Here is a 72,089-nt window from a genome sequence, read left to right as displayed (position 1 = left end):
ACAAAGGACAGACTGGATAAGGACAACACCTTTCTTCCTATGAAGGGTATGGGTGGTCTAGCTGTTCTTTCCAACCAGCTGATTCCAGTCTTCCCTTAACCACATATCACAATTGGAATTTCAATTCTCGAGCTGAGATTTGAACTCACATTCTCTGGACCGTTAGCGCACTATATATTCACTCGGCTGCAGTCACCTTCTGATACAGTTCCAAGTTGGAGGCACCAGGGTTGTCACATCTCTGTGCTCACCAAGTGTAAAGAACAAAGAATAAAGAAATTTACAGCACAGGAACAGGCCCTTCAGCCCTCCAAGCCTGCGCCAATCCAGATCCTCTATCTAAACCTGTCGTTTATTTTCTAAGGATCTATATTCCTTTGCTCCCTGCCCATTCATGTATCTGTCTAGATACATCCTAAATGACACAGTGTGCCCACCTCTACCACCTCCGCTGGCAACGTGTTCCAGGGACCCACTTCACTCTGCATGAAGAACTTCCCACGCATATCTCCCTAAAACTTTTCTCCTCTCACTTTGAACTCGTGACCCCGAGAAATTGAGACCCCCAATCTGGTAAAAAGCTTCTTGCTATCCACCTCTCATAATTTTGTAGACCTCAATCAGGCCCCCACTTAATCTCCATCTTTCTAATGTAAATAATCCTAATCCCCGACCCTCTCCTCATAGCTAGCACCTTCCATACCAGGCAACATCCTGGTGAATCTCCTCTGCACCCTCTCCAAAGCTTCCACACGCTTTTGGTAATGTGGCGACCAGAACTGTACACAGTATTCCAGATGTGGCCGAACCACAGTCCTACACAACTGTACCATGACTGGCCAACTGTTGTACTCAATACCCCGTTCGATGAAGGAAAGCATGCTGTATGCCTCATTGACCACTCTATTGACCTGTGTTGCCAACTAAAAGGGGCCAGACCCATCCAAATGACATTTCACTGATAATATCTTGCCAACATGATGGCTGCACCCACCAGCTTTGGAAACCACACTCCAAAGGGCCCATTTCTACCTGATGGCAACCACCCCTTCTAACACCCGCATCCCGGACTCTCTTGCCCCATTATGTCCATTGCTTGCTTTGATGCTTATGTGGGCAACAGACCATCCTGTTGAAAGCAAAATGTAAAGCTTTGAAGACTGTGTCTTTTCAGAAACACTGGTTCAGGTCTTCAGTTACTGTACCCACAGCATTGTTTGATCTCCAGAATGGGAATACTCCAATGTCCAATCTCTGAGGTGGCAATGGGGAGTGCCAGGATTACAGAGGGGAAAAAATTGTCAAAGTTCTGTGTCATGAGCCTGGTAATTGAGATAGCGGTAAAAGTGAACATTACCGAGGGAGCACTGGGTTAGCAGGAGGGAGCTCAAAACAATCCGAAGGTAATGACTCAGTGGTAGGCAAGCATTCTCTCTCCAGCTGAGTTACAACAGGTAAGACAACGTCAGTGGTTTCAAAGATCCATGTCTTTCACACGTTTCCCTGTACAGGGAGTAATTGGTAAAACTCCGTGTTTTGACTGAGGTATATAGCTATTTACTCACTGTGTGCTTGTCCTGGCAGCTTCAAGTTGCTGCAACAAATTTTATTCGAGCCTCTTCCAAAAATGCACCAGTAGAATAATATAATTGGGACTTGGGTTCCAAGATCCTGTCAGACACATTTATTAAAATTACTTCTGTAAAATTAAATAACTTGCCAAATACAACACCACACATCAATCATATTGCATTGTTAGCCAAAGAATGAGGTAGCTGCGAGTGTCAGACTGATAGACCTGTGATAAACCTGTAAGATAGAACTTATTGCTCAGAGGGTCAGACCTATCCACACAATTGTGCATGTGTGTCCATGACCCTCTGACTCTAATTGAAAACTAGGTTATACTTCAGTTATAGAGAACATTGATGAGACCACGTTTGGACTGTGTTCTCCTTATTATTCCCCTTAACTTAGGAGAGGTTGTAAATGTGTTGGTAGCATATGTGGAAGAGAAGAGACAATTTTAGAGTTTAATTCTGGAGGTGAGATGGGAGTGACTGCTCTGGATATCAACAGAGCATTTAACCAAGTGTAGTTTCAACGAGTCTTAGTAAATGAAGTCCAGGAACCAGCACTAGTTCCCTGGAATGGTAGCAATGGCAGAATGATGAACATACCCAACTCTGAGATTACACATTATTTCCAAAACTATCTCTACTTCCATCATGTCAATGTTGCTCTTCTGCACTGCTGAGCCTGCCCAGCCACAGCAGTACAGGGAAGAAGAACAAGCTACACCACTGCACTGATGTGGACACCCCCATCACATGGTCTGACACCTACAGACACCAGCCCAGAGAGTGGGAGTACAGGATAGATTTGAGCTTGACATCTGATGAGATGCTGGGCTGCAGCCAGTTTGGGATAAAGCATGGCTTGTCAGCTCACCAGAGAGTGAGATTATAGACAGATTCTTCTGCAGGCGACCTTGATGGAGTCATATATGAGAGACCACTGATGGGCGTGCACACTGAGCTGCATTGACTGAACTGCTAAGTAGCTCCTGTCACCATTAAGGAGAACAGGCCAATCTGGCTCCAGAGATAGCAGACAGCTTTGTAGCCCCAACTCTATCTCTTATTGAGGCATAAGACCCAGAGGCACTACTACTGCAATCCACAGACCTGCTGCAACCAATGTATGGAGAGCCAGCTGCACTTCCATCTTCTCTGAGGGGATGCAGCAGCACTCCCTCACAAAGCCAGGGGCTTGCAGCATCTCCAAAGGTACTCCATTTTACATTTGACACATTGCAACAGAAAAAAAAAATTCTTTAAAAATGGTTTGTAAATGGTATGCCTAGCCCTTTAATACAATGTTATTGGAGGGATCATCTTGCAACAGAGTGCTTGCTGGTTGTATCATGACATATGAATTTAACAGCTAGTGAGGAATTGTGAATTGTCAAAATTGCATTGCCTCACACACTGCCCAGGGAGCCTCACCCTCTGGCAGTACCTGTTTCTTCCCATAGCCTGTGCCTGTGAACAGAAGTAATGAATAGGTCTGGTACAGTAATCTGTTCGTCAGCCATGTATCAAAATCCTGGAACTCCTTTTATAATAGCTACAAACCACATAGTCGGAAACGTTGAAGGTGACACATCATGTCCTTCCCAAATGCCGTTAAATATAGACAATTAACACTGACCTTGCCAGTGATACCCACAAAACATCAACACATTGGAGAGAAGGTCTATGCTCTCACAGTCATAACTTGCTTGATGTGAGGAGAAATTGGATGGCAAGTATTGAAATAAGGAGAAATTTCCTCACCTAGACAACGTTGGAATTCTCTGCCACAGAAAGCAGTTGGGGCTAAGCATTGACTGTTTTCAAGAAGGAGTTAGATATAATTCTTAAGGTTAAAGGGATCAAAAGGTATAGGGAAAATCATCAACCAAACCTCTCTGAACTGCTACCAACACATTTACAACCTCTCCTGAATAAGGGGAACAATAAGGAGGACACAGTCCAAATGTGGTCTCATCGGTGTCCTCTCTAACTGAAGTATAATCTTATTTTCAATTAGAGTCATAGAGGCATTGAGCTGCACAGCATGGAAACAGAACCTACCGTCCAACGCATCCATGCTGACCACATATTCTACATAAATCTAATCCTATTTGCCAGCACGTAGCCCATATCCTTCTAAACCCATCCTATTCATAAACCTATCCAGATGCATTTTAAATGTTGTAATTGTACCAGCCTCCACCACTTCCTCTGGCAGCTCATTCCACACACGCACCACCCTCTGTGTGGAAAGGTTGCCCCTTAGGTCTATTTTAAATCTCTCCTCTCTCACCTTAAACCTATGGCCTCTCGTTTTAGACTCCCCAACCATGGGAAAAAGACCTTGTCTATTCACCCTCTCCATGCCCTTCATGATTTTATAAACGTCTATAAGGTCATCCCTCAGCCATAGAGTCATAGAGATGTACAGCATGGAAACAGACCCTTCGGTCCAAACAGTCCATGCCGACCAGATATCCCAACCCAATCTAGTCCCACCTGCCAGCACCTGGCCCATATCCCTCCAAACCCTTCCTATTCATATACCCATCCAAATGCCTTTTAAATGTTGTAATTTTACCAGTCTCCACCACTTCCTCTGGCAGCTCATTCCATATACGTACCACTCTCTGTGTGAAAAAGTTGCCTCTTAGGTCTCTTTTATATCTTTCCCCTCTCACCCTAAACCTATGCCCTCTAGTTCTGGACTCCCCAACCCCAGGGGAAAAAAACTTTGCCTATCTACCCTATCCATGCCCCTCATAATTTTGTAAACCTCTATAAGGTCACCCCCTCAGCCTCCATCACTCCTGGAAAAACAGCCCCAGCCTCTCAATTCTCTTGCAATAAATAGAAACATTCCATTAACTTTCCTATTTCCTTTCTTCACCTGCATTCCAACCTTTTGGAATTAGAATTAGAATTAGCTTTATTGTCACATGTACTGACATTAGCGTGGTGAAAAGTTACAATGTTTGCACTTACAATGCCATCTTAAGTATAAAGGTACCTCGGAACAGGATCTTAGGAACAAATTAGAAAAATAATGAAATAAAAGTTTCAGCATTACAGACCTTCAAGCAGACTGTACTAGGCATTGCATCCAATCCACACTGGGACCTCGCCTCCAATCTGCACTGAATTCAACCGTATACTGCACAAAGGACACAGCTCCCATCCTGGAAGTTCTGCCACAGCCGATGACGCACAGACATCCTGAGTCCAGGCTCCTTTAGTAAATAATGCACTAGGACACCCAGATCCCTCTGTATCTCAGACGTCTGCAATCTCTCGACATTATGTTTTTGTATTCTTCTTTATTCAGGTAATTATTAATTTTAATAACTATCAATTCCTGTTAATTCCCTCTGCTTTAACAATGATTTCTTGTTGTGAATACAAAATTTGAGCCAACCAAGTATAGGTACGCCACATAAATTTGTGACTATAACAAGATAGGATAGACAAAAATGTCTGCTGTATTCAACTTGCCCTTTTGGTAATCTTTGCATAATCTGTCCGTTCTACCTCCCTAATCAGATATCACGGCTGACTTTTAAAAATGAATTAATTCAACATTTTCTCAATAGCCAATCTTTTAATATAAGATTAAATTTAATGTGAAGTCGCCACTATACCTTCTATTAAAGTCCCTCCCATATTTCCCAGTATTAACTCTGTTTTTGCCTTAAAAGAGTGTGATCTTTCTGTCATTCTTGTACATCCATTTCCCACACATCCCATCTAATTCGAATTCTGAGGCTGGTGTACAATTGATCCCAACTGAGAAAACAATTGGACGCATCAGCTTTCAGAGCAAAATATGGCTTGACATATTTTTAAAATTTTAGTTCACCTGGTGATCATTCACTGAAACAATGTCACATGAAACCTGTAGTTTATTTTAAAACAGTGTAGAAGTTAATTCTGCAAAAGAACGTAAAACAAACCAAGCTATCTGCAGAACACAGTTTGAAAGATCTTGAAACATATCGCAAAACAAAGTTCGATCTAGTTTTCAGCATTAGCCATTTTGGAAACTCAAATCCAGAAAAATTACCTCCTTATATCAAATCTCTAAGTTCAATTCAACCGATTCTCCCCAGGACTTTCCCCATGAACTTTGAACAAGAACAATGCAGCACAGAAACAGGCCCTTCGGCCCTCCAAGCCTGTGCTGACACATGTTGCCCTTCCATACTAAAACTATCTTCACTTACAGAATCCGTATCCCTCTATTCCCTTCCTATTCATGTATTCATCCAGGTGCTTCTTGAAAGCTGCTATGGTGTCTGTTTCCACCACCTCCTCTAGTAGTACATTCCAGGCATTCACTATCCTCTGTGTGAAAAACATGCCCCACACATCTCTTTTAAACTCCACCACCGCATATTGAACCTATATTCCCTAGTAATTGAACCTTCCATCCTGGGAAAAAAAGCCTCATACTTTCCACTCTATCCATGCCATTCGCAATCTTATAACCTTATATCAGGCCGCTCCTCAACTCCTGCATTCCAGTGAAAACAAACCCAGTGTATCTAATCTTTCTTCATCGCTAAAATCCCCCAGACCAGGCAACATCCTGGTAAACTTTTTCTGTACCCTCTCCAAAGCATCTACATCCTTCTGATAATGTGGTTACCAGAACTGTTAGCAATATTCCAAGTGTGGCCAAACTAAAGTTCCATAAAGCTACAGTATAACTTGTCTATCCTTATACTCAATGCCCTTTCCAATCAAGGCAAGCATGCCATAGGCCTTTTTTACTACCTTATCTACCTGCACTGCCACCTTCAGTGATCTGTGGCCCTGCACACCTAGGTCCCGCTGCATATCAATATTCTGAAGAGTTCTGCCAAATCATCTTACATTGATATTCACAAATTGATAGCTTAGACTTTCTCAGCTTCTAATAACTTGCAAATTTCTAGCCAAATATAGTTTGTAGTTTTCACAAATAGAACTTCTCTTCCAAGATAGCTGCTCTAACTGATCTAGGAGACAAACTATCCTTGTTTCTGACCCCAGTCAGGCCTACCCCAAATTGCACTAAAACTCACAATCTCTGGGTTTCTTAAACTTAAATCAAACCTTAATTATCCTGAATTTAAAAAAGACCTTTTATCCCAACTGTCATAAACCAACACTGTAAAAATAATTTTCTGTTAACTCTCCAGAGGGGCCCTGTTCTATGACACATACAGAATTAAATTCCTGTCCCAGGAGGACTGTCTGACCTAGTTATTTTTTTAAACCTGCAGGAAAGCAACCAATGCCATATGGCACTACTTTAAAATCCAAACTCTGAAAATGATATTTCTGTATTACACGCCTTTCATCACAGCATGAATGTCTCACTGTTACGGTCCAGCCTGTCAACCAAATATTTGGCATTGCTCCTGGTAAATAAACATTTTCATAAGCAGGCAAAATTTCCTATGAACAAAAACAACATCCTTATGCTAGACATTTCTGAAATAACATGTTCAAGATGACCAAATATCACCCTGCCTCATTATAATGGAACTGAGACTGTGAAATTCCTGGTACTTTTCAAAAAAAGGTGGTGAGTGCGAGTCCATGCGATGATTTCATTCCAACTCAAACCAATGTACAAGTTTAATCATGAGAGAGATAATATGCAGAAATAACAAAACAGAGTTAGAAACTGGGGGAGAGCGAGATATTAATATTGTGTGATAAAATGTGCAACTTTGATGGGAAAGAAAGTTGTGCAGGGTGTATAATGGGTAATCAATTTGATATTGGCCTTCTTACACCATCAGCTAAATTTAAAATTACTCTTGTATAGCACTGAAAACAATAGAAAATCCAACGAATTCACAGACAGTTAAAATACAGAATATATTTCAACATGTTTTCCAACTGTCAGCCTGGAATGAAAATATGAAATCTGTGGCCATTGCGTCCCACCCTCCATTGATCAGCAGTCCTGGGGATTCAGGTTTGAATCCTGCCCTGGCAGAAAGCAGAATTTGTATTCAATAAAAAAAAATCTGGAATTTAGAGACAAGCGATTATCATGAATCCATTTCCAATTGTTGGAAAAACCCATTTCGTTCACTAATGTCCTTTAAGAAAGGATACTGCCATCCTTACCCAGTCTGGACTACAGACCTACTGCAATGTGGTTGACTCTTGACTGCCCTTTGGGGCATTTAAGGACTGGCAATAAATGCTGGACCAATCAGCGACACCCTTATCCCATGAATGATAAAAGAAATCCCACGTGGAATCATTGGGAATGTTGCAGGGAATTTAAAGAAGTGCAGGAAGAGCAGCAATAGTAATCAGAATGGCCATTCTGGGCTGTCAGGGTGTGGATATTTGGAGAGCCCAGCAGGGGGCAGTGGGTTTTGGAGGGGAGGTGGAGAGGACCTTCGATTTGGTGTCTCCAGCTTGCAGAGGACACTCCCAGCTAATGAGATTCCTACTTCCTTCCCACCTTTTCAAAACAGGCATTTTGCCCTTGCTCATCATTTTACAGTAGTGGAAGCAGATTGGGCCATAAATGGGCTGAAGAACAGGCTGCCTAGTAGACAACTCACCCTCCCACACCCATGGTATGGAAAATAGGTCAGTAGAATATGAGGAGTGGGGGGCTGGGAGGGAAGTTGCAGTGGGAAGGAGGTGGGCTGGGTACCCAACATATTTTAAGTGATCCCTTTCCACTGAAAATGCACCCAATGGGGACAGCTATAAATGCCAGTCCTTGGGATTTGAGTTAGAAATATCTCAATCAGTCTCCCATGTGGCACCTTGTCAAAATCTCTGATAAATTACATCAACTGAACTTGATCACATTTTCAAGGAATTCTAACAGATCTGTTATGTACGATCTCCCTCTAACAAAGCCATGCTGAATATCCCCAATTAACCCAAGCCTTACCACGTGGGTAGTAATTTGGCCCTTCAGAATTTTCTCCAATAGTTTCCTTACCTCTGAAGTGAGACTCGCTGGTCTGTAATGTCCTGCTTCATCTCTACCACCCTTCTTAAAAGGTGGAACCACCTTAGCCATCCTCCAGTCCTCTGGCACTTTCCCCATGTCCAGAGAGGAATGAAAAATTCTTGGTCAAAGCCCCTGCAATTTCCTGCCTCGTCTCCCACAGCAGCTTGGAATGACATTCATCCAGGCCAGGGGATATATCTGTTTTTAAGCCCAATAGAGCCTCCAACACCTCCCCATTTCCTGTGTCAAACCGTGCAAGTTTCTCAGAGTCCCTCTTCTGGAATTCTGTACCTCTATTCTCCCTTTTCAGAGTGAAGATTGTAAAGAGGTATTCATTCAACATCCTTCCAATATCCTGCGGTTTTACACACTGGTTGCCCCCCTTGGTCCCTAATGGGCCGTACATTTTCCCTGGTTAACTCTTCCCTTTAATATAGATCATAAAAGATCTTAAAATTCAACATAATCCTGTTCACAAATTCCTTTCCATGTCCCCTTTTTGCTCTTCTAATTGTTTTCTTAACTTCCTTCCTGCACTGTATTATTAAGGAGAAAAGTGACAGGGCAAGAAATCACGGTGACACTATCTAAATTATTGTACTTGGGAAGATTTAATACAGAAACCTGTGAAACTGATTGCTTTGTTATCACTGAGAGGTACTTACTCATACTGATCTGAAGGAATATGTCCCCATTAAATCCCATTTAGCATTTTGAATCCTCCCAGGATGGACAATTTAGGGTCAAGGTCAGTTCGGGTGAAGAGATTCCCATTACATCAGCATCAGAACATAAAAACATTCAAATTCCAATCAAAACATACATTCCAAAAGCAAGCACAAACATAGAAATTGCTGGAAAAGCTCAACAGGCCTGGCAGCATTTGTGCTGTTATGAGGAAGGGTCACTCAACCCAAAATGTTAACCCTGCTTTCTCTCCACTGACGCTGCCAGACCTGCTGAGCTTTTCCAGCAATTTCTGTTCTTGTTTCTGATTTAAAGCATCTGCAGTTCTTTCAGATTTTGGATATCCCAAAAGCCATGACCAGTGCAGCTCCGATTGAGTTCTGACTTTGTATCGGTATTTAAAGAGTCTTTATGCTTTATTACATTTACAATCACATTAGAAATCATACACCATGATAGATGCCTTATTTTCAATACTTATTCATTTTAGATTTTGTTAAATTTTTTATTTTTAAAATTAGTTCCTTGTAAATTTCTCAGCCAAGAAGATTCAGACCAGGCTCCTACCCATGTCACTCAGGGATAGGCTGGTAAACAGAGGAGGAAATGAATTTCTATCCAATCTTCCTCCTCTCAGCCTTGAGAAATGCTTCCATTCAGAGTTTTACCAGCACAATTCTGTTGAGCTTGTAAAGAAAATCTTGTACACAAATCTAAATCCTTCCATTTAATGCACAGCAATGTGTCATATCAACATTTTACTTTGCAATGAGTTTATTTTTATCATCCATCACAAATAGGATTTAAGTGTCAATAAGAAGCTGTTTGCTAAAAACCCTTGTTACATTGTTTCCTGTGGAGAAGGACATGGAAGGTAGAGAATGTGGGGAAATAAATGGTGACATCTTGAAAAATATCCAACTTACAGAGGAGGAGGTGCTGGATGTCTGGAAATGCATAAAAGTGGATAAATCCCCAGGACCTGATCAGGTGTACCCTAGAACTCTTTGGGAAGCTCAGGAAGTGATTGCTGGGCCTCTTGCTGAGATATTTGTATCAGCAATAGACACAGGTGAGGTGTCTGAAGACTGGAGTTTGGCAAACATGGTGCCACTGTTTAAGAAGGGTGGTAAGGACAAGCCAGGGAAGTATAGACCGGTGAGCCTGACATCGGTTATGGGCAGGTTGTTGGAGGGAATCCTGAGGGACAGGACATACATGTATTTGGAAAGGCAAGGACCTGATTAGGGATAGTCAACATGGTTTTGTGCGTAGGAAATCATGTCTCACGAACTTGATTGAGTTTTTTTGAAAAAGTAGCAAAGAGGATTGACTAGGACAGAGTGGTGGACGTAATCTATATGGACTTCAGTAAGGCGTTCGACAAGGTTCCCCATGGGAGACTGGTTAGCAAGGTTAAATCTCTTGGAATACAGGGAGAACTAGCCATTTAGATACAGAACTGGCTCAAAGGTAGAAGACAGAGGGTGGTGGTGGAGGGTTGCTTTTCAGACTGGAGGCCTGTGACCAATGAAGTGCCACTAGGATCAGTGCTGGGGTCTACTACTTTTTGTCATTGATATAAATAATTTGAATGTGAATATAGGAGGTATAGTTAGTAAGTTTGAAGATGGCACCAAAATTGGAGGTGTAGTGGACAGCGAAGAAGGTTATCTCAGAGTACAAAGGAATCTTGATCAGATGGGCCAATGGGCTGAAGAGTGGCATATGGAGTTTAATTTAGTTAAATACGAGGTGCTGCATTTAGGAAAAACAAAGCAGTGCAGGACTTATACACTTAATGGTAAGGTCCTAGGGAGCGAGGCTGAACAAAGAGACCTTGGAGTGCAGGTTCATACTTCCTTGAAAGTAGAGTCACCAGTAGATAGGTTAGTGAAGAAGGCATTTGGTGTGCTTTCCTTTATTGGTCAGAGTTGGGAGGTCATGTTGCGGCTGTACGGGACATTGTTAGGCCACTGTTGGAATATTGCGTGCAATTCTGGTCTCCTTCCTAAAGGAAAGATGTTGTGAAACTTGAAAGGGTTCGACATTTATAGGGATGTTGCCAGGGTTGGAGGATTTGGGCTATAGGAAGAGGCCGAACAGGCTGGGGCTGTTTTCCCTGTAGTGTCAGAGGTTGAGGGGTGACCTTATAGAGATTTATAAAATCATAAGGGGCACAGTTAGGATATATAGATAAAGTCATTTCCCTGGGATGGGAGAGTCCAGAACTGGAGGGCATAGGTTTAGGGTGAAAGGGGAAAGATATAAAAGGAACCTAAGGGACAATTTTTTCATGGAGAAGGTGGTACATGTATGGAATGAGCTGCCAGAGGAAGTGGTGGAGGCTGGTACAATCGCAGCATTTAAAAGGCATCTTGATGGGTATATGAATAGGAAGGATCTAGAGGAATACGAGCCAAGTGCTGGCACTGGCACTTGATTAAGTTAGGATATCTGATCAGCATGGTCTGTTTCCATGCTCGACAACTCTACAATTCTATGACTCTATGATGTGGTATATTTACGTATACAAGAGTACACATGGCATACATATTGAAATGATCACAGTGGTCTTCATCTGTGACAAAATTGATATGAGTTCATGGAACTGTTATTGTGGCTATAAATATAAAGTATAGAATCACTAGAGTGAGGAACGAGGCCATTTGGTCCATCGAGTCCACATCAACCTTCAAAAAAGCATCCCACCCAATCCCCATAAACCCATAATCAGCGGGGCCTATCCACCCAACCTGCTTCAGACTGTGGGAAGAAGCTGGAGCACTGGAGGAAACCCATGCAGACACAGGGAGAATAAGCAAACTCCAAACAGACAGTCACCTAAGGCTGGAATCAAACCCGGGTCACAGGCACTGTGAGGCAGTAGTGTGAGCCACTGAGCCCCATGGTGTAGGAGACAATGGTCGGCAAATGATAGAGAGGTTTATAAAATCATGTGGGACACAGATAAGGTGAATGGCAAGGCTCTTTCCCATAGGGTGGGGAGTTCAAAACCAGGAAGCATCTTTTTAGAGTGAGAGGAGAAAGATTGAGAAAGGACATGAGGAACAATGTTTTTACACAGAGAGAGGTTCACGTGTGGAACGACCTAGCAGAGGAAGTGGTGGATACAGGAACAGTTACAATATTTAAAAGACATTTGGATAAATTCATGAATAGGAAAGGTTTAGAGGGATATGAGCCAAATGTAGGGAAGTGGAATTAGTTTAGTTCGGGAACGTGATCAGTGTGGACTGGTTGGACCAAAGTGTCTGCTTCCATGCTGTATGACTCTGTGACTATGATTCTCACTTTTCCTCTTCATTTTGTCATAGTTGGGTCTCAAAATGCTGGGATCCTTCCCACAGACTTGACATCCATCTGGTTCAGGCCAGGATGATGGTCTCTCAGGAGCTGAGCACAGTGTTGCATTCCTTCATGTTGGCTTTCCACACATCCTCAAGCCTTTCCTTTGTTTTCCTCTGGTGTGTCTGCCCAGACAGATCTGGGAGGAAAAGGCCCAGTTGGGGAGCCTGGTATCCGTCATTGAAACTATCTGGTGAGCCCAGTGAAGTTGGTGGAAGATGATCGCAGACTCTATGCTTGTGGAGTGTGGCTGTGAGTGAGAGAATGCTGGCTCATCTGACTTCCCACTGAAAATATAGCATCTTCTACAGACAGAGAAGCCTTCTGAATGCTGTCTTAGATCTGACCCCATGATTAAAGGTAGACATCATGGCAGGCAGTGAATTTCGTTTCACTGTTATGATGTTATGATCACTAACAGCCCCTTCCTCCAGTCACCAATGCTGAAGCTCTTTGTAATTGTCCGCCTACAGCAAAGAGAACTTCCAAAACACTCATAGTGAGTCTTAACCAATGAACAAAGAATAAAGAAAATTTATAGCCCAGGAACAGGGCTCTCCAAGCCTGAGCTGATCCAAATCCATTGTCTAAACCTGCCGCCCAATACCTAAGCATCTGTATCCCTCTGCTCCCCATCTACTCATGCATCTGTCCATGCGCATCTCAAATGAATCTACCGTGCCTGCCTCTACCACCTCTGCTGGCAACACATTCCAGACACCCACACCCTCTGTGTGAAGTACTTGCTGTGTGTATCCCCCTTAAACTTCTCACCTCTCACCTTGAAAGCATGACCTCTCGTTATTGAATCCTTCACCCTGGGAAAAAGCTTATCTCTATCTTACCCTGTCTATACCCTTCATGATTTTGTAGACCTCAATCAGTTTCCCCCCCCCCCATCTCCTTTTTTCTAATGAAAACAATCCTAAACTACTCAACCTCTCTTCATAGCTAGAACCTTCCATACCAGGCAACATCCTCGTAAACCTTCTCTGCACCCTCTGCAAAGTGTCCACATCCTTTTGGTAATGTGGTGACCAGAACGGTACACAGTATTCTAAATGCGGCCGAACCAATGTCTTGTCCAACCAATGGGGCTGGAAGGTGTACAACTGGAAATTGCTGATGGAGGACTTCAATCTTCGGAATGTTGAACATGAGTCCCATCTTCTAGTGTACCTCAGTAAATACATCAACAATTCTCTGGAATCCATTTCTGATGCAGCATCATTTAGCACTGAAACTCAACGACTGAATTCGGAGTGGTCTTGGTTTTTTGATTGGGGTCATCTGAGGTTAAATAAATAGGCTCTAACGCCCATTAGGGAGCGAAACCTGCCAATCTTCTAGCCATCTAGCAAGCGTGTGACACCAGAGCCACAGCAATGTGGTTGACTCTTAAATGCCCTCTGTGTAATTAGGGGTGGGTAATAATTACTAAGGATGCCACATCTAATAAATAAATAGAAATAAAACTTGAACAGGAGCCCTATCTCTAGTCAGATGCAGCATGAAAACTCAGAGGAACGAGAAGACACAACCTTGCTTGGCTTCTGTCTCAACATCAAAGGGCTCTGTAATAGATCCATTACTATGGATCACTGCTCGCTTAACACTATGAAGCAGGTGAAAGATGGCAACAAATTTTAGAGGACATTTATACTTTAGAAGAATATTCCAGCCTTTTCATGATTTAGAGAGTTGAAAGCTTTTGTCAAGTCAAAGAATTGGTGTATTAAGGGGTTGACATTGTTGACAATGGAGGAGGCAACCTGTAAATATCATGTCAGCAAAGTATCTCAACAGCCTAAATGTAACACTGCGATTCAAGGAGAAAGAGATGGATGAGCAAGTCTAATCAGTTTTTTTGTTAAATGGACTCCCTTTCCTGCAAATAGAGAGCAAGGAAATGTCTCTGTAATTCCCACAGTTGTTCTCTTTCTTGGTGTTGTCACAATCAGAGCTCTGCTGAGATCATTCCAGACTTCTTCCTCATTTGTGATCTGTAGGATGAGGTTGAGAAGCTGTAATGATGGTTCACATCCCCATGTTTCACCCCACCCCAACTTCCCCTTCATCATCCTGAAAGCCCAAACAAAGAGGATAATGAAGAGGAAAGACCATCCGCACCTTTTTCTTCTGCCCTCCTTCAGAACTCCCCGTCTTTAAGGTGTGTGAGTATTTTGGGGATCACCTTTCATTGGTTTGTAGCTAGTCATGGTGGTAGCTGCAGAGTCTACAGTTTTGATTTACAGCAATACAATAATGATATCGGAAGCATTGCAGCTGGAGGCAGCAATATTAAGATCAAATAAGATACAGCTATCAACTGGTCAGTACCTTCACCATCATGTGAGCATAGATTGAAAGCTGTGCTGACATTAGGGCATAAAATAGCAGGCATTTTTAATTATACTTGCCAGTTGTTGGCTAATTCAGTAATGCAGTGTATCCAGGATTTAGGAGCTTTCATCGTATCTTACTGATGACTGTAGTTACCGATTGAGGGAGAAGTGTAAAGACAGCAGTCACATCTCAAATGGCCAATGATGCTACCTCCCAAGATTCACAGTGCCCTGGCCAATCCTCTGACAGCATGATGCCAGAGAATTCTGGCAAGCTGTGTCAGAGCACACAATAGATATACAGCCAATGCTGCAGACAGGTGTGGGGAGTCCAGCAAGAGATGTACCTCCCTTCCTTCTGGTCCTTAGGGCACTATTTAAAAAACACTAGAACAGGTGATAGAACAACCCCTCCAGGCAACACAGAAATAACTCAGGCAGCATTAGATTGATTCTTGGTCATTTCAAAGTCCATTTGTTTGCATGTATTTTTTCCTGGAGGCTGCTTTCTGCATTGCCAGTCCTGTCTGATGTTTGACTGCGCATTTTTTCTGCTGATTTATTGATGGAAGTCTGTTTATCGTTGACCGTTTCTGGGTTAAGGGTCAATTGTGGTCATAGAGACTGTATTTATATTTTTCCACTGATGTAATGTTGAATGTGCACTTATTTTGGTGCTCTGTTGTTTGCGGAGATTAATCTGGGCTAACACAGGCACACAAAAACAGGAGCATTCGTTTGGCGCAGTCATTGAATCGCATTGGGGTGATGTAAGTTGTTCTTTCAGTCCATCCTTATCAGGAAGCAGTGGGGCGGGGTGGGGCAGGGTGGAGGGGGAGCAGGGCTGGAGGTCAAAAAGTTGTGCTGTATTAATGGAGGTGACTCAAACTGTCCTGGCAGTGGGAAGCCATATAGTTGAGTAGGTTGTTGCTCAGAATCTTCTGATGCCGTCACTAGTCATGTTGACATGAGCTATGTCCGTAAGGACAGTAGTATTCTTGCTACTCTCCTGGCCACACACATAACATACCCATGGATTTGTCCATGTATCTAACTCAACTTTCTAGATGCCCACCTCTCCAACCTTCACTCTCCTGGTCTTGTATGACTATTAACATTTTTCTTGGTGACCATCAATGATACTACTGGACTGTGGATCCCAGCATCCATCCATCAATACAACTCTTCTCTCTAAGTTAATGTGAAAGGATGATTGGGTCATGGCAGCTTTCCACGTTCTATGCGTTGATATGGTGATTGCTGGACTTCAGAGACTAATCTACACATTCAGAGAGTAGGAGGCCTTCCAGCCCATTGTGAAGTCTCAGTGAATTTTGTTCTGAGTCTTTCAGGTCTACTTTTAGGGTGCAGTTCATAGCCTTGTGAACTCTTGAATGTTTCTGTTTGTCCTGCATGAATCTAATCATAGGTGATGAATGCAAAGTGTGCCCTTCAGAAAAAAAGAACAGCTGTTACCGGGCACCTGCAGTCCCTAACACACATTGGCTGAATTGAATAAAAAATGCCATAAAGCTCCAGTGATATTGGGAGCTTCTTGTGCGTATGTAACAGTTGATTGATGGTTGAGGATTTCTTCCAAAATGTCGAAAGATCCCGTGATTTTATTTTGGAGATTGCCAGTCTCTTGTCAAATTGCTCAGCTAAGTGATCCAGGTGGGATTTATCAGAAGTTGCTGGAAAAGCTCAGCACCTGTGGAGAATGATCAGAGTTAGCATTTCAGATCCTGTGACCCTTCTTCAGAACTGATAGGAAAAGGCTGCTATATATACTGAAGGGGAGGGGTGGGGGACAGGAGAAGTAAAGGATTGGTGGAGATGGAGCCCAGAGAGACAGAAACACAGTTGGACAGACAAGGAATGGGTAAAGGTAGGTCTGGGGGAAATCAACAGCTGGTAATGAGGACTGCTAATGGCTGACAATGAGTTGTTTGTGATAGCAACCTATGTGATGATCAGGCCTGGTGTGTGTGAGAAGGTACTCAGACCTAAAAATGTTGAAGTCGATATGGAGTTCTAGAGGCTGCAGGGTCCCCAAGTGGACAATGAGATCCTGTTCTTCCAGCTTGTGCTGAGCTTCCCTGGAGCACTGCAGTAAGTCTGAGACAGAGATGTTGGCCAGGGAGCAGGGTGGGGTGATGAAGTGGCAGGCAACGGGAATCTTATGGTCTTTTTTGCTTACAGCATGTAGGATTTGTACAGAGTGGTCACCCAGTCTACACTCCGTCTCCTCAGTGTAGAGGAGAGCACATTGTGAGCAGTGAATGCCGTAGACGAAGCTGTGTGAAGTGTTTCTGATTTCCAGCATCAGCAGCTCTTTGTTTTTTGTTGTTAGCTCTGACCTACACTGCGCGTTCACTTTCTGCCAAGGGAACAGTGAGGGGCATGATATCCCAATCTTGTAATGTCTTCCTTCTGCAACCTCTCATTTGATTTGATTTGATTTGATAGAGGTCATCATTCTGAACATGGGCAACCTAGGGCAAGGCTGAATGTGCTTGAAGTCAATCAGAGAGGTCAGACTGGCAGCAATGTAGTAATGTCTAAAATATATCAGGAATAAAAAGTCAAAACAAACCACCTCTCTCCAACAAAACTGAATGTTTCAGGGCTCTGCAAGGTTCATATTCTTTGGTTACACTAAAACTCAGGACAACACTGTTCAAAAGACATTGCAACGCATTGTGTCTTTGCTTATTCCAATCAGGGAATATTTGAAGGCCATAATGTCTGAGCCATTTCGTACATAGTTAGATTTATTAATTTGTCAAATATCACAGCATTAGATCAAATATTTTAGGAATTGTTTTGTTTACAAATCTCTTGGACTTTTGTATTTGCTGCACTGACAACTGGTAGAAGGAATTTCTTAAAAACCCTTCTGCTTCTTCTGATGCTTTCTAGAACCTACACTTTGTGTTCTTTATATATAAAAAAATGAGACCTGCACATGAATAGGGTAATATGAGTATATAATCATCTGCTACAGTTAAGACTCCAGCACAGAGCTGTGTATGTACATACATAAATACAGCGAGGTATCAGTACAGACCCCATGGACGCACATATTCAGAGATATTTAGATAGTACCTATAATTAACACATATTGGCAAAATACACAGAGCAAGTGCGTATAAAATATGATATGAACAACACTCCGCATCAAAGTGTTAATGTTGTCCGGGAAACGGCTGATTTTCTCATTACATTCTAAGTATTAATTAAAGAAAACTAATTATATCAATTGAAAAAAAAGCTGATGCAAACATAAAATCTAAGTAGCTGCAACTTTTGAAACTGTTGTGTATGATGAGCGATTTAGGGCGCAGTTATAATGTCACTTTCAATGCAAAGTGGTTCTGACTGTGAAAGTTACAGTATCACACTGAAGTCAGGTTGACAATCTGACTCCGAGAGCGTTAAAGTGGCTTTCACGGTGCCCTGGATGCAGTATAACTCCAAGCTGGTGAGCAGAACATGGCGGGCACCTGGGCGAGAGATATGTTCACAATGTTGTTGGGGAAAAAGAAGTAACAGTTCCCTCACATTCTCTCCCTAACATTCTCAGTGAGGGTCTGTGTGGGAGCAGGATTCTGTATATGGATCCAGGGTCACTCGTAATGAGTTTATTGTGTAAGGAAAGGGTTTTGCCTTTCTGTCTGGGTTCATTCTAATCTTGATTTTAAAAATCATAATCGCAAAATAATAAAGCAGGAATTGGTGAAACCCAATCTGAATTTAGACTTGGTGTGGAAGGAAGAGGGGGAATATTTATTTTAGGAGACTGAAGTGGGGGAAATCTCATAGAAACACCTAAAATCCTGATGGGACTGGATAGGCTAGATGTGGGAAGAATGTTCCTAATTTTGGGGAAGTCTAGAACTAGGGGTCACAGTTTAAGAATAAGGGGTAAACCATTTAGGACTGAGATGAGGAAGAATGTCTTCACTCAGAGAGTTGTGAACCTGTGGAATTCTCTCCCGCAGGAAGTTGTTGGGGCCAGTTCATTACATAGATTCAAGAGGGAACTGGACATGTCCCTTGCGGCTAAGGGGATCTAGGGGTATGGGAAAGGGTGGGAATGGGACACTGAGACTACATGGTCAGCCATGATTGTATTGAATGGTGGGACAGACTCGAAGGGCAGAATGGCCTACTCCTGCAGCTATGTCTCAATGTTTTTTAACCTAAGAATAATCTGTGATAAATATCTAGACGCATGCAAGAACTTTTACACCTGCTTCATAGATTATGAAGAAGAGTTGGGTGGCGAATAAACATCTATAGCTAATAGAAGTGTTACAAAAATTTAGCATTGACAGGAAAGGTGTGTATCTAGAGACTACAATGAGCATCTGAAGAGGATCAATCAATCACGGTTCAAGTGAAAAGCAGCAGGGCAAGGCTTGGTGCCATGTCCAGAATTGTTCAGACATGTGGATGCACTTCCAGGGTCAAAATTGGAAGCAGAAATATAGATCAAGTAATCAAGACATTTTGAATATGGCTGAACATGAGCACCTTAACAAAATGATGGTATGCCCCTTGAGTGAAGATTCAAGCTAACGATGCCACAGTGGAACAAATGGATTTATTTAGGACAAATGTCAACAGAAGATGGCAGATGTGATACAGAAATTAAAGATAATCAGAAGTCATTTTTTGAATATTAAGGATATGTAATCAAGAACTTAAGCTTGTCACAAGGAAAGAATTCATAAGATGCTACACCTACCCACTTTCCTGTGTGCCTCACAAAGCAGAACAATAATAAATCATCTGTGAAAGGAAATAAATGCCTTTGAAAGGTGGATGCTGGGATTTATGCTAAAACTTCTATAAGCAATCATACGACCAATGAATAAAAGCAAAATTGTGTAGATGTTGAAAATCTGAAACAAGAACAGAGAGTGTTGGAGAAATTCAGCAAGTCTGACAGCATCTGTAGAGGGAGGAAAACCGAGTTAAAATTTCACTTCTTCAGAACTCGCAATAAGAGTCATACCATTCTGGAAACAGTAACTCTGCTTTTGTCTCCACACATTCTGCCAGTCTTGCTAAGTTTCTCCAACAGCTTCTGTGTTTGTTGAAGACACATGAAGGTGTGCTTGAAATTCCAAGATTAATGCTAGAAAGTGACATCCAGAAAAGTGAATGTCAGTATTTCGGCCATTTGTTTAGGGATGGAAAGCTTAAGAGATAGCGTCTAGAGGTCAAAATGGAGAGTAGCAGATAGAGGGGTAATCTAGATGGGAGGGATGTCACAGAGCAGATGCAGACAAACATCTATGAATGGATGGATGACAATTGCACGAGATAAACAAACATATCCTGAGCCAGATCTCCTGTGGCTCCAAACAACTATAACATTCTAATCCCTTCCTGCATAGTTCTGTAGCTATGACTGCTTGCCCTGATAGTTTCACTGTATTCTAACAGATGAAAGACTTAACAGACAATCAATTTTTCAATGTACAATTTCAGTTACATCACACTGTAAATTTTTGCTATAAATTCTGTGTTATGATCGAGCCCTCCACAATCACCTGATGAAGGAGTGTCGCTCCGAAAGCTAGTGCTTCCAATTAAACCTGTTGGACTATAACCTGGTGTTGTGTGATTTTTAACTAGGGTTGTGAAGGTTAGTAGGACTCCAGCTTGTAGAATCCCAGTCTGTACTGCCTCAGCAGAGCTGCCATAGGGAGAAGAAAGCTGACCCTGGGTAAATGTTGTCAAACGAGCCCTGCTAATTATCTGGATGGTGAGTCTAGGAGTCTGCCACACAAGTGCAATGGAGAGATGCGCAGACTCTAACCCTCTCTGCTACTCCAGAACTATATTGTCACTTTCCACTAAAAGGCTCGATGACGTTTTTTCATTTTTCATGAACAGTGAGTGATAAGAAACCTTTTTTTTATATAGGCCTGTATGTAAGATCTTCGAAATGTGGCGATGATGCATAAACTATTTTGTCCAATGCAATATAATGCAGGAATTTGCCCAAATAAATTACATTATTTGGCTTTTTTGGAGTGGTTGCTACTAACACAAAATGTAAAGTGTAATGTTCAAAGATTCTTCTAGAGCCTCATGTAAGCTGTGTAATTCTGCTCCATTCAAACTAATGAAGACATCAATTTAATTTCTGATCTATATCATGAGATGCTTCTAGCCAGAGCAGAGTTAGAGAAGAGGCAATCAGCTCCCTGTGTTTGATACATACACAGTCACCTCTGTTGGAAACAGACAAACAGCAGAGAGGAAAAGAGTTCAACTTTAGCTTTGTCTTTGAGATTCCTCAAGTAGACTGATCATTATGATCTTTACAATTCATCCAACATTATTAGTCACTAGGGTGAGATAGCAGACAGCATTGAACTTTGTCTTAGCAAGGAATCAATGGTCAAAGGAATATGTTGAAACCGTGGAATATACTGTTTTAGGTTAGAGTAAGAAAGCACAAGTATATTATTAGTGATTGGATTATTTCCATCTGTTTGTTGGTTCCTGACAAAGATGCCAATCTTTACTCCTTGGTTGCACTCACCTGTTCAGTAAGAAAGTTATGGTATAGGGCAGCACGGTGGCTCAGTGGTTAGCACTGCTGCCTCACAGCATCAGGGTCCCAGGTTCAGTTCCAGTCTTGGGTGACTGTCTGTGTGGAGTTTGCACATTCTCCCTGTGTCTGTGTGGGTTTCCTCCGAGTGCTCCGGTTTCTTCCCACAGTCCAAAGATGTGCATTAGACAGAGGTGAATTGGCTGTGCTAAACTGCCCATAGTGTTAGGTGCATTAGTCAGAAGGGAAACAGGTCTGGGTGGATTGCTCTTCAGAGGGTTGGTGTGGACTGGTTGAGCCAAAGGGCCTGTTTCCACACTGTCGGGAATCTAATCTGAATGGAACTGTAAGATATAAGCACAAATTAAGTGCAGAATCAGAGAATCATACAGTACGGAAACAGACCCTTTGGTCCAAACTGTCCATGCCAGACATAAACTAAACTAGTCCCATTGGCCTGATCCTGGCCCATATCCCTCCAAACCTTTCCTATTCATGCCCTTATCCAAATGGCTTTTACATGTTGAAATTGTCTTCACATTTACCACTTCCTCAGGAGGTTCGTTCCACACACTGTATAAAACATTTGCCTGTCATGTCTTTTTTAAATCTCTCTTCTCTCACTTTAAAAATATGTTCCCTGGTCTTGAAATCCCTCATCCTTGAGGAAAGACAACTACCATTAACCCTATTTATACCCCTCATGATTTGATAAACTTCTCTAACGTTGCCTCTCAACTTCCAGTGAAAAACGTCCCAGCCTATCCAGCCTCTCATTATAACTCAAACCTTCCATACCCTGCACCATCCTGGTAAATCTCTTCTGAATCCTCTCCAGCTTAATGATATCCTTTCTATAACAGGGAGCCAAGTACAGGACACAGTATTCCAGAAGAGGCCTCACCAAAGTCACATGCAACATCAGTATGATGTCCCAACTCGTATACTTAAAGGAGCAATGAAGGTAAGCGTGCTAAACATCTTTTTTAACTACCCCATCTATACTTCAAAGAATTATGTACCTGAACCCCTATGTACCTCTGTTCGACAACACTACCCTAGGCTCAACCATTAATTGTAGGAATTATACCCAAATTCAATAACCTCACACTTTATCCAGATTTAACTCCATCTGCCATTTTTCAGCTCATTGATCAAGATTACTTTGTAATCTTCTTCACTGTCTATTATGCAACAATCTTGGTGTCATCCACAGACTTTCTATCCATGGCTTCTATATTCTCATCCAAATCATTTATATAAATGACAAACTTCTAATTTGCATGGCAAATAATTAATGGCACATTCCAAAGGACAATGTTGTTCTCCCATTGCCCTTGCCAACATTCCTCTCTCAATCAATCCCTAACTCAGGTCTTGTGGGAATATATTGGTTGTTGAGTGTTTAGACCTAAATTGAGGTAATTAAAGGCACACTATACAAGCAAATGACACGTCTTCCACAACCACACATGAAGTGCTTAGTAATGTTCTGAGGAACAGAGTTGAAAAAACGAAGAGCCTGGTTATGTAGGTTGTGAAATCACGTGACTTCCTCCTAATTGTGTACCTCTTTCAATTTATCAGACTGGCATAAGGAATTTTGCTATAAACTAATTGAAAAGCTTTGCTGTTCTGAACCAGATTTCCTAGTGAAACTGTACTACAGATTAACAAAAACTCTATAATTTCCCTCCCAGCCAGCAGCGCCTCTTGGAATCTGAACAAAAATGTTTAATAATATACAAACCTGGCTGGAAACCATGTAAAGTGCAGAATATACAGGAAATAATCCCTAACTTCAGCATACACAGGGTTAGAATGTTATAATTAAGTGTTGTTCAAATGGAAATTAAAATGGGAATATTTTATATAAACAGCCTAATGAGAAACAATTTCCACTAATGTGTATTTGTATATTACACGCAATGATAATAGGTTTAAAGCTGTAATCGTTTATAATTGCATTTATTTATTTGCATGTCACGCTTGCAATGGGGGGTTAGTTAGCTCCATTGGCTGGACGGCTAGTTTGCAGTGTAGAGTGATGCCAACAGTGTGTGTTCAATGCCCACCCCAGCTGAGGTTACTATAAAGGACTCTCCTTCTCAACCTCTCCCCTCACCTGAGGGGTGGTGCATGTCAGGTTGAATCACCATCAGTAATGTCTCTCTAATAAGAGAGCAGTCCTATGGTCCAATAAGACTATGGTGACTTGGCATTACTTTACATTCTCGTGCATTCCAGTGGTTGAACAATGCCTAGCAGATAATCCTAATAGAATTTACTTTTCGACCATGGTGATCATTTGGGTGCATTTCAGGAAGAACATCTATCAGAGGGGGAAACAAATTCAAGTAAAATATAAAACAGAATGAAAGAACTGCAGGTAGGTGGATCTCCCAGAGCCGGAGAACACAGTGTGCCTTGAGATGGCTGGACTGAGCAGTGAGGAGAGGGAAATGGAGGAGGACGTGCCAACAGAGGAGAGTGGGAGACAGCTGACGAGCAGTGAGAGTGCGCCACCGTCACCGGTAAAGACCCCTGACCCCTTCCAAACCCTACTCCTGAGTGTGACCTGTCCCACTGACCAAGGCTCACCCCAGTGGGATGGGCAAGAGCAGTCAGTTGGCAGCATATCCCACTGGGAATAACGTGCATGGTTCCCATCTTCCTCTCCCACTAGGAATACTATGCACGGTTCCCATCTCCTTCTCCCATTGGGAATACTGTGCACGGTTCCCTTCTCTCTCCCACTGGGAATATCGTGCACGGTTCCCATCTCCCCCTCCCACTGGGAATACCATGCACGGTTCCCATCTCCTTCTCCCATTGGGAATACTGTGCATGGTTCCCATCTCCCTCTAACATTGGGAATACTGTGCACAGCTTCCATTCCATATCCCAGTGGGAATAATCTGCACAGCTCCCATCTCCCTATCCTACTGGAAATACCGTGCATAGCTCCCACTCTATATGCCAGTGGGAATAATCTGCACAGCTCCCATCTCCCTATCCGACTGGGAATACCATGCACAGATCCCATCTCCCTCTCCCAGTGGGAACAATCTGCACAGCCCCCATCTCCCTATCCCACTGGGAGTACCATGCACAGCTCTTACTCCATATCCCACTGGGAATAATCTGCACAGCTCCTGTCTCCCTATCCTACTGGGAATACCGTACACAGATCCCATCTCCTTCTCCCACTAGGAATAATCTGCATAGCTCTCATCTCCCTATCCTACTGGGAATATCATGCATAGCTCCCATCTCTGTGTCCCACTGGGAATAATCTGCATAGCTCCTATGTCCTTATCCCACTGGGAATACCATGCACTGTTCCCATTCTCCCTACCACACTGGGATAAATGCATCCAGCTACCATCTCCCATTCCTATCCAGAAAGCGATGTACAATTCTCACCTGCCTACATCACTGGGAATGTTGTGCACAGTTGCTGTCTCTGTATCCCATAGGAGATCTGTGCACAGATCTAGTCTCCAATCCCACTGGGAATACTGTGATAGTTCCCATCTTCTCATTCCTCTGGTAATGCTGTGCACAAGTCCTGTCTCGCTATCCCACTGGGAATACTGCACAGAGTTCTGCTCTCCTTATCGTCATGGAAATACTGTGTTTCAGAGGGGGAAGAACAGGGGGACTTGCTCCTGCAGGGGGAGAGGGGGGAGAACAGAGGGACTCGCTCCTGCAGGGAGAGAGAGGGGAGAACTTGGGGACTCGCTCCTGCAGGGGGAGAGGAGGGAGAACAGGGGGAATCGCTCCTGCAGGGGGAGAGGGGGGGAGAACGGGGGGTCTCCCTCCTGCTGGGGTGGGGAATAGGAGGGATAGTCAACATGGTTTTGTCAAGGGCAGGTCGTGTCTCACAAACCTCATTAAGTTGTTTGAGAAGGTGACCAAGCGTGTAGAGAAGGGTAGGGCAGTTGATGTGGTGTACATGGACTTCAGTAAAGCCTTTGATAAGGTTCCACATAGTAGGCTGCTGGAAAAACTGTGGAAGCATGGGATTGAGGGCGATTTAGCACTTTTGATTAGAAACTGGCTTTCTGAAAGAAGGCAGCGAGTGGTGGTTGATGGAAAATATTCAGTCTGGAGTCCAGTTACTAGTGGTGTGCCACAAGGATCTGTTTGGGGACCACTGCTGTTTGTCATTTTTATAAATGACTTAGACACAGGCATAGGTGGATGGATTAGTAAATTTGCAGATGACATTAAAGTCGGTGGAGTAGTGGACAGTTTGAAAGAATGTTACAGGTTGCAGGGGAACTTCGGTAAACTGCAGAATTGGGCTGAGAGGCGGCAAATGGAGTTCAATGCAGCTGTATGTGAGGTGATGTACTTTGGGAAGAATAGAATATAGAATATAGAATATAGAACATAGAACATAGAACAGTACAGCACAGAACAGGCCCTTCAGCCCACGATGTTGTGCCGACCATTGATCCTCATGTATGCACCCTCAAATTTCTGTGACCATATGCATGTCCAGTAGTCTCTTAAATGTCCCCAATGACCTCGCTTCCACAACTGCTGCTGGCAACGCATTCCATGCTCTCACAACTCTCTGTATAAAGAACCCGCCTCTGACATCTCCTCTATACTTTCCTCCAACCAGTTTAAAACTATGACCCCTCGTGTTAGCCATTTCTGCCCTGGGAAATAGTCTCTGGCTATCGACTCTATCTATGCCTCTCATTTTCTTGTATACCTCAATTAGGTCCCCTCTCCTCCTCCTTTTCTCCAATGAAAAAAGTCCAAGCTCAGTCAACCTCTCTTCATAAGATAAGCCCTCCAGTCCAGGCAGCATCCTGGTAAACCTCCTCTGAACCCTCTCCAAAGCATCCACATCTTTCCTATAATAGGACGACTAGAACTGGATGCAGTATTCCAAGTGCGGTCTAACCAAAGTTTTATAGAGCTGCAACAAGATCTCACGACTCTTAAACTCAATCCCCTTATAAATAAAAGCCAAAACACCATATGCTTTCTTAACAACCCTGTCCACTTGGGTGGCCATTTTAAGGGATCTATGTACCTGCACACCAAGATCCCTCTGTTCCTCCACACTTCCAAGAATCCTATCCTTAATCCTGTACTCAGCTTTCAAATTCGACCTTCCAAAATGCATCACCTCACGTTTATCCAGGTTGAACTCCATCTGCCACCTCTCAGCCCATCTCTGCATCCTGTCAATGTCCCGCTGCAGCCTACAACAGCCCTCTATACTGTCAATGACACCTCCAACCTTTGTGTTGTCTGCAAACTTGCTGACCCATCCTTCAATCTCCTCATCCAAGTCATTAATAAAAATTACAAGCAGTAGAGGCCCAAGGGCAGAGCGCTGTGGAACACCACTCACCACAGACTTCCAGGCAGAATATTTTCCTTCTACTACCACTCACTGTCTTCTGTTGGCCAGTCAATTCTGTATCCAGACAGCTAAGTTCCCCTGTATCCCATTCCCCCTGACCTTCTGAATGAGCCTACCATGGGGAACCTTATCAAAGAATAACAGGAAGGCAGAGTTCTGGGTCAATGGAAAGATTCTTGGTAGTGTGGATGTGCGGAGGGATCTTGGAGTCCATGTACATAGATTCCTGAAAGTTGCCACCCAGGTGGATAGTGCTGTTAAGAAGGCATACAGTGTGTTAGGTTTCATTGGTAGAGGGATTGAGTTCAGGAGCCGTAATATCATGCTGCAACTATACAAAATGCTAGTGCAGCTGCACATGGAATATTGTGTACAGTTCTGGTCCCTTTGGGAAGGATGTGGAAGCATTGGAAAAGGTGCAGAGGGGATTTACCAGGATGTTGCCTGGTCTGGAGGTAAGGTCTTATGATGAAAGGCTGAGGGACTTGCGTCTGTTCTCATTGGAAAGAAGAAGGCTAAGGGGGGATTTGATAGAGCCATACAAGGTGATCAGAGGATTAGATAGGGTAGACAGTGAAAGTCTTTTTCCTAGGATGATGATGTCAGCTTGTATGAGGGGGCATAACTACAAATTGAGGGAGTGATGGATTTAAGACAGACGTCAGAGGCAGATTCTTTACTCAGAGAGTGGTAAGTGCGTGGAATGCCCTGCCTGCCAATGTAGTCAACTCAGCCACATTAGGGAGATTTAAACAATCCTTGAATAAGCACATGGATGATGATGGGAAAGTGTAGGGGGACAAGCTGAGAATAGTTTACAGGTCAGTGCAAGATCGAAGGGCTTGTTCTGCGCTGTATTGTTCTATGTTCTATGTTCTATGCTGGAAAAACTGAAGAAGGGTCACTGGACCCAAAATGTTAACTCTGCTTTCTCACCTTAGATGCTGCTCAGATTTTGCAGCAATTTCTGCTTTGGTTTCATCTAAAACATTTTTTTTTAAGAAGTTTGCATTTATTTAGCACCAGTCACAATCACAAACCTCAACAAAGGATAATGATGTTGACTGAAATCAATGAGCACCAAAGAGCCCATTAATGAGAGGAAGAGTACAAGGACTTAAGATCAGAACCAGAAACTGATACAATTGTACAGATTTGTTAGGGGTTGAAAGAGAAACAGTAGATATCATATGAGATGGAGAGAACAAGAAAAATGGGAAGATACCTTTTTTTTAAAATGAGACAACAATGATTGCATTTTCATAATCACTTTAAGAGAGTAAACTATGCTCAGGTGCTTGACATGGGGCTTTGAAGATGTCAGGGCAATCCTCTGAAGTCAAATGACAGGTAACTAATTTTGGGAGTCTCCACAGATGCCAGCCCATGATAATAATTAAAGAGCAGGATAAAAAGAAACAAATTATCTACAGGAAATGCAACCTGAGTAAGAACAGAAGGACAGATTTATCATCATTCCAATTAGATTTATTTATTTGCAGGTCATTTTCTTGCATTCTACTAGTTCAACCATACCTAGCAAACATTGGGTCCCAAAAGCAGCTATTATCATCCTGATAGAATATCTTCTAGGACCAGTGTGAGCATTTGGATTTACCGCAGATTTGTGTAGGAACAGAATCATGAAGAGTGACAGAGGAACTAAAGTTAATGTAGATAACATAAAATTTATGATCAGAAGAAGGCAATTCAGCCCCTCAAACATGTTCCAATATTTGATACAATCATGACTACTTGTATCTCAGCCTCAACTCCACTCTCCTCCTCACTCTCTATAACCCGTCAACTCATTACTAATTGAAAATCTGTCCATCTCCGTAAATTTACTCAATGTTCCAGTATCTACTGCACTGTGGGGGAACGAATTCCACAGACTCATGATCCTTTGAGAGAAATAATTTCTCCTTATCTCCATTTTATGTTTGATACTCCTTATCCTAAAATTAAGACCTTTCATTCTAGATGCTTCACAAGGGGAAACATCCTCTCTATGTCCAGTTTGTCAATCCCTTTTAGCACATTATATACCTCACCCGAATCTTCTCTTATTCTTCTAAGCTCCAGAGAGTACAGGCTTAAACTACTCAATTTCTCTTCATAAGGCAAACCCCTCACTTCTGGAATCAATCCAGTAAACCCCCTCTGAATTCCCTATAATGCACTATATCACTCCTCGGGTAAGGGGACCAAAAATGTACTCAATACTCCAAGTTCGGTCTCACTAAACACCTTATACAGTTGCAGCAATTCCTCAGTATTTTTATATTCTATTCCCTTAACAATAAATGCAATAATGCTATTTGCCTTCCCTTTTACCTACTGTATCAGCATACTAGTTTTCTGCAATGCATACACAAGAACACCCAAATCCCTCTGCACCGACGTGCGCTGATGTTTCTCCCTATTTAGATAATAAATTGCCTTTTTATTTCTCTGAATAAATGGCTAACCTCACTCTTGTCATGTTTAAATTCATCTTCCTAACTATGGCCCATTCACCCTACTGATCCATATCCATTTGTAAATTTTTTAGTTACCTCTTGCCAATCAGAAAAAGAACCATTTACCTTGACTCTCTGCTTTCTGTTGATTAGCCAATCTGCTATCCAAGCTAACAGAAACATGGCTCAGGGATGGGCAGGACTGGCAGCTTAATGTTGCAGGATACAAATGCTACAGGAAGGAAAGAAAGGGGAGCAAGAGAGGACGGGGAGTGGTGTTTTTGATAAGGGATAGCATTACAGCTGTGCTGAGGAAGGATATTCCTGGAAATACATCCAGGGAAGTTATTTGGGTGGAACTGAGAAATAAGAAAGGGATGATCACCTTATTGGGATTGTATTATAGACCCCCCAATAGTCAGAGGGAAATTGAGAAACAATTTGTAAGGAGATCTCAGCTATCTGTAAGAATAATAGGGTGATTATGGCAGGGGATTTTAACTTTCCAAACATAGACTGGGACTGCCATAGTGTTAACGGTTTAGTTGGAGAGGAATTTGTTAAGTGAGTACAAGAAAATTTTCTAATTCAGCATGTGGATGTACCTACCAGAGAAGGTGCAAACCTTGACCTACTCTTGGGAAATAAGGCAGGACAGGTGACTGAGGTGTCAGTGGGGGAGCACTTTGGGGCCAGGGACCATAATTCTATTAGATTTTAAATCATGATGGAAGAGGATAAACCAGATCTAAAAGTTGAAGTTCTAAATGGGAGAAAGGTCCATTTTGACGGTATTAGGCAAGAACTTTCAAAAGCTGATTGGGGGCAGATGTTCGCAGGTAAGGGGACGGCTGGAAAATGGGAAGCCTTCAGAAATGAGATAACAAGAATCCAGAGAAAGTATATTCCTGTCAGGGTGAAAGGAAAGGCTGGTAGGTATAGGGAATGCTGGATGACTAAAGAAACTGAGGGTTCGGTTAAGAAAAAGAAGGAAGCATATGTCAGGTATAGACAGGATAGATTGAGTGAATCCTTAGAAGAGTATAAAGGGAGTAGGAGTATACTTAAGAGGGAAATCAGGAGGGCAAAACGGGGACATGAGATAGCTTTGGCAAATAAAATTATGGAGAATCCAAAGGGTTTTTACAAATATATTAAGGACAAAAGGGTAACTAGGGAGAGAATGGGGCACCTCAAAGGTCAGCAAGGCAGCCTTTGTATGGAGCTGCAGAAAATGGGGGAGATACTAAACAAGTATTTTGCATCAGTATTTACTGTAGGGAAATAGATGGCGACACCTTGCAAAATGTCCATATTACAGAGGAGGAAGTGCTGGATGTCTTGAAATGCATAAAGATGGATAAATCCCTAGGACCTGATCAGGTGTACCCTAGAACTCTGTGGGAAGCTAGAAATGTGATCACTGGGCCTCTTGCTGAGATATTTGTATCATCGATAGTCACAGGTAAGGTGCCAGAAGACTGGAGGTTGGCTAACGTGGTGCCACTGTTTAAGAAGGGTGGCAGGACAAGGACAAGGAACTATAGACCAGTGAGCCAGATGTCAGTGGTGGACAAGTTGTTGGAGGGAATCCTGAGGGACAGGATGTACATGTATTTGGAAAGGCAAGGACTGATTCGGGATAGTCAACATGGCTTTGTGCATGGGAAATCATGTCTCACAAACTTGATTGAGTTTTTTGAAGTAACAAAGAGGATTGATGAGGGCAGAGCCATAGATGTGATCTATATAGACTTCCGTAAATCGTTCGACAAGGTTCCCCATGGGAGACTGATTAGCAATGTTAGATCTCATAGAATACAGGGAGAACTAGCCATTTGAATACAGAACTGGCTAAAGTGTAGAAGACAGAGGGTGGTGGTGGAGGGTTGTTTTTCAGACTGGAGGCTTGTGACCAGTGGAATGTCACAAGGATCGGTGTTGGGTCCTCAACTTTTCGTCATTTATATAAATGATTTGGATACGAGCATAAGAGGTACAGTTAGTAAGTTTGAAGGTGACACCAAAATTGGAGGTGTAGTGGACAGGGAAGAGGGTTACCTCAGATTACAACAGGATCTTGACCAGATGGGCCAATGGGCTGAGAAGTGGCAGATGGAGTTTAATTTAGATAAATGTGAAGTGCTGCATTTTGGGAAAGTAAATCTTAGCAGGACTTATACAATCAATGGTAAGGTCCTAGGGAGTGTTGCTGAACAAAGAGACCTTGGAGTGCAGGTTCATAGCTCCTTGAAAGTGGAGTCGCAGGTAGATAGGATAGTGAAGAAGGCATTTGATATGCTTTCCTTTATTGGTCAGAGTATTGAGTACAGGAGTTGGGAAGTCATATTACGGCTGTACAGGACATTGGTTAGGCCACTGTTGGACTATTGCGTGCAATCTGGTCTCCTTCCTCTTGGAAAGATGTTGTGAAACGTGAAAGGATGCAGAAAAGATTTACAAGGGTGTTGCCAGGGTTGAAGGATTTGAGCTATAGGGAGAGGCTGAACAGGCTGAGGCTGTTTTCTCTGGAGCATCGGAGGCTGAGGGGTGGCCTTATAGAGGTTTACAAAATTATGAGGGGCATGGATAGGGTAAATATATAAAGTCTTTTCTCTGGGGTGGGGGAGTCCAGAACTCGAGGGCATAGGTTTCGGGTGAGAGGGGAAAGATATAAAAGAGACCTAAGGGCAACATTTTCACACAGAGGGTGGTACGTGTATGGAATGAGCTGCCAGAGGATGTGGTGGAGGCTGGTACAATTGCAACATTTAAGAGGCATTTGGATGGGTATATGAATAGGAAGGGTTTGGGGGGATATGGGCCAGGTGCTGACAGGTGGGACTAGATTGGGTTGGGATATCTGGTCGGCATGGACAGGTTGGACCGAAGGGTCTGTTTCCATGCTGTACATCTCTGTGACTCTATGACTCTAATAAATTACCCCCAACCACATGTGAACTTACCTTGTGTATTCACCGTTTGTGCAGCACTTTATCAAATGCCATCTAATGTCCATATACCTGTATAACATCTGCAGGATCCCCATTATTCACATTGCTTGTAGCATCTTCAAAGAACAAAAGCAAATTAGTCAAACATGATTCACCCTTCAAAAAACTGATGGATTTCATTTTGACTTTCCAAAATACCTGTTGTTAATGGAGAAGAAAATAAAATAAATATCAAATAAAATAAGTAAACGCTAGAAATTATTATGTGCACTACTAGTAGTTAAATGCTTGTTGAATTCATTGAATATTCTGTTGCCAAAGCTCATTTGAATTAAATGCAAGCTTTCAAATAACTGACAATGAAACGTTATACAATTATACTGTGTGTTCTGTATTAACATCGTCAACATTAATGTGAAGCCTGATAAGAGAATGATTTACAGTTCAAATCAAAGTACTTCAGCCAGGAGTGAAGAACATGGGGGAATATGTATAAAATTAGGTATAAGGGAACCACAAAAATTTTTTTTTTATGAAAGGCTTGTCAAGTTGGGAGTAAACAGTGATCACAGTGACCTTATATTAACATGTTTAAAGGAGAAATGTTTGCCATTTTCTTTCATAGGTAATTCATGGGTAACAAAGCAAGAGCTTGGGTATTAATTGAAAGACATTCCTCATCAATTATTTTATTTGTTTGCAGCTTTATGCAATGAAGCTACCGATGTGATACCAAATTTCACTCACTGATTTGAGAGTCAGGAAGATCATCACACAACCAGGGTGTTCCATTACTATTTTTCTGCACTGAAAGAAGTGGATTTTAAAATATATATAAAAAGCCAACTGAAAAGAGATGCAATGAGCAAGTGGAAAATATTCTAAAGAGAAGAAAACTCAAAATAGCATTAATAGGTAAGGCAAACATCTCTTTGCTTTTCATTAACTGTGCAGTGTATTTAAGTGTCAAGTCAGTTGATTGGAATGTGTGTGTCCATTTCTAGAGGCAGTCTCAGTGCTGCCAGACTATTGGTCCTGGGCTTTATTTGATTTGGAGATGCCAGTGATGGACTGGGGTGTACAAAGTTAAAAATCACACAACACCAGGTTGTCGTCCAACAGGTTTATTTGGAAGCACTAGCTTTTGGAGCGCTGCTCCTTCATCAGGTGGTTGTGATAAGCAGCAGGACGATACACAAAGTGTAGGTTGTATGGTTCACTAGAATCAATGACAAAGAACTCTGCACACTCAGGAGCAGCACTTTCTCCATGTGAGTAATTGTCAATACTGTGACAAGTGGGAGGCCATTGCCTATAAACATTAAAATAAAATCCATTTTACATTGGCACTGCTGCACTGTAACCCAATGTGATGCCAGTCTGTCTTCTTGAAATGAAATCACATGTAGAATCATAGAATCCCTAGAGCACCTTCAAGTTTCTATCTGATCAGGGACTTGCTCCCTGCTTACTGTTTGTTTATCAATTCATACATACAACGGTTTCACTTTACTGGCAATCTGAAGGTATTCTAACATCACTTTGACTTTGTATTGGATACAGTAATTTTGATTTGGCACTGGCTGGGGTATATGATTACATCAGACTGCATCCTTGAGTTACTCGTGCATCTCTTCACTGGCATGTTTTTGTGGATATTTATGTGTATGAACTTGTCGTGTACATTTGTGTGTATATGTGTGTAGAAGAGAATGTTCTTTTATTGACAACTGAACCTTGTGAGAAAACAAATCAAAGACTGGACGATGGTATACTGTCCGAGGAGAGGATGTCATGATTCAACTGTGTAGCTCACTTTGAGTACAGTACCCTGTATTCAGTTCTGGTCATTGAAGTTCTTGTGATGCAGGGAGTCTCCCACCCTCCGAACTAGAAAATCTAACTTCAAATCTATCTGCTCCAAAGGTAGGTCATAATACAACTGCAAAGGCAGATTAAGGTAATCCCAATTTTTGGTCATTGAAACACAAGGGAGGAAATTAGGACATTCTGAGTTGGTACAAGAAAGAATCTCAAGATTTAACCTCATGTTAGAGACCTGAATTTTAAGAAATAATTGGGAGATGTTTGGGCTTTGCAAATTTCTGAAATGTAACACTAAATTATTATTTCAGGCTGCAAGGGAAAAATAAGCTGTCACAAGTTCAAACAAGTAATAGGCAAATTAGCACAACTAACAGGAAGCAGCTCCTTACAAATCTCACACTGGCTGCACAAGGCTTTATCTCTGCATGCTTCATCAGCCACATAACTCCACATCTAAACTATATGTCGCATAAGTTGTCTAATCCTACACAAACCTCTTTGTTTTGTTTTCCCAAGTATCACTGTATTAAGATGTGATTCAAAGTTACTTCCTTGACGAAGCTTTTGATCAGCCGTCCTAGTTTGTGTCCACTTTGATGGATTGTGCTAAACTTTGAAATATCAAAGATGCTTTTAGAATCACAGAGATGTACAGCACGGAGACTGGCCCTTCAGTCCAACTCGTTCATGCCGACCAGATATCCTAAATTAATCTAATGCCATTTGCCAGCATTTGGCCCATATCCCTCTAAACCCTTCCTATTCATGTACCCATCCAGATGCCCTTTAAATGTTGCAATTATACCAGCCTCCACCAATTCCTCTGGCATCTAAGTTAAAAATCACACAACACCAGGTTATAGTCCAACAGGTTTATTTGGAAGCACTAGCTTTTGGAGCACTGCTTCTTCATCAAGTGGTTGTCGTCCACAGCCATCTGATGAAGAAGTGTCGCTCCAAAAGCTAGTGCTTCCAAATAAACCTGTTGGACTATAACCTGGTGTTGTGTGATTCTTAACTTTGTCCACACCAGTCCAACACTGACTGTTCAACATCAATGCTGCAATGGAAGATTTCAGGGGCGTTCTGGAATGAATTAAATGCAATGATTTGTTTGCTGTAATTAGCTGAACTATTCTACTCTATTACAGCCGGGTTCTTGTGTGGCTGTATGTTGATTTTAAGACACAATACAAGATTTAACAAGTTATTGCCCCTTCCTGTTAATGACCCAGGGTTGGACATCCTGCTGATTCTAATGTCTTCTCAGAAGGTGAACCCCACTGTAAATGTTGGAGAAAAACAAATGAAAGAGCTGGGGGTGACATACATCTTAAACAGATTCAAGCAATTTCTGATTTTGTATCATGAAGATTCTTCAAATGGTTAACAGTCAAGAGATTTGTGAGTGATCATATCCTGTTTCTGTGAGATTGTATTCAAGTTTTTTTTCTTGTGTGGAAGACAGTGCTTGTGCACCTTTCACCTGAGATTGAGAGGACCTGTTGTCGTTCTGTTTGGCGAGCTGGGAATTTGTCTTGCAAACGTTTCGTCCCCTGTCTAGGTGACATCCTCGGTGCTTGGCAGCCTCCTGTGAAGCGCTTCTGTGATCTTTCCTCCGGCATTTATAGTGGTTTGTCTCTGCCGCTTCCGGTTGTCAGTTCCAGCTGTCCACTGCAGTGGCCGGTATATTGAGTCTAGGTCGATGTGCTTATTGATTGAATCTGTGGATGAGTGCCATGCCTCTAGGAATTCCCTGGCTGTTCTCTATTTGGCTTGTCCTATAATAGTAGTGTTGTCCAGTCGAACTCATGTTGCTTGTCACCTGCGTGTGTGGCTACTAAAGATAGCTGTTCATGTCATTTCGTGGCTAGTTGGTGATCATGGATGCGGATCGTTAGCTGTCTTCCTGTTTGTCCTATGTGGTGTTTTGTACAATCCTTGCATGGGATTTTGTACACTACATTGGTTTTGCTCATTCTGGGTATCAGGTCCTTCGTCCTGGTGAGTTGTTGTCTGAGAGTGACTGTTGGTTTGTGTGCTGTTATGAGTCCTAGTGGTCGCAGTAGTCTGGCTGTCAGTTCAGAAATGCTCCTGATGTATGGTAATGTGGCTAGTCCTTTGGGTTGCTGCATGTCCTCGTTCCGTTGTCTCTCCCTTAGGCATCTGTTGATGAAATTGCGAGGGTATCCGTTTTTGGCGAATACCTTGTATAGGTGTTCCTCATCCTCTTTTTGTAGTTCTGGCGTACTGCAGTGTGTTGTGGCCCTTTTGAATAGTGTCCTGATGCAACTTCTTTTGTGTGTGTTGGGGTGGTTTCTCTTTCTTATGATGCTGCCGCCGCCTCCGATCTCCTCCAGCTGCTTCCGGAACATTCCCAGGCAAGACCCACTCACAGTCTCTGATTGCCAGGCATTCGCTGGGCCCCACTCTCACCTTCTCAGATGCTGGGCCTAGAGACAGCCATGGGCCACTAACAGATTCCCGCGCTGGGCTGAGAGGACGCCTTGCCGGGTCCGTGCTGAGACTAGGAGAAGAAAGGAGAAAAGAAACACAAAGTGAGAAAGAGAAGAGAAACAAAAGGGAGAAAGAACGGACAGAGTGAACAGACTGCAGCTGAAGAGTCCTACTCCGCCGCCATCTTGAAGTTGATGTAGTTTGTGAGCTGATTATTCCAGACTTCCACTAGCATCCTGAGAATGGTCTGTCTCTGTCGTGGGTCACAGTAATAGCAGGGTAGGTGGGAATGGCTTGTCTGCTTCTGATCACCAGCCCTGCTGCATCCTTTTTTTTCTCATTTATTTCTATTTAACATCAAATTTCATCTGACCTTCTCTTCACCGTTCGGTGGAGGATGGATGTTTCGGGAGCTGCTGCAGTGGGGAAGGTGGTGTAGTCTGTTCCTCATGGCCATTGTGGCTGCCTGCTGGGGTGGGTCCTGCGGAGTGATGGTCTGCTTCAGTGAACAAAACCACAACAACGAGCACCTGAGCTACAAATCTTCTCACAAACCTTGAATTGAGAGGACCTGAATCTTCCAAGCCCCTGCTGGTTGTTTGGATAGTGGGGTGGCACTCATGCATTTAGCTGGGACCTTGCCCAATGTCTCCTGGCCCCAGCATCATGGAATCCCGAGGAAGGCTAGGGGGTGGGCCGTTCATTGTCCATTCCTTCTGAACAGCATCCCCCATCTCTCTATAACCATCTGGCAAGAAACCCCCCCCACCCCCCACCACCCACACACACTCACACACACAAAGACTCTCACAGACTCACACACATACAGACTCACACAAAAACACGCAAACTCACACACACACCCACACACTCTCTCTCACACACACACAGACTTTCACACACACACACACTCACAGACTCACACACACAGACACACACACACAGACTCTCACAGATTCACACACACTCACACAGACTCTCACACACTCACATACACACACACACACAGAGATACTCACAGACTCACACACAGACACTCACAGACTAACACACACACTTACACACACACACATACACACACAGACTCACATACACATACTCTCTCACACACACACATACTCACACTCACTCACACACACACTCTCACACTTGCACACATACACTCGCACACATTCACACACACACACACACACACACACACACACACACACACACACATGAATGTACCACTCCCCATGGTCGCTTCCATGGGCTTAACCCAGTACTGGAGCTGTCAGCCTCTCATTGGCCAGGAGCACCAAACTCCCAGGGGTCAGTAAACCCTCCTCTAACTGTCCATCTTCCTTCTCACCTATCCGTTCCACCCTCCCACCGACCTATCACAATTAGCGCCCACCTGCATCCACCTCTCACCTCCCAGCTATTTGCCCCCAGTCCCACCCCACCCCATTTGTCTCTCAGCTCCATTGTCCTCCCCCAACCCCCTCCTCCAATTGATGAAAGGCTTATGCCCAAAACATTGATTCTCCTGCTCCTCGGATGCTGCCTGACCTGCTGTGCTTTTCCAACACCACCCTTTTCGGTTAGTAACCCCAGGCAAACAAATTCAGGGTGGTAAACCTAGACTAGTAAATCCAGACTGGTTGGGTTGGAGAAAGTGAGGACTGCAGCAGCTGGAGATCAGAGTCAAGAGTATGATGCTGGAAAAGCACAGCAGGTCAGGCAGCATCGGAGGAGCAGGAGAATTGATGTTTCAGGCATAATCTCTTCATCAGGAAACCCGTGTTGGTAAACCCAGGCTAGTCAACCCAGCATAGTAAACCCAGGGTGGTAAACCCAGCTTAGCAAACACGGGTTGGTAAACCCAGGGTGGTAAACCCAGGCTGGTAAATCTGGGCTGTAAACCCGGGGTGGTAAACTCCTAAGTTGGGAGGTAGGGACAAGGGATAAGGACCATCAATGTCCATGACCCGGAGAGGCTGAAGATCCTGCAAACCTTCCTCCCAGGACTGAGTGCAAGGCTCTGCACATTCCACAGAATCACAGGTTTGTTATGGTGCAAGTGGAGGCCATTCAGGCCATTGTGACTGCACTGGTTCTCTTATCTAGAGCCAATCTACTGTCTTTTTCCATATCCCATTTCTATCCGAATAGCCATCTAATACCCGTACCGAATGCCTCAATGGAACCTGCTTCCACCACATTTCCAGGCAGCGCATTGCAGCCCCTATTATCCTCAATCCACACCTGAGACCCTCTTCAGGGGAAAGTGCAGTCCCATAGTCTCCCAGCCATCAGCCCTGGGTTGTTTGTGTATGTGTCCATATGCATTGTTCTAAGTGGTGTGTGTGTGTCTATGTGTCTCTGTGTGTGTGTGTATCTATGTGATTGTGTGTGTGTGTGTATCTATATGTGTGTGTCTATGTGTCTGTGTGTGTATCTATGTGTCTGTGTGTGTGTATCCATGTGTGTATGTCTATGTGTCTGTGTGTGTATCTATGTGTGTGCCTATGTGTCTGTGTGTGTGTCTTTGAGTCTGTGTGTGTGTGTTTTATGTGAGATTGGTTTGTGAGAATTGGTGCTTATGTCTGTTTCATGTCACCAGGCGTTCTGTGAACTATTGTGTCGGTGGAATGTGACATTGTCTTTCGTGTGTGTGTGTGTGTGTGTGTTGTGCCTGCTGACAGGGTGCATTTCCCTCCGTCTATGCGGCAGGTGAATGGGGCTCCTGCATCCTGCTGGGGCAGGGGGAGAATCACTGTGATCCTAACAAGACCTACCACTGGGAGGATTGGCCCAGTGTTAAAACTCAGGTGAGTTCCCACGCCTCTCACCTGCGGCACTCAAACCCTAATGTCCTTTAGGGAAGGAAAAGGTCATCCTTACCTGGTCTGGCCCACATGTGACTCCAGACCCAGAGCAATGGGGTTGACTCTGAACTACGCTCTGGGCCATTGGGGATGGGCAATAAATGCTGGTTTAGCTGAATGAATAAAAGAAAAATAATGGAAGAGAAAGTTGGTCCAGCAGTTATCAGTGAGTGGAAACAGAGTTAATGTGTCAGGCCTGGAACTGGAGGGAGGTTGGGAGAGGATGCAGCAACGGGGGAGGGGATTTCCAGCAGTGTCTTATGTTTATTTCAGATTTCCAGCGTTTGCTTTCGGACGTTGAGAACATTTGATCGCAAATCCTAACCTCGAGAAAACTTTTTTTAATATATTTTATTGTGGAAAAAATATTCCCTTATTATTCTGTAGTACAGACACGCCATTGGTGACACATAAATGTACAATCGACAACGAAGACCATTATAAAACGGATCTGGGGGGTGGGGGGGAGGGGGGAGGACATCAAGGAACAGAATCCACGTGGGTGTCTTTTATTTACACGAAGTTCTCGGAGCTAAACTCCTATCGACCATCCGACCTTTCCTCTGTTCGCAAACCCGTAGAAACATTTTTATTTCAATGAGTCTTTCTCATTCACACTCTCCGTGTGCTCCGGACGCCGTTCGGGGGGTGGGGTTGGGGGGGCGGTGGCGGTTGGAATCTTTATTTGATCCCCTTTATAAATCCTCCGACCTAAAACGTGAAAAGTCACCATCCCCGTAGCTCTGGCCGCAGACGCTGGCTGCTCCTGGTCCCCTTTAATCAAATCCATCTTACAAGGATTGAAATTCCCGGTGTACAGCGAGCCGCCTGGCGGGGGGATTCGCTCCATCATCCGCCCCATAACCCGAAGGTCATTTCCAGCGAGGAGAGACCGGCTCCAAATTGATGCAATCGAACATTTAAAAAAAAACAAATATTCCTTTTAATTAAAGTATAATCACACGTTTGAAGCATTTTGTCAAAAGTCCATCTTGTCTCCTATGACTTGATTGGAAGTGGGTTCCTTAGCTCCACCGTGGGCCACTAGAATAAAACGTGTTGAATATATTTATAGATTTATTTTCCGTTCCATGATCCAGTCCATGGACTCAGCTGCAGGTGTGGCCATTGCACGAATTATACTGAGAGGTTTGTGTCGCTGTCTTTGTCCAAACTGCCTCTAATCTTCTGAAATGACATCAATGTCCTCTGGGCTAGTTTGTCTGGTGGCCATTCTCCATCTGTTGACGTGCTGTGTGCCTTTCCGTTTCTGCTGTGTCTCCGGGCTCTCCTCCTCCAGCTTCTGCCGCTTGTATTTTGTCCTTCTGTTCTGAAACCATACTTTCACCTGGTGAGAGAAACGGAAAACTGGTCAGACCTGCGATTCCCTTTCATTACTGAGGAGGTCTCCCCCTTAAAGATTTCTTGGGGACGGCTTTGTGGGTGCACCCACCACTGTGGAGGAACTCAGTCCGACTATGGGGAGAGAGACAGAGAGGGAGTTATGTTTTCCAGTCCAGTGACCTTCTCGAAACGTTAACTCTGTTTCTCTCTCCACAGATGCTGCCGGACTTGCTGAGATCCCCCAGCAGTGCTTCCTTTGTGTCAGGTCTTTGTCACAAAAAACGGAAATTGCTGGAGAAACTCAGCGGGTCAGGCAGCAGCTGTGGAAAGAGAGACAGAGTTAATGTTTCGAGTCCAGTGACCCCTCTGCAGAGACTGGCTTTGCCCGTTTCTAATGTTCATCGCTGTCCTGTCCTGGCGGTTAGATCGCTCTAAGCTGCCTCTTCCCTCCGTTACTGATTCGGTTATTTTTTGAAAACATTCAAACTACATAACCTCCAATAGGCTTCTTTGACCAACTATTTCAGAAAGTGACTGCTCTCTGCATACAATGGATCGGTCCCCCCGCCCCAATTACCTCTCTGCTGTTATCAGGGCGAAAGTGAAGTCTGCAGATGCTGGAGATCAGAGTCGAGAGTGTGTTGCTGGAAAAGCACAGCAGGTCAGGCAGTATCCGAGGAGCAGGAGAATCCTGATGAAGGGTTTATGTCCGAAACGTCGACTCTCCTGCTGCTGGGATGCTGCCTGACGTGCTGTGCTTTTCCAGCGCCACACTCTCTACCTGACTGCTGGCCAGCGCTGAGTCTGTCTATCTTGAAACCCGCAGTCACAACTGTACATTCCCAATCCTATCATCAAGCAGGACTCGACTCCCTCAGGTTGCCTCACCTTCTCAAGTTTCCCTGCCATCCAATCACGAACCCCCTCCCCCCAGCCTGGGTTCCAGAAGATACGCAATCCTTTCCGTGTGAACTGGTCATTGTTTTATAGACTGAGAGGATCCGCTGGCCTTCCACTTTGGGATGATATTCTAACAGATCCCTTGTCCCTTTCACAAAACGTTGTTGGTGAATTCCATTGTTCTTATAACCTCCCCAGTTTGACCCGTGTGCCTTGTCGAGATTTCACTGTCCGCCCCCTCCCTATAGGATCCCTACAGTGGGGAAACAGGACATTCGGCCCAACAAGCCCCCTAAGAGGAACCCACCCAGACCTATTTACCCCTGACTAATGCACCCAACCCGCACAGAATGGTGCAATTTCCCCAATTCACCCTAACCTGCGCATCTGTGGGAGACAACCCACGCAGACACGGGGAGAATGTGCAAACTCCACACAGTCACCCGATGGTGGAACCGAACCCGGCTCCCTGTGAGGCAGCTACTATGAGCCACTGAGCCACTATGCCGCCCATACCCTGAGCAGCCTTTCCCCGTCCACCAACATTTACAGACTGGAGTGGGGGGGGGGGGTGCGGGGGGATCCTTCCTGAACCCCTCTGCTCAATTGTTTCCCTATCTGAGAAACGATTTACGTTGGTTACTGCGTATGATTAGATTAGATTACATTACAGTGTGGAAACAGGCCCTTCGGGCCAACAAGTCCACACCGACCCGCCGAAGCGCAACCCACCCATACCCCTACATTTACCCCTTACCTAACACTGCGGGCAATTTAGCATGGCCAATTCACCTGACCCGCACATCTCTGGACTGTGAGAGGAAACCGGAGCACCCGGAGGAAACCCACGCAGACACGGGGAGAACGTGCAAACTCCACACAGTCAGTCGCCTGAGGCGGGAATTGAACCCGGGTCTCTGGCGCTGTGAGGGGCAGCAGTGCTAACCACCGTGCCGCCCATTACAGCAGGGTGCCCCAAAAAGGTGTTTCCAGCCATTGAAGCTGTAGTCAATCTGTGCACAGCAAGATCCCACACAGACACAGCCAGCTGACTAAGCCCCTTAGCTGGTTTGTAGTTCTGCTGGTTGATGGATAAACAGCATTTTTCAAGGACAAGCCCTTCCCTCTGACCTCAGACAGGTTGGGGAATGATTGCCGTCTGTGACTCCTTCCCAACACGGCTTCCATGTCATTGTTGCTGCCAAAACCTTCCCCTGTCCCAGTCCTCCGCCTCTCTGAGCCACTCTGAAACATTTATTTCCACCCCGTTATTTGTCAGAGATGGTGTGTTGTACCATTCCTCGGCCCTTTCTGATGCTTTCTGTGTTATCTTACCCCCCTCTCATGTTTCTATTCTGGCTAACCGTCTGGGCCCTAAATGTCACCTCAGTAAATGTTATCGAGCAGCAGATCGACCTGCTAGGACATAGCCTTGTCCTAAATCATTGATGAAAATGAGGGGTAATGTTTTAGGTTTAAACATCCAGGCCTCAGGAATTCCTCTCCACATCCCTCACTCCTGGAATAATTCCATTTTCCCTGAACGAAGTAATCCAGCTCATCACACTACTGGGAATGCCTTGTCTCAAACCACTTCCTCAATCAGGGTCTAAACAGACCAGGAAACGGCTTTCATAAAAGGTCAGAGTCACAGAGTCATTCAGCACTGATACAGACCATTCGGCCCAACCAGTCCATGCTGAACATAATCCTAAACTAAACTAGTCCCATCTGCCTGCTCCTGGCCTATATTCTTTCCAATTCATGTACTTATCCAAATGTCTTTTAAACATTATAATTGTACACACATCCAACGCTTCCTCAGGAAGTTCATTCCACACAAGAACCATCCTCTATGTAAAAAAATTGCCCCTCATATCTTTTCAAAATCTCTCTCCTCTCACCTTAAAAATGCATCCCTAGTCTTGAAATCCCCCATCCTAGGGAAACGATAACTACCATCAACTCTATCTATACCCCTGATTATGTTATAAACTTTATCAGGTCACCTCTCACCCTCCTACCCTCCAGTGAAACTAGTCCCAGCCTTTCTTTAGAACTCAAACCTTCCATTCCCACATCCAGTCAATTCCTTCGACCTCCATTTTTGTCCTTAGTTTTATTTTGATTGCATTATCAAGCTGTCAATCCCCTTGTTCTGACAGGAGTTCCATTTTGTGAATCAGTCTCAGTGCCTTACCCAATCCGTGTTTTCCTTTCTCCTCACGCTGAGTGCTCAGAGGGAGCCAAGGTCATGTGCTGACCAGGTTATCCTGAAGGCTGCCGCTTGGGGCGCCAGCTGACGCCCCCCCCCCCCCCCCCCTCCGCCCCTTTTCCGGCCACACACCCTACACCCAGCAGGAAGAATCAGGCTGTTTGGTCACCTCCATTGGCTACTCTAGACCGTGGGGTGGGACATGAAGGCAGAGGGATGCTACTCACGAAAGCACAATACCTCATTCGAACCCAGCAATTATGATGATTTGGAGGTGCCAGTATTGGACTGGGGTGGACAAAGTTTAAAAAAATCACGCAACACCAACTTATATTCCAGCAGGTTTATTGGAAGCGCTGGCTTTCAGCGTGCCTACACCTTCACCAGGTGATTCCTACCTGAAAAAGGAGCAGTGCTCCAAAAGCTAGTGCTTCCAAATAAACCTGTTGGACTATAACCTGGTGTTGTGTGATTTTTTTTTGAAGCAATCGTTATCTTCGTGTAGCGCGGCGGTAGAGTCCCCGCTGGTAGGCCAGGGTTCGAGTCCCACCTGCGCCAGCCGTGTGTTATCGCATGCCTGAACGGACTAAAATGTGTTCTGATTATTTCACTATCTCTCACTTGAACGTTGATTTCTGAAGTGAAATCGATTCTACTGAAGGTGCTCAGATACTGTACAAGTGACCAGCCAGTAATTCGGTATTAAGGTTAATTGCTTTACACATCCAAATCGATTCGGGACCATCGGTGTCGCTATTGATCCGAAATCGTCTGTTTCCTTTATAAATATGGAGCTAAATGGCTCATTTTATTGAATGCGTTTCGACAAGCAGAGGAAATTAAACGAGAGGCAGTACGATAGCTCAGCCTGGGTTCGATTCCGCATTCAGACGATTAACTGTGTGGAGTTTGTACATTCTCCCCGTGTCTGTGTGGATTTCCGCCCCACAGTCACGAAGATGTGCTGGTTGGGTGGGTTGGCCATCCTAAATTGTCCCTTGAAGTGCAGGTTAGGTCGATCATCATGAGAAATGCAGAATGATAAGGTAGGAGTGTGGGTCTAGGCGGGATGCTGTTCGGAGAGTTGGTGTCGATGGGCCGAATGGCCTGCGTCCCACACTGTAGGAATTCTGTGATAAAAGTGCGATTATTAATTCGAATTCACCAAGTTAATTAGAACGACGGTCATGTTTCTAAATTAGTCTGCTCCTCGGATGCTGCCTGACCGGCTGTGCTTTTCCAGCACCCCACACTCGACTCTGATCTCCAGCATCTGCAGGCCTCACTGTCACTAGAAACAATTCTAAATAGTTCCCTTAGCAGCTGGAGGAATTTACATTAAAGTGCCCGTTCTGGAACACAATGCTGGTCTCTGTAACAATGACCAGTTATGCAACTGGATTGTTATAGATATATATTTTTAAATAACTAGTTTTCGTTCAGGAGAGGAAGTCTGCCGTCCTTTAGTTGGCCCGCTCTAGGTGACCTCCACCCTCACACTCTGACAAGCCATTATGTACTGAGTGCCAGTGCAAATCACTCTCCGCTCCAAGTCCAAGAACAGGAAACTTGCAACGCTGCCCAGATGGGAACACGTGTTCTAAGATCCCCGTGTTCACTCTATCCTCACTGGAAAGATTTTCACTCCTTATCCTGGTCTTCAGGCACATCAAACCATTTCACATGCTTGTCTGTCCTTGCCAAGACTGAAAGCTTTCACCGATTTCTCATTCCCGGTTCCCTGGAACGCTCCCACCCGCTACCCTCAACCACATGTCGGCGGAGAGGCGAAGGGATGAGCCGCGGTAACCTGGGAGAGGCGAGGCGGAAATCGCCGGCGGACAGAGAACAGAAATTGCTGGAAAAGCTCAGCAGGTCTGGCAGCATCAATGGGGAGGAATCAGAGTTAACGTTTCCGGTGACCCTTCCTCAGATTTACAAGTTGATGGCGTTTGCCTGAGTTATCTACACGTAGTAGATCAGGGCAAGATACATAACCAACAATTAGTACAAGAGCTGGGGATATCAGGAGGGTAAAAAGAGATGACCAGGATTCGGGGAGAGGGCTTTGAGGAGATTAATCAGTCTTTGACACTGACATGGGCATCCTGGGGAAGATGAAGCTAAAAATGATTTTTTCGTTTGTCGTTTCGGTTATTATTTAATTTTTTTCTTATTTATTTAATCTTATATTGGTGTTTATACTTGTTTGTAATACTTTTGTAATTTTTTAAAATCATCTTTTCAATAAAAAATATATCTATAAAAAACGTCGCCTCTTCCACCCCACACCTCGCTCCAACCCATCTCGCCCTCTACTGACCTCCCTCAGAAAGTTACCTCCTTGTCCATTATCAATCCTGTCGATAGATCCCATCGTTTCCGATAGATTCGCCTCGTTCGCAATTCCTCTCGCACGTCAGAATTCAAAACCACAGCCTCGGTGTCATTCCCAATCAACTAAGAAATTATTCCAGATTGACTTTTTGTGTCAAATATCAATCCAGGTGTTGAAGTCCGTGAAGTAATTGGACTGACCTCCAGTCCCGTCCTCCCGGAAACTCGGTGCTAATTGTAACCACAACAAACTGAGCCTCGCTAAACTCGGCAGCTTTCTTGAAACAGAAATATCATTTACCTTCTGTACAAACACCTCACTCAGGCCCCGCAAGTACATTTTAATTAATAGCAAACAGACATGTTTTCTGCTTCATTTGCACATCAACACCCGGTTATGATCATCACTGAAAATAGTAAGCCGAGGAATATTCAACATGACAACTAGATGAACACAGGCCAGTTTAGTTACTGTTGTTTTAAATAGGACAAACCCCTGTCTCTGAGTAATGAACTCACCCGTTATCTGACTTAGCCTGGAAGGGTCGGCCCTGGACCGTTTGTGTTTTACTGCTGGGTATATAAACCGTTTGATAGTGCCCTGCCTGTTGGCACATCAATTGGCTTTAAAGTAAACACAAGTTATGGAGTAAATCAGCGCACTATTGAGTGGTGTTTCAATCTAAATGCTAGGTCACCGTTTAGTGCAGCCTAAAACCTCGCGAACAAAATCCTTACCAAAACGAAAAATCCCCGCACGATGTCTTTCGTGTGACATAGTAAAGTAACTTCCCAAGGAAGGAGGTGGTAGTGTAGCGGGCCCTTACTGAGATAAGTAATCAGGAACAGCAGCAGTTAATGTTCAGGAAATGGGGACTGTGTTATAGCGGGGCTGGAAGCTCTTGCAAACAGGCGCTACTTTTGGTTTGAATTCTTTGTGCGTGCGTCAGGTTGAATTTAGAGGTTTCTCCAGCTGACTTGAACGATTTGAGATGAAGCAGTTTGTCCCAAGCGTTAACCAATGAACAAGAAGCACCGAGACAGCACCTTCATGACAGGATGCATTCAGTAGAATGTTTCCAAATCTATTCAGAGCCGAGTTAATCCTGTATTTTACCTTGCCGTTTACTTGAAGAGATTAACCCTTTCAAATACCCAAAAGGAACCAATAGAAATACCCCCAGTTAGTAAGACTCCCCCCTCATAAATTCTGCTGCTTCCGAATTTCTCAAATGCAATGGAACAAAATTACTGACCGCAATTTCCCCAAACTGCGTGATGGGGACCAAACATCACAGTAAAACGCCACGGTGTGCCTTAATTATTTGGAAAAGACTTATCGTTTATTACTATAGATAGATCGGTATGTCTGATATATAATGACATGTTAATCAGGGATTGGGTGACCAATTTGAGAAATACATGAGACACGTGGTGAATCTTTACCGGGTGCACGGTATCTGGAACACAGCTGCACTATTCTCGTGTAAATAGCATTTTCTTTTCCACTCAGGGAAATGTTGGATGGCCGTGTGCCTTGTCGCTGGTGGTCACTTTGGGACAATTGAGTGAATATAGACTCTGTGATGGTGAGTGGCGGTGGGACTTCAGGGTGAACGCCGCTTGGACGGAATTCACATCAATTTGCTAAAGGCTGCCTTAGTCCAGGGGAGGCTGGACTGGATTGCAGTTAGATAGAAGGCCAGATTGGAAGCATCAGCGAGGTCCAAGGTTGGAGGACAGTAAAGAAATACCGAGTGCTCAGAATGAGCTTTTAGAAGGAACCTTGGTCTATGTTCAACCTTCATTAATAATACTCTTTCCCGACACGCGGAATGCCCTGGTTGATTTTCCGTCAAACCCAACCAAAACTACACCCCCCACCCACTCCCCCCACCTCTGTGCCTTTTTAACTCTGCTTTATTCTATTCATCCACATCCCCCACCCCCTCACCAATCCACAGTGTCCGCCTTCTAAAGAAATTGAATTGTAGGGAACCCAGCGCGTTGTTTGAAGACGGGCACATTACTATTACTTCAAGTGAATAGAGAAGGGGATTAGCCACATCCCCGTCTTACTTTCATTACAGAATAGATCCTTATTTCACACACTCCGCCGAGAAGTTCTTTGAATCCCCGGCCCAGCTCCCAGCCCCCAGAGTTAACCCAGTCCTAACCAGCTCAGCGCTTTAGCTGATGTGGCTTTGAAATTCCACACCTCAGATTAACAGCAGTGTACAGGGGAACCGATCCTTGGGATCTCTGAGCTCTGAGGCTGCTAGCGCCCAGGTGAATGGACTCACCCTTTCCCCACGGATACACGTCTACATCCCCCACCCCCAAATGGGGCTAAATTCATCCACATTTTACTTCCTCGCTCTCCATCATTGTATCTGCTGGTTTTATTTGAACATCCTGGTGAATTTCATCCCTTTATTAATTTACACTTGCCTCAGAGAGAAAAGAAAAAACTGGATGAAATCATTTTAAAACTTCAAAAAGTCAGTTCTCCCGGAAATAATGCTCTAACGCCCCTGGTCCAAAACTAAAAATTATCTGGACAATTCAGCTTCCCGCGTCCAATATCCCGGCGGGAGTACGACATCTGTACAATGTCATAGAGCGAATATTTGTGCTGAAGGTTGTACAATCTGAAATGAAAGCTGCAAGACAGCGTGGAGAGAGAGCTCCTGAACTGTATAAACTCCTTGTACACTTTTGCTGTGATGTTACCCACGCAGGAAACCTATGCAAAGTGGTATTTGAACTATTTTAGTTCCCAAAGTAATGCAGCATTGACCTTAGGTCCGCTGAATGGTGATTATTTGACTAACTGGACGAAATCTTGAATTGAAGAATCAGTATAATTCAGTATATTACAACAAAACATTACAATTTGGGGGCAGACCGTGGTGGTTTGACTGCATTATATTTTACACGATGTAAATTTCACAGAGTTTGGAATGAACCTGTCTATTTAGAGGCTAATGCGAGGTCTGTGCCACAAAATGTTTCAACAATACAGACTTTAAGATTAGATTACATTGCCGACAGTGTGGAAACAGGCCCTTCGGCCCAACAAGTCCACACTGTCCCTCCGAAGAGCAATTAACCCAGACCAAATCCCCTACATTTACCCCTGACTAATGCACCTACGCTAAGGGCAATTTGGCGTGGCCAATCTGCCCATCTTTGGACTGTGGGAGGAAACCGGAGCACCACGCAGACAGGGGAGAATGTGCAAACTCCACACAGACAATTGCCCGAGGCGGGAGTTAAACTCAGGTCCCTGGCGCTGAGGCAGCAGTGCTAACCACTGAGCCACCGTGCCGCGTTGCAAGAGATTGGTATTATAATATACCCTGTAATGTTTGTTTGCGTTTTAAAAAAGACTCTCAACACTTTACCTTCCCTAACCAAACTGGGCAGAAAAGGAACCAAAACTTGCACCATGCATCTTCCGTCACCAGAGGTATCCTAACAACAGACCAGGGTAGTCTGTGACTCGACAGTGCAAGTGGCTCATCCTCAGCCATGCCTGTGACAATACATTGCTGTTTCTCTCCCACCCTGGAGCCGCTTCTTTAAATCTAGCGTTTCCCAAGCTTTCCCGACCATCTGTATTCCTAATGTCAAATCTGCCGCATGAGAGACGCCACGTTACTTTGGTCTGTTACTGGGCGGACTCACAATCTGCACCGATTAAAGGAATAGCCCATAATACTATTTCATCAAAACTTGTACAATCTCCATCAACACGGAAACCGCATCGAGCAAAAGGTGTCTTTCTTCATTGCTGCGCGTACAGCCGCGTTATATTTTCTATTCTCATCATTCTTAACTCGATTTAGTAATTAGAAAATAATGCCTTCCTCCAGGACAATTTGGACAATCTCTGAGACGGTTAACGCTTGTCCTTCCTAAAGCGGATGTTCACCTCATAATATTATAAACCGTCACGATTCGTTTCCCCCGGTTCTAATGTAGGGAAAACAATTCTATAATTAATTAACAAATAAATTATAAGGAAATGTTGATAGACCAATGGTTAGATTTGAATTACGTGGACACAAAGTAAAATCTATTGTCAGAAGCGTGCTTGATCCGTCCTAACCACTGAAAATTGGGATTGAGATTGAAGGGGAAACGCAGCATTGAGGTTGGCATAATGGAAGTGAACCGATATCGCCTCTTTCAGGACCATGCAAACTGATTTGATTTCCAATTAGTAGCATGCAAATGAAAAAAAAACAACGATCTATCCAGAATAAATATATTTATAAAAAGGAGTAAACAGCCGCTAAATCTGGGCTTCTCTGTCAAACCTAAACAATCCGAATTCCAGCACTGCAATTCAAGCGTCCAACGCAAACTCGTCTATTTCCGAAATTATATTAAAACAAAATACGTTGTTTTTCAACTTGTACGTTGCACATTTACATCCTCCAAATGTCACTTAATTCACCTGGTTACAGTTTCGGGAGTAATGTGAATGAAATGGAGTGCAGCTGTGGTTCTGGACCTGGAAGAGATTTCTCTTCCTGAGCCTGTGTATGTGTGGGCTTGTGTTTGTGGGTCTGTATTTCTGAGACCGTGCGTTTCTACCCTCCGGAATATGGATCTGTGCTGTCTGTGGGCTTTGTGTGAGGGACTTTGGTGTGGTTCCATCTAACATCGCTGTGTGTGAGAGTCAATGGATGCTGTGCCTGTGTTTGTATCGAGGGATGTGTGAGTCAATGAAATTCTTTACCTGTGTGAGCTGTTGCTGTCGTGCATCTGCACCTCATTTGTGTCAGCGTGTCTGCGTTATGTGTCAATGGGTCTGACTTCTTCAATGTATTTATATTTGTCTGTTACAATCTATTTACGTCTGTGTGTGTATAAGTCTGTGAATGTATTTAATGTATTTAATTTAATTTTTTATATGGATGAGGGTATCACTGCCTAGACCATCCAGAAGGCAGTTAACAATTAATCACATTGCTGTGGGTCTGGAATCACATGTAAGTCAGACCAGGTATGGATAGCAAATTCCTTCCCTAAAGGACATGAGTGAACCAGATGGTTTTCGGACAACCAACAATGGATTCACAATCATCATTCGACTTCCAATTCTTGTTTTGCTTTAATTGAACTGGAGACACCAGCACATTCCCTGGGTCTTTGGAATAACAGTTTAGTGACAATATTATTAGACCACTGCCTCCCCTTATGTGTCTGCGTCATTTATATCTGCATTTATGGGTCTGAGTGTGTCAATGTATTTATATCAGTGTGTCTGTTGGTCTGTGTGTGTCAATGTATTTATATCAGTGTGTCTGTGGGTCTGTGTGCATCAATGTATTGATATCAGTGTGTCTGTGGTTCTATGTGTGTCAATGTGTTGATATCAATGTGTCTGTGGGTCTGTGTGTGTCAATGTATTTATATCAGTGTGTCTGTGGGTCTGTGTGTGTAAATGTATTTATATCAGTGTGTCTGTGGGTCTGTGTGAGTCAATGTGTTTACATCAGTGTGTCTGTGGGTCTGTGTGCATCAATGTATTTATATCAGTGTGTCTGTGGGTCTATGTGTGTGTCAATTTATATCAGTGTGTCTGTGGGTCTGTGTGTGTCAATTTATATCAGTGTGTCTGTGTGCGTCAATGTATTTATATGTATATGTGTGTCTCAGATCAACCAAGACCTTTTTAAATGCCAGGGGCGATTCGAAGGGCCCGATAGTTTAGTTCCACTTCTACATCTTACGGTCTGTATATTTGAATCTGTACATTCCTGCTGTTCTCTCTTGGCTTCATGTTGCTGTCCATAGGAATCGTTTTGTCTTTGTATGTGAGAGAAAGGCTTTTCGGAAATCTCTGTACACGGCAACATCCATGTGGATGAATTGACGATTAAAAAGGAACCGTTTTGTGTTCCATTTGATTGATATTTTCTTGCTAAACTAAACAGTGAATCCTCCCAATCCTCCTGGCACCATTTTGGCTTTTATTGCCCCAGTAAGGCTTCTGGAAGTGCGGTCAAAGCAGGATTCTGTCCTGGGGGTTGGTTACTGTTTGCACCGAACTTTATGTGGAGTCTCTGAATTATTCTACTCGCTCACAGAAACTGGTCAAAACCAGCTTACATCCTTTTGACAAGGCGCATAGCGTTTAACTTAATCGTGGACCCTACATCAGAAAGCTGCGATGAATGGCGCAAGTTGTGTCCATGAATTTACTACAGGAGCCGACAACAATTTAAACAAATCGCCGAGAGAAGAGTGTGTGTGTGTGTGTGTGTGTGTGTGTGGGTGGGGTGGGGGGGTGGGGTGGGGTGTTGGTGGGGTTCTTTTGATATCCGGTCTCGCCTTACCTATTCCACCCCGATAGAGAAATACAGTCCATAGTGAGGGTGTGTATCGGAACTGCGTGGTCAAATCTCTGCTTTCCATTCGATCACGACCATGAAACCGCTCAAAAGCGCATGAAACTGACTTCAACTCCCCTTTGGTTAGGTAACATTAAAGCTGGTGGTGCCTTCTTTTAGAGGGTGAGGGTGATTTGCTGCGTTGATGTCCGGCTCTGTTTATCAACAGAAGTTAATGGGTAAATAATGAAAGGGAGCATGAATATTGGCGTCTTAATGCTGAAGGGCCGTGGTTTCAACGTAATTGGTGCAGCCACCTTTCACTGTGCGGGGGATATGGCTTTCAAAATCACAGCCTGAATCAACAACAACCACTCAAGGTTCTTACCTAAGTTGGTGCTCCCTGCCTAGGACCGACAGCAATGTCAGTTGGTCCATATACCAGCTCATTTGATATCCTTGAGTTGCAAAGGACAAAATACACGGCCACGATTCGATCCAATTACAAGTGTAGAATTATGGTAGAATTACGGTAGTTACCTATTTAAAGGAATATTTACATCTGACCAGGTAGCTGTCACTAGTTAATGACCAATGTAGTAATCTCATCAACAATCGTCGCTTAGAATCATATAGCACGGCAACAGATCATTCGGCCCAACCAGTCCATGCCGACCATAATCCCAAACAAAAATCGCTCCACCTACCCTGCTTCTGGCCCATATCCCTCCAAACCTTTCCTATTCATGTACTTATCCAAATGTCTTTTAAACGTTGTCACTGTACCCACATCCACCACTTCCTCTGGAAGTTCATTCTACACACAAACCACTCTGTGTAAAAAGAAATTGCACATTGTGTTTTTTTTTATCTTTCATCTGAAAAATGTCTTGAAATCCTCCATCCCTGGGAAATGACAACTCCCATTAGCTCTATTTATACTCATCTATTTTATAAATTTCTCAGGTCACCTCTCAACCCCCTACACTTCAGTGAAAACAAGTCTCAGCCTATCCAGCCTTCATTACTCAAACCTTCTATTCCCAGCAACATCCTGATAAATCTCTTCTGAACCCTCTCCAGTTTAATGATTTCCTCCCTATAACAGGGAGACCAGAACTGGACACAGTACTCCAGAAGAGGCCTCACCAATGTCCTGTACAATCTCAACATGACATCCCCAACTCTACACTCAAAGGATTTAACAATGAGGACGTGAGCCAAGTGCCTTTTTATCACTCTGTCTAAATGTGATTCAAACTTCACAGAATTATGTACCTGCACCCCAGGTCCCTCTGTTCTCCAACCCTTTCACTAAACAAAGTCCCATCGAGTCAGACCACATTGTACTAAGCAGAATAGCAGGTGCAAACCTTCCCATCCCACCCACTCTCTGTGCAGAGAACATATAAACTAGGTATTTTACCGAGCAGTCTGAAGACAACCCTCCTGATTACCCATATTTACAGTGCTCAACACACTGAATATTCCAGCACCCACTTCACTCAAGTACTGCAATGCTGTACCCAGTCTATTTACACATTAGCGCCTTCTGCAACTTATCCTCCTTTTGGATCACTTTATCACATTGCAGTTTTGACTCAGACCTTGTTGGGGAATCGCTGTTTAAATAGACTGAGGAGTACATTCTAACACATGGATTTGTTCATATGCAGTCTGTCCAGACGCCAACCCATCTGATAAACATTGACATCGCTTTTGTCAGCGCTGTGGAATTCTCGGGGTCCACATCTAACTCTAACCTTTTCAGAATATGCGTTCTTTAATATTTGGTCTTTAGTAAGAAACGAATAATTCAGGTATGTGCATTTTTTGTTGTTGCAAAGTTCTTATTTTGGGGTATGCCATCTCCTACATTAGTAAAATGTGATAGTTTCCATTTTACACCAGACTGAGTTTGGGGATGGCACAATGATCGCAAGATGTGTGTGCTGCAACAACAGTCACACATGGCGACAGAATGTTCCATTTATTACCGCTTGCATGTCATTTGTCTTTTATAGCGACACACTGTTTCTGAATAAACAGGATACACCTTCCTTTCTCGAACTTTCATCTGAGCTGCCCCTCCGAGTCAGATTTTGATTTCTCTCTCTCGCTCGGCGGGGAGATCCAGCAGTTTTAAAGACCCCCAGTTGCCCAGGTAATAAAGTGATGGAATAGAAAACTCTCTGCCTGACGTGTTGACAGAGTGCTGTCACGCTTCTCTCTGCGTGTTAGCTTTGTCTATGTATCGCCCCCCTCTCTCTCCGCGTGAACATTCCTCCTGAACGGTTCGGGTATTCACAGAAATATCCCTTGATTTAGCCGCGAACAAGCTCCCTCGATCAACGAATCGCATCGATATATCTGGATTTTATTATATTCGGCTGCATGTCACTTGATGAGTTTAAACAACAGCTGATTTTGAACTGCCTGCAGACCCCAGCTTCTTATTCCTGTCCTCTCACGCGGAGAGAAACTGTTTCACGATTAGTTTTGCGCAGCATTACACCTCAGAAGGGAGTGTTCGGCCCGTCGTGATAGGTCTCTGAGGGGATTACCCAATCAGGCACAGTTCCGTGCCCTTCATCCTGCCAAGTATTCAATTTCAACTAAATATCCATTCCCTTGTGAGTGAGCTGGCAGAACCCCTTTAGCTGAATCACAAATCGCTGCATAAAAACATGATTGTCAGAGCCCCAGCCCATACTCCTTCCTGCCTAATATCTCTGCAGCTCTTTATCCAGCTGTCTATCCAACACGCTTACCTGGGTTTCTGTGAGGCACAGGCTATTCGCTAGCTGTTTCCGCTCGGCTCCCACCACGTAGTGATTTTTCTCGAAGGCTCTCTCTAACCTCAGGAGCTGGGAAGGAGAGAAGGCCGTCCGAATCCGTTTGGGTTTTCTGGTGAACGGGCCGTGGAGGAGTAAACCCTCGGCTCCCCCTTCACTCCCTAGGAACAGAAACAAACAAAAAATAACCAGGGATCAATGCAATTCCAATCACTGCTTCAGTGTCTTTGCTTTAACCTTGCCTCTGGAGAATGTTGTGACTGCTCTCACTGCACGTTAACAAACTGGAACAGAAATCGCACTTGAGCCAATCTGTGCCAAGGTGCGTGTTTCTTTAAATTTATTACATCAAACCGTCCCATAACCATCATCAATGGCAGGCCTGTTAACAATCGTACATCACCCCGGTGTTCTGTGGAAAAAATAATCTCTTTTTCAGGTCCGACCCCACTTTTGGAAGGACAGTACTCTGAATAATGACAACCCTGAGTCTATTTCGCGGAGTTGATCGCGAATTTCCTTGCGTCTGCACTTCGCTCAATACTGAGGAACAGCACTGGCTTAAGACGCCCAAGTTATAGCTGAGAGAGTGCTGGTGGAAAAGCACAGCAGGTCAGGCAGCATCCGAGGAGCAGGAGAATCGACTTGTCGGGCAAAAGCCCCAATCCTGATCGAAACGTCGATTCTCCTGCTTCTCGGATGCTGCCTGACCTGCTGTGCTTTTCCAGCACCGCACTCTCGACTCTCTGACCTGCAGTCCTCACTTTCTCCTACCCCAAGTTATACCTGATTTCAAAATGCTATGACAAACTTTCAAAAAAACACATTAACTTTATTATCGAGGCAGTTTCTTAAAGTTACCAGATCAATGACACAGAAACGAATATGCTCCAACCATTAGTTTTTTTTTTGCAGCAAAACAATTAAATATTAAATAAGAATGGCTGGGAAGATGGGGCTTATTTGTATCGTTATTAATATCTGAGCCGTTGCAGTGCGGGTATATAAGTGTTATATATTAGATATGCGCAGTGTAATTAAACACGATCATACTGCAATGTGCCAACAAAATTCACACTGAAAGGGAAAGGAAAAAGAACACTGGTATTGGCACAGTTCCCATTTAATCAACAACATCACCGCCAGAGTGAGGAGGACCAGAAACTGTTACCTTATTTTGGGTCTAAGCTTGATACAAGCCACACTCTCTTGTTCAGGGGAAATGGATAAGGCTCGGCCTCCAAGTTACGTGACAGTTTTTGAGTTCAGAACTATCTCGGTTAAAGTCATGCGTTGAGATTGTGGTGACGGTCCAGGGAAAACGATATCCTTGTCTAGAATCTGTTAGCCTTGATATACGGTTAGCGGAAACTCTGGTGTTTAGCGCCACAGTAAAAGTTGTGTTCAACAGTTGATTTTGATTTTAGGGTTGGGCTTTAAAGTTTGGGCTTAAAGAGTGGTTTAAAACAGAAAAGGGTTCCGGGTTGGTTTTAGTGTTTGTGGTGGGGGGGTGGTTGTAGAGTCTGAAGTTGGGGAATGATTCTACTGTCCATGTTTGGGGCAGTTCTAGATTCCGTGGTTGGGATTGGTTCTCGGATCTGAGAATGGGGATGGTTCTAGTATCGGGGTTAGGTCTGGGGTTAGAGCTAGATTTGACTATTATACACACCATAATCTCTGCTGTCTGTTTTTGTAATTTTGTGTTTGTTACCCTGCAGAGCTATCATTTTTGATCTATACTCTAATTTGCATATTATTACCCATAATCACATTATGTATACAACCAACACCTGTTCGATAGAGTAGCTTTTGTTTTAAATGGTCAATCGCAGACACGGATAAGATGTGAACAAAACCAGAAGTCTAGCGCAAAGTTTGATCCTGTTAGGGAGTTTCGTTTTAAGGTAGGATATACTAGCCAAGTCATTACTTTTTTTACTTAATCAAACGGGAGGAACTGCTTCCAGGACAAGTATAGACTCAACAAAAGGAATCACGGCAGGAGCGCATTCGCTTTTCAATAGCACATTCTATTCTCGACATCGGATGGAAGAGTGGCAATTTCTCAATAATTAGAAGCTGCTAACGAGGGTGTGCTGGTCACTATATCTGAGACTTCCATTTCCCCATTAGCAAGATGACAAAAACAGTCAATGGCGGCACTCAGACTAAATCAGACGCCTTTAAAACTCTGAGCCGCTTTCCCGGAATGGCCCATCGGGAATTCAGTTGTACAGTGCACGATTCCGAGAAGTAAATGCAATGGAGAGCTGTCCTCACTGTATCAGCTAGATTCTGGAATTCTAGGATCTGAGGGGAATGTGAGCTGCTGGGTGGAGGTGTTCACTCCTGGTTTTGAGGAAGGGAGTGGTGTCAATGCACCGGTTAGCTGCTGGAGGCTGAAATGAGGTTAAAAGGTTGGAATAAAGACACATGGTCAAACGTGGTACAGCAAAATAACAGGACTGCACTCGGGTAAACATCAATCTAGGTATGGTTTTTGAAACCTTTGGAAAGTACTGCACTAACAGAAATTAAGTGTTAGCAAGGATGCGAGAATTAAATAACACAGGAATTTAAAAATTACAGTATACATGTCATGGTGAGAGAGGGGGAGAGTATACTGCAGGAGTAAATTTCCATACACCAAAAGATTCTATCAGATTCTTGAAGCCTTTATGTTTTAACTTGCATTTAAACAGAGGTTGTAGAACAGAACAAAGCATGGATACTGAAAAGTAAAACAACACATTCCTTAGCAACAAGTACCTGTAATTTTGTTCAGGAGCTCAGCAGTTATATTATCATACTGTTCTGTGTTTTGCAAACATCATTGGACAGAGGGATTATGTACTGACTCTTGATACTATATTTTAGAACTACTTTTAACAGAATATAGACAAATGTGCTTATTTATTCACAATGTTGTCTGTATTGCTTTCCAGTTATTCTCCAGTCACTCTAGAACAATAAACCCAACAATGATCTTATGCAAAGTAGACAGCAACGATCTGTGCATTATTAAGAGCTCGTGATTGAGAAGGAAGATTGGGATGATCTACTAACGATAAGTAAGGGAAGGATAGGAGTGGTGTGGCTGAGAATTAATTGTCTGTTGATCTTAAGTTGATTGGGAAAACAAGTCAAAGTGAGATTATTTTTACCAGCATAGACTGATGCAGCATCTACTATGGAGAAGTCATGTATCACCTTCCATATTGCATTGAAAGTTGTCTGGATAGTGTGTGTGTGTGGGGGGGGGGGGGGGGGGGGGGGGGGAGGGGGGTGCAATGTGCAGACAGACCTCTTGCCCTGAATAATGATAAAGAATAATAATTGCCTGAAGTGTAAACTGCCATTGACCATGTGATATCTGTAGAGACTTCAATTATACAAGGCAAAAGCTCATGAGATACATTTGTCATGCATATTTATTTGGAGGCTTTCATTGAAGACCAAAGCCCAAAATCCAGTCATGACTTCTTTGAAGAATGGTTTCAGACAACAATTGAAGAGCAATATCAATACTTGTGCCAAGTAATTTAAAGTTGTCTGTTCTGTTGGTATTAACAACAACTATATATCGTCTGGTTCAAGTAAGGGAAGCCTTTGATTTGTTTGGTTGGCCAAACTCGAATGTTTGTTTGTATCCTTGATATGCTACTGTACAGAACCAAGCTGTGTATGTGACTCTTCTCTTTATGAATAAAGTTTATTTTGAAATAAAAACAAGAATAATATAGTCCTGCTCAAATAACCATAGCTACAGCTTCGAAAGAGACTGAAATTGCAGCAACTCTAACAAATAAAGCATAATTTCTGGTTCAGATGTTTCAGAACAGATAGTAGGGACAAGTGGAACACTTTCTGCATCCTTTAATTCTCAACGGTGGCTATGTTCCACATGGTAAGCCTCTCCTTCAACTATTTAAAATTACAACATTTATACAACCAGCATGGGAATGTCAGAGAACGTAAAAGACAGATACATATCAACCATAATCATCCATACGTGAATAAAATTCCTAAGTTTTAAGCAGTTTATACATTCTTCTACTGTGTTGTAAAGAAGACATTAGAGGGCTGAAAGGTAAAGTATTGGCTGCTGAAGATTTCTTAGGGTAGAATGCAGACCTCCATTGGTGTTGGCCAACATTCCAGACAGCTGATTCTTTCTCAGAATATTCTAAGCTTCACTATACGGTTGCCCTACTTGCTGTAGACACACTTCTTGGGCTAGTTTTGTGTGAATTTGTGAATTCTATGGCTCCAATACTAAATGTACTCCTCTATTTTACAACATTGTGGTGTCATTTGCTTCTGGGTAAATGCAGCTCTTCTGTCAAGCATGGTGGCTCAGTGGTTAGCACTGCTGCCTCACAGTGTCTGGGACCCAGGTTGATTCCAGCCTCAAGCAACTGTCTGTGGAGTTTGCACATTCTCCCTGCATTTGTACTGGTTTCCTCCCATAGTCCAAAGATGTGCAAGTTGAGTGAATTGGCCATGCTAAATTGCCCATAGTGTTCATGGATGTGTAGGCTACCTGTATTAGTCAAGGGTAGGGGAATGGCTCTGGGTGAGTTAGTCTTTGGAAGGTCAGTGTGGATTGTTGGGCTTGTTTTTACACTGTAGGGATTCTGATTCAAAAGAACACACTGATTACCTTTCACTTCTGCCACTGTTGTTTGACTAGTTTTCCTTAAGTAAGTTCAGTAACCACAGATCTGAGTTGCAGTAAAATATTCACCTCTCAATTTGAGTATAGAAACTTTATAGAGTTCTACATGCACTTATTGCTAATGAAACTAACAGAATGCTGACATGCAAAAGTCAGCATTTTGGTTTCAATTCTTTTCAACTGTTACAGAGTCATAGAGTCATAAAGTCATACAGCACGAAAACAGGCCCTTCGATCCAACCAGTCCATGCTAACCATAATCCCAAACTAAACTAGTCCCACCTGTCTGCTCCTGGCCCCTATATATCCATCCTAATGTATTTTGCTTAACACGGCTCAGGGGAAATACAAGCATAAGAGCAATACAGAAGAGACAACTAACCACAGCATATTTGTTTACTTTATATATAGCTTTACTCACATTTATTTGCTGTGATTAAAAAGAGTGCAGCATATTGCTTTTAGTGTCCATGTAGTCATGTATAGGTAGTGACAGAATATCATTCTTTGAATAAAACTTGAAATAAAGTTTATTTGTGTTGTTAACCATAAAACTGAGCAATATCACTTCATCAAATAGCGAATGAGTGCCAACCATAAAGCAACAATCTTCTTGCCATGCTTCCAAAATTATTTGCTGAACAATCTTTTTCTCATCAGTGTTCCACCCTCTTTTCTGTTGTCTCCTGAGCTTTAACATTCTGTTAGGACATCATGCTGTACACTGCCTCACCCATGCAGTCATTAATCTGGTGTGATCCTTGAAGAGAATCTGCAAATTTTTCAACTATAGAAGACCGTAACAGTGAAGCCCAATTCTGATGCCACCTGATAGCCAATCACACAAACTTCAGGAAGGTGAACTCTGGCTAATTTCCCAGCTGTTCATCTGAATATTGCAGCTAAAGCTTATTCACCTCCAAACACCTGATGCAGGTCAGGCAATGACCAGACTAACTTGGAATCTTTTTTTGATTTGATGTAGAAGGCATGAACAGTATGTTATGTGTTGAAGAGGAGAATTAAAAAGAATGTGTAGTTGTTAAATTAAGTTTCCACATTGACAGTACTTTGGGGAAAAAAAATCTGACTCTTATCCGGTGTGAAACTTTGCTTTGCATCAATTAAAGGAATGGGAAAGATGGTGTGTTTCCAATTTATCTGATTTAAGGTATATGTTGGCTAATTCTATAAATGGTCCATAATAGTTTTCTTGGAAATACTTGGTTGAATAGAAGACATAAACTTTTAATTTCTCCCTTGAATGTATTTTCAGTTTGTATGCACATTTTAGATTTTGATGGTTTTGCTAAGATATTTTGTGACAGGAGTTTTAGGACAAGCTAGGACTGAATCCAAATGCCGGGCTCATTAATTACGATGATCTAGTACTGCTGTGAATTTTATATAAAGTGACTATTGCTTTACTTAGAATTTTTTTGCTCTGGATTACAGAGTTGTTTATAAGAGATTACTATTCAATGAAGGTAGACAGGTGAACTTGTTCTGCCATAATTGACACCCTTGATTCCTGTTTATAAACAAAATGCATACCCGTGCCACTGTTAACTAAACATTACGTTCCATTCAAATTCATGCTTTAAAATTCCTTATGGTGGAAACTGCTTTTTGTTTCTTAATTCGTAGTTTAGGATTATTTCTTTAACATCCTCACAATCCGAGGAAGTGTGGCTAAATGGTTATTTCTTAAGTGAACACATGCTTCCATGAAGATGAATTATTCCTTCATTGAACCATTACTCCCAGGTGGATGAACATTTTCCTCAATTGGGCCACCAATTCAAACAAAGAGATTCCAAATTCTCAGGGCAGTGCCTCGACATGCATTCTATAAACAGCGACAGCTTCAGGAAAATTATCAAGGAAGAAACTCAAAGCGGTCATCAAAACCATATTCCTCTATAAAACATCTCAGCGCTTTTAGAAACACAGAAGAAGATACTTCTGAAGGAGCTCATTCAGCAATCTCTGTCATGACTGACCTTTTACTAAAACAAACTCACAGTCCTGATCTCTCTTTTTGTTTTGTTTTTTTTAAAGTTTCTCTCATTTTCCTATAAACCATTAACAATGACTTTGAATGGCAATACTCTAATAAACGTCTGTACAAAGACGTTTTCCTAGTTTCTTACCTCAGTCTCTGATTGGCCATCTTAAATTATTACCTCCATACCCTTCATGGAGAGAGTCTCGACATGTTGAACAACTGGTCTTGACTATAGTTTCCAGATATGTCATTGCACACATTCCTGTAAATAAGCTCTATTGCCTTCTATAAATTAATAGCTTTTTTGTGTTCTCGATCCTTATAAAATGTAACAAAAAAGATATTGCGGTTACTCATTTACATTGTTATCAATAACGCTACATTTATTGTTTCCATTAGAAATATTTATGCAGTAACAGTGTAAAAAATTCCAATGAACCAGTTTGGACATGTTATGACACACTTGCAAAACAGTGAATCCAGACCGTCTGGCCCAGAGGTATGGATACTACCACAGCACCACAAGAGCCCTACTGGAAGTTATATAATGTAACTTATCCCTGTTGCATCTCAGCTAATCAGCATATAATACAGATTCACTTTTAGAGTGTAGACATTTTGAAACCATCGAACCATATGCAAGAAACTTTCAATAATCGTTGATGATGCTTTAGTGAAAATGTTCCCCGAATGTTATTATCATCTGCAAAACATTTCAGACAAAGACTTTCAGATCTTATAACGGAGGAAAAAAACAAGAAGGGTTAAAAATAAACATCAAATGAAATTGTAGGAATCTAATTTCTTAGCAATGACTTTAGAGTTGCATTTTTAAAGCCAGTTTTGCACAGTATTTATATCGCAAAAGTTCTTTCAAGAGTTGTCATGTACTGCCGTTTGCATCTTATTCATAACAAAAAGTTCGCAGAGTTTACCGTATGTGATCGCAAACTGCGTGCTCGGTAACAGAAGGTCTGATTCATGGCCTACTAATGACCGATGGTTTTTAACAGTTACCTACAGTGTCATGTGTATGTTTAAATACATGACTTGTGCAAATCACATAAACTATCAGACATGCACCAACTGTAGTTCTACAAGTACTCTCGGTCTGGTTTAATCAACTACCCGACAAAAACAATGAGGTCATCGGTTTTATAAGGATGCTTCTCCTTCGATAAGACATCAGCAATTTGCATATGTTGCAAATGTAAAATATTTGTGCAAATAATGGGGTTAGTGATGTAAGACAAGCTTCCAGCGCCCTTGTTAAAGAGATGCTTAGAATGGTCTCTATGCTGTAACTTCCGATGAATTTTCTCCGATTAAATTGGCAACTGTTAACTGGTTTAATAGCCTGCGTTCAGTAAACGTGATTTCAGGAAATGTAGATGAATATTGGACAATTATTTCTCCATATAAGCATTACAACAAATCTATCAAACAATAGGCACTCTAAATGTATGTTGAAGTGATGTCAGACCAAAGGGTCTCACATTTAAGAAAGAGATGATGAGGAATTTCTTCTCGGAGATGGGAGTGAGTCTGTGGAATTTCTTTACAGCAGAGGGCTGTGCAGCTGGATCGTTACCATAGAACACAGAGTACGTTCAAGAACATTAAGTATATTCAAGGCTGAGAGAGAGGGATTTTTAATCAGTAAGGGACTCGAGGTTAATGTGTAAAAAAAAACACAGAAAAGTGGAGTTGAGGATTATCAGGTCAATCACAATCTTATTGGATGGTGGAGTAGGCTCGATAAATTGAATGGTCTAGTCCTGTTGCTATGTCTGCTGGTCTTATGTCGGAAGCTATAAGGTTATATTTCAATAGATTTGAATGCAGTAATTGCTATTGGTTTTGGAAGGCGATATAGTCAGCGAGGTGCACGCACCGCCGCGCTAACCATTTTAAAAACATTGACAGGTCTGTAGGACACTCTGTATAGGCTTCAAGGGAAGTGTTTACATAATCTGTAATATTCTTTACACACGCGGAATGCAGTTTTTTTTTCAAGTCGTAGTCAAATTCGCCATGAATCTAGCTTCCCATCAGTGAGGCTGATGTGCTTGCGACACGCTTTCTAACCTGGTTTGCATGTATAGGTCGTATTCTTGGTAACATGGTCTGTACAACGTGTAAATATACTCTGCACGAGCAGTCTATTATGTATGGTCTAAGATCTGTGTGTGTCATGCACAATACAGAGTCCATACTCTAACATGCACACACGGCCTGTAATATACACTTGCTGCACCTCAGTCCCCAATCTGCTATGAGCAAGGGCCCTGCAAAGGGTCGTGTTTTTATTTTATTCTGTTTAGCGCTTGAGATGAATTTACTATTTTAATCGGAGTCAACATTTTAATTTATACGGTACAATTAAAGTAATCCAGTGGGTGACCGAAGATTTATCTTGTTTTGAACTGCAATAATCTCAAATCTTCCCACACAGGTCACACAGGGTCAACGAATCTTGTGTATTTTTAACAAAAAATCTGACTTCTCTCCACAGATGCTGCCAGACCTGCAGGTCTTTTCCAGCAATTTTGGGTTTTTGTTTTGTTTCTGATTTACAGCATCCGCTGGTTTTGTTTTCGGTTTTTACTGTCTAGTTTTTAAACCGGTTCCGTTGTCCACGACCCACCTACACGCAGACCACCGCTCACTTCCCGTTCCAACCCAGCCACCACGTCCCATTCTATCCCACCATTTTGCCCTCACACCTAACTTAATGGTCCAAAGAATAGCTAGAATTTCGGACTAAGTTTAGACATTTCAACCGTCGCTCCTGCAAATGGACGGTTTCTTCAGTTTGAAGTCACACCTCTTAAGGAACCGGTTACTATCATATTAGTGAAGGAGGCTTTACACCTTCCGTTCCCTTTTAATGTCTGTATATTCACAAAAAACAAATGCAGAATTCCATTAAGGAAAAACTTGGAGCAACAAAGGTCCCACATGTTAACATTATAGAGTCCTACAGCTGGAAACAAACCCTTCGGCCCAACTCATCCATGCCGACCAGATATCCCAAATTAAACAAGTCCCACTTGCCCGCGTTTGGCCCATCTCCCTCTGATTCATGTCCCTATCAGAGTGTTCAACGGCAGCACCGTCGCATTATATAAACCTTGCTGTATTACTTCTAATAGAAATCAAATGCTATGGTATACAAACAGAGGCCAATTTTAAATATCCGCGGATTCAAGCTGTTAGCTAGGAATTCAATCTTACGGTGTGAAATGTCAGCAGTGGCTTTATACAACTTGGTGAGAGGATGTGTGCGTTACTTGGGGAGTTCAGTAAATTGTGGTTTTAACCTGATCGAACTAAGGGAGAGTTTGTTGGATAAGTCCCGCAGATCTCTGTTTTCACAGCAAAGCATTAGCAGAGTATTGTGTTAAGAGGGGTACATCTGTGTAAACGGTTTTCAGGCTAAGTAGATTTTTTGTGTATAAATTCTAGACGGGAACTGTTTAAAAAGGTTGCAGTTCAAAAATATTATGCTATGATCACTTACAAAGTAATTACTGATGTGATTTTTTTATATATATATGAGTAAATGTGTTAATGATTGTGAAGATACTGAGAGCATGCCTACTCGGTAAATAATCTCAGTGGGTTGGCGGTTTAACAGCCCCCTCTGCCCTGTTCAAGTCTTTGACAATGCAAAAGAAAAAGGGTTCAAATTTAACCTGAGCTTCCCTCCATCTGATGTGCATCGGCTAAAAGGCATACTTACAGAACCTAGAGATTCCAAGCCACTAAAAAGCCCTGGAATAAGAATGTATATTAAAACAGCATTTTTGCTGTAGCCCAACCGTGATCCAGGTTAGAATTAACAGCACAGAACTGAACTTTTAAAACAAAAACTTATCCGTCGACGTTGCTTTTAATAATTAATACGGGCCTCTTTATCATTCGAGGCTGTAATGTAGTCAGTTTGTGTATTAAAAAAGGATGAATTCTTTCCCAGAATGTGGAAGGGCCGGTGTTGGATTGGGGTGGACAAATTCTGAAGTCATCACCACCTAAACCAAGCAGGTTTAGTTGAAATCACAAGCTTTCGGAGCGCTGCTTTCAAAGGATTCCAAATAAACCAGTTGGACTGTAACCTGGTGTCGCGTGATTTCTGACTTTGTCCACAGAACCATATTAGAAACATTTTATACTCTCTATGTTTTCACTGCAGGCTTGTTGCTCTGAGGAGTTTTACATCCGACCGGCAATTTCCTACCGAGGGGAGGATGTATCAGAGGCGCCCTGCCTACCTGATCCCCTCAGATTCAAACCATCAAACAGCTCCCGAGACAGCAGCAGGTAATGAGGGCGCCTGCAACTGGGAGGCGCCGCAGTTCGCCCGGTTCATCAGTGGTGTCCCTGAATCCTGCAAAACCATCTCCACCTGGCTTTTTCAACCAGCCCCAGAACCTTTCATCTTTGGTGCAACGTTACGTTTTGAACTCAGCTTCAGTCTGAATTGGACCAGGGATTTCACCCACTTTCCTTTAGTCCAATCCTATTAAGCAGGAATTAAATATTATTTCAGCTTGTATTAAACAGATATTAAACACTATTTTAGCCTGCCTCGTATTTTAATTATTTGTCATTTTAAATATATATATTTTGAAATCAGGAAATCTTCCCTCCCCAAAAAAAACACGCAGATGTATTGTTGGAGGTTCCACCTTGTAAAACTGGTTGGATTATTTTCAAACTTTGACTGTCGAGAGTAGATATCGGATATTTAAAACTGAAACTCCGAGACACAGGGAGTGAGGAACGGAGATTTGACTAAGGTTCTGTAAAGCAGTTTAACATTTTACGCCTCTTTGCAACGTCGCTGGCCCGAAACTTTGTTGGTGTTACCTATAAGATGTTAAAATTTACCTTGAAACCTGTGACCCAGGTATCTGTTCCTTAACACCCAGGGGTAAAAGCTCAGCGCCTCTCTCTGTTGCGGTGCAAAGAATGACTGTGCGGGGAGATGGTGCGGATTGCCCGGGTGCATCGACAGAGCGGGGCTGGCCGCATGTGTCACCGGCTCAGGGAACAGGAGCTCGGGGCTGCTGTAGAGAGTCCTGCCGGCGTTCGGGAAGCCACTTCCAAACGGGGCGGCGTGCACCGAGTCGGCGTATCTGAGAGCGGTGGGGCGCAGGGGCTCATCCCCTAGGGCCGAGGTGTTGTCTTTACCCACCAGAGCCTCGATGGTGAAGCATCTCTTGGCCGTGGGCTGGAACATGGCTCCCGCCAGACACTGGTGCGAAAGATCAAGGAGAGCTTGAGAAAGTCCAGCAGCAGGTATCAGTCTCTCCCCCGGCCCCAGGAAACTCAATCCCTTCGATCCAGTGTGGGTCTGCAGGACATACAACAATCCATCTGCGTTCCGGGCAATGTCTGATTCGGTTTAAAAAAAACCCCTTGTGCTAACGATTTCGAGCGGGATGATCTAATTAAAAGGGGGTTGACACTAACACAGCTCAGTGACTGCCAGCAGTTTCTCCCCGATTGGCTCCATTACCTGTCCTGTAACTGGGCTCGGGCACAGGCGTGGTGGACATGCGCACAAAGCGGCCAACCTCTTCCCATTGAAGAGTGACCGGGTGCCTCAACCACCCCACCCCTTCCCCCACACCCCCATTACACCACCCCACTACACACACTCCCACACACTCACACTCTCTCACCCCCATTACACCACCCCACTACACACACTCACACACACTCACACTCTCTCACCCCCATTACACCACCCCACTACACACACTCCCACACACTCACACTCTCTCACCCCCATTACACCACCCCACTACACACACTCCCACACACTCACACTCTCTCACCCCCATTACACCACCCCACTACACACACTCCCACACACTCACACTCTCTCACCCCCATTACACCACCCCACTACACACACTCCCACACACTCACACTCTCTCACCCCCATTACACCACCCCACTACACACACTCACACACACTCACACTCTCTCACCCCCATTACACCACCCCACTACACACACTCCCACACACTCACACTCTCTCACCCCCATTACACCACCCCACTACACACACTCCCACACACTCACACTCTCTCACCCCCATTACACCACCCCACTACACACACTCCCACACACTCACACTCTCTCACCCCCATTACACCACCCCACTACACACACTCACACACACTCACACTCTCTCACCCCCATTACACCACCCCACTACACACACTCCCACACACTCACACTCTCTCACCCCCATTACACCACCCCACTACACACACTCACACACACTCACACTCTCTCACCCCCATTACACCACCCCACTACACACACTCACACACACTCACACTCTCTCACCCCCATTACACCACCCCACTACACACACTCCCACACACTCACACTCTCTCACCCCCATTACACCACCCCACTACACACACTCACACACACTCACACTCTCTCACCCCCATTACACCACCCCACTACACACACTCACACACACTCACACACTCTCACCCCCATTACACCACCCCACCACAACTCTCCCAAACACACACTCACACACACACTTACATACACACACTCCCACACACTCACACTCTCTAACCTCCATTACACCACCCCACTACACCTCTCAAACACACACTCCCAAACACACACTCACACACACACTTACATACACACACTCCCACACACTCACACTCTCTCACCCCCATTACACCACCCCACCACACACACTCTCACACTCTCTCACCCCCATTACACCACCCCACTACACACACTCTGACACACACACACACACACACCGACACACTCACACTCTCATTCACCCCACTTACACCACCCCACCATACCTCTCCCAATCACACACTCACACACACACTCCGACACACTTACACTCTCTCACCCCCATTACACCACAACTCTCCCAAACACACACTCACACACACACTTACATACACACACTCCGACACACTCACACTCTCACTCACCCCCATTACACCACCGCACCATACCTCTCCCAAACACACACACACACTCCAACACACTTACACACTCTCACCCCCATTACACCACCCCACCACAACTCTCCCAAACACACACACACTCCCACTCTCACACCCCCATTACACCACCCCACTACACCTCTCCCACACACACACTCCCACACTCACACACACTCCAACACACTCTCACTCACCCCCTTTACACCATCCCACTACACCTCTGCCAAACACACACACATTCACACAAATTGACACACACGCACTCACATACTCCCACACTCCCACACACCCACACTCACACACACACACTCCGACACACACACACTCACACACACTCCGACACACACACTCACACTGTCACACATACACACTTCCACACACTCCCACACACACACACTCACACATACTCCCACACTCACACACACTCTGAAATACACACTCCCACACTCACACACTCGCACTGTCCCAAATACACACTCCCCCACACACATACTCCCACACACACACTCACATTCTCACTCACCCCCATTACACCACCCCACTACACCTCTCAAACACACACTCCCACACACACACACTCACACACACACCCCGACACACTCACACTCTCACTTACCCCATTAAACCATCCCACTACACCTCTCCCAAACACACACACACAGCCACACTCACACACACTCTCACACACTCTCACTCACCCACATTACACCACCCACTACACCTCTCCCAAACACACACCCCCACACTCACACACACTCTGACACACTCACAATCACCCCCATTACACCATCACACTACACCTTTCCCAAACACACACTCCCACACACACTGCCACACTCACACACACTCCAACACACTCACAATCTCACTCACCCCATTACACCACCCCACTACACCTCTCCCAAACACACACTCCCACATTCCCACACACTCACACTCTCTTTCACCCCCATTACACCACCCCACTACACCTCTCCCAAACACACAACCCCACACACAAACTCCCACACTCACACACACACACTCCCACACACTCTCACTCACCCCCCACCCCCACTACACCACCCCACTACCCCTCCCAAACACACACTCCCACACACTCAGACAAACTCTCACTCACCCCCATTACACCAACCCACTACACCTCCCCCAAACACACACGTCCATACACACCCACACACACTCCCACTCACGCACACCCCCATACTTACACAAACACACAAATACACATCTCATACACACTCTCACATATACTCTCTCACCCACATTCACACACACATTCTCTTACACATGTCACATACGCTCACTCTCACACACACACTCTCACACACATACACACTCTTACACACACAATCTCACTCTCTCACTCTCACCCATATCTCTCTCTCACACACACACTGTCTCACTCAGACACACACTCTCTCTCACCCACACGCACACATACAAACCAACAACAACAACTGGCTGTAATCATTGAGGAGAAAAGCCCTGATGGAACCATCACATTCTGCAGCTTATGACAGGCTGCAGCACTCTGAGGATTAAAAACCTCCATCTTTTGAAATAAGTTCAACATTCTTGTCGACGTGAGAAACTGTCTGCACAGGACAACATCTTTACAGCAACCTGGAGAGAGATTTGCCGTCTTGCCATATTTATTGATCTGTCTAATCTTTCTCGATTAAACCCTGCCAACTCCTGTTTATATAATATACAACATGCATACATTCCTTTCGTTATCTACCTATATCGGCCTCTCTCCATATCGATTAATCGATCGGTTGTGTTCCTATCTATGTGGATCTGCTAATCTAGCTCTCTATCTTTCTGGCTACCTATCCATATAGTTAAAAATCACACAACACCAGGTTATCGTCCAACAGGTTTAATTGGAAGCACTAGCTTTCGGAGCGTTCCTTAACTTTGTACACCCCAGTCCAACACCGGTATCTCCATATCATGACTATCCATATAGTGGATGAGTTGACCCGTACGTTGGTGTCCGATCCCTCGCATTCCCTATCCCACCTGTATTCGCTACCTTCCCTGGGACTGTGGCACCAGAGCTGGGCTTATGAAGGCGGTGCTGCAGAATCTCACTCAGACAAAAGTTGGTTTCGGAACCGAGGTGGGAAGGGGCCAAAATAGGACACTATAAGCTCCCGCGGATGTAAGAAACAGGTAAACCCAAAAACAGCAACAACAAAGTCTTGGAGAAACAGTGGCGCTCATCCCAACAACTCCCCGGGGCCATTGTACTCACAGAAACAGACACAAAATTAACCCTTTGCCTCCTCCTACTGGAGAAAGACAAGTGTGCTGCACTTTTCAGTTACCAGAATCCAAAAGAAATTCAAAGATGACGAATATAAAGAATTCTTTCTCCACTTATAAGAATTGTAGATATAAATTCCCCCAGCGTTAAACTGCAGGATTAGTTCAACATGCGGGTTTCACTTAAAGGCCTTTCTTAATTTTTCTGTACAATTTGACTGACTTATTAATGGTCTATTAATGATTTTCATCGGCTCTCGTGGTAATGAACAAACTCCTTTGATGCTGGAATGTGAGACCGCACTCACTGCCTGGGAACGTCGGCTCCCTACAACCGCCTGCAATTTCTAACTAACTTCTGCTGTTTGCCCCTGCAGTATTCCTGGTCGGGACTAGATTGTTCAGGTTTGTACAGAAAACGAAAGAGTATCGGAGACATCGTTAGATTCCTGCCCGCTCACCTCACGGGATAAAACCATATTTCTTTCCTGATATTTTCACAAGAGTGAGGGGTGGGGAGTTAACTCTAATGGAGAATATAGATGTTAAATAACAAAGAAGAGGCATCAAATATTACAGATTCTCACATAAAAGTACAATGTGTGAATAGAAGCAGGACAGAACATTTATTTACTGGATATATTCTTAGAATTGTTTTCTTTTCTCAATGGAATGCTGCTGCAGGGAA

The 72,089-nt window shown here is 43.6% G+C and overlaps 1 protein-coding gene across 1 annotated transcript; it reads right to left on the bottom strand.

Annotated features, from left to right (window-relative positions):
- Positions 1-39,841: 39,841 nt before the first annotated feature.
- On the bottom strand, positions 39,842-67,662 carry emx3 (empty spiracles homeobox 3). The gene is made up of 3 exons (XM_072591200.1): positions 67,008-67,662; positions 55,405-55,589; positions 39,842-40,838 (listed from the first exon to the last, which is right to left on the bottom strand). The coding sequence occupies exons 1-3, from the start codon at positions 67,357-67,359 to the stop codon at positions 40,671-40,673; spliced, it is 705 nt and encodes a 234-aa protein (XP_072447301.1). The 5' UTR covers positions 67,360-67,662; the 3' UTR covers positions 39,842-40,670.
- Positions 67,663-72,089: the final 4,427 nt, after the last annotated feature.

Source organism: Chiloscyllium punctatum, chromosome 20 (assembly GCF_047496795.1).
Source record: "Chiloscyllium punctatum isolate Juve2018m chromosome 20, sChiPun1.3, whole genome shotgun sequence".
NCBI classification, from domain to species: Eukaryota; Metazoa; Chordata; class Chondrichthyes; order Orectolobiformes; family Hemiscylliidae; genus Chiloscyllium; species Chiloscyllium punctatum.
This window is presented reverse-complemented; position numbering and strand designations above follow the sequence as displayed.

What these genes read in the sequence shown, in the direction of transcription:
- emx3 (XM_072591200.1), bottom strand. Translation starts at nt 67,359, where the DNA reads ATGTTCCAGCCCACGGCCAAGAGATGCTTCACCATCGAGGCTCTGGTG. An exon ending in CCTGGGTCACAGGTTTCAAG is followed by an intron (nt 55,590 to 67,007) that starts GTAAATTTTAAC and finishes TTCTGTTCCTAG; the next exon opens with GGAGTGAAGGGGGAGCCGAG. An exon ending in TGTGCCTCACAGAAACCCAG is followed by an intron (nt 40,839 to 55,404) that starts GTAAGCGTGTTG and finishes TTCTCTCACCAG; the next exon opens with GTGAAAGTATGGTTTCAGAA.